The sequence below is a fragment of the Xyrauchen texanus genome, chromosome 25, assembly GCF_025860055.1.
Source record: "Xyrauchen texanus isolate HMW12.3.18 chromosome 25, RBS_HiC_50CHRs, whole genome shotgun sequence".
In the NCBI taxonomy this organism is placed as follows: domain Eukaryota; kingdom Metazoa; phylum Chordata; class Actinopteri; order Cypriniformes; family Catostomidae; genus Xyrauchen; species Xyrauchen texanus.
Window position 1 is genome coordinate 41,875,128 of NC_068300.1, and position 72,089 is coordinate 41,947,216.

A 72,089-nucleotide genomic window follows, 5' to 3' on the forward strand; every position below is an offset into this window, starting at 1 on the left:
AAACGAATGGTTTATAACCACCATACTTACATTTATGAATACTAAACTTTGCCAACAAAAGCAGAAAATTAATCAAATAATATTCCTTATGAAGAGACATATAAAAAAAAACGAATAAAACATTTTCAAAACAAAGTTGAAAACTGGGAATGATATGATCTCTAACAATCTTGCAGAAATCAGACCAAAAACAACTCCAAAAACAAAAAACATGTTTCCGCCTGCAGACCACAAAATGTACAGAAAATACCGACATCACAATTAAATCTCTCTACAAGAAAATAATTAGTGGGGTAGTACTTATAAATAAGTTTGAAGGAAATTTCTTTGATTTTATTTGTGATTAAATATTTATGGGGTAATTTCCAAATTTGCACCATCTCAATCCAGCCACACCCTGCGTCAGACATGCTTGTGTAGCGTCTCGGGTGTGTTGCATCATAAAAATTAAAATGTTTAAGTCACTGTGTCAAGTTAAATATAGTTTAATTCTCAATCTTTAAACACATCTTGAGATTCCTTAGATCGCATTTGTGCTCCTTCGAGTGTTTTGAACGCAAGAACGTAACGCATGTTTGTGTTGTTCTGCCTACTGGAGTGTTTTCTTCACTGTATAAACTGTGTGTTGCTCATACAGCTGAAGTTTCACTTACAGCCCTCTGGAGTAAACAGGTGGTACTACAAACTTGCATTTCTCAGGAATCTTCCTTATTATGGTCTGGGGGAAGTCCGATTAATTGCGTGAATTTTTTAAGGCGTTATTTTTTGTAAAATTAATTGCACGTAAAATCGGGACAAAGCTGTTCGCAAGCAGCCATTTAAGACCAGAGGCGGGGTTTTTGTTAACAAATTACGTAGGCTAGTACAGGAAGCAGGGACGTACTGGGACTGAAATTCAGCCCGGGATTTTAAGATGGAGAGGCCTTTTACGCGAGTGCCCTTGGTGCACGAGCAGAAGGATTTTTTGCAGTTATTTTAATTCTAATAGTGTTTTTATGGTATAAAGAGAATCAGATTACGCTGAAGACCTTCAAGAAATTTTAGGATGACACCTGCCTCTTCAGGTTGTATAAGCAAGTCACCACTGCACTGAACACAACCAGGTCAGCAAAACCTAATCTCAAACACATAAGTCACAGTATAGTTAGTATACTGCTAACTACCAGCATGTCATGTGTACAGTCAGTCTGAGTGATAAAATGGTTACAAATACTAACAAATACCCACTCAGAAACTCAAAAACCAGGGGGGCGCTAGAGAGCAGGCCATGGAGTAAGCCACGTTTTGGGAAGCTCTGCTGAATTTTATTTAAAAAACTTTATTTTTAGCGCATTACACTCTTCAAATAGGTCTAAAATAGATATCCAAAGTTAAACATTAGATAGTCTGCAACTCTGTTTCATTTTATTTTGAACAAACTCTGTCAATGGCGAACAATCTTCGACAATTTACCTATACGGGAAGAAACACGGCTAACAGAAAACAAGCTAGCATGACTGATGCTAAGGCTGAACTTCTTACCTCGATGAAGGAAGACATATCTGCATTACTCAGGACAGAACTGAAAGACGTCCTTGCAAGTGAATTTGAGGCCGTTAAAAGTGAAATACAGTCTGTCAAAACTGAAGTTGTCAATAGTATCTCCCTGCTTCGCTCTGACCTGGACTCGGTGAAAACTACAGTCGCTGACATGGAACACAGTCTGACCACATGTTCGGATGATGTAGCGTGTCTTCAGACTACAGTTAGCAAACTTCAAGTAGAAGTCTCAGATCTACAGAATAAGTGTCTAGATATGGAAGGGAGAATGAGGAGATCGAATATCCGAATATTGAATGTGCCGGAGGATGCTGGGTCAGGTTCGCCATCTTTTGTCACCAAGCTGCTTAAAGAAGTGTTTGCCATGGATAAAGATGTGATGGTAGACAGATCGCACCGAACTCCTCAACTGGAGAAAGCTAAGGGGAAGCCTCGAGCCATTATCGCGAAGCTACACTATCATCAGGACTGCGTGGAGGTGCTACGCCGTGCGAGGCAAGCGGGAGGCGCTTTGAAATACGGAGAACTGTCCATCTCAATATTTCCAGATTATCCCCCCGCCGTGGCACGCGCAAGATCTGCATTCAACAAAGTTAAACAACTACTGAAAGACCGGTCAGATGTTCGCTATGGAGTCATTCACCCGGCGAAGTTTCGTATCACTTACAACGGGATTAGGAAGGACTTTCTTGATCCGAAACAAGCACTGTTATACGTCCAGTCGAACATAGTCGATGGAAGGAGACCCACCTCTAATAATGACTGAGAATTTGCAGAATAAAGGCCTAGCGTGGTACACGTCATTGTATATCTGTATATTGATGTTCTGGTGAGTGAAAGTAGCCATTGAATAACGATCACATTAGCAGCTTTTAACTTTTTTTTTTTTTTTTTTTTTTCCAAGAATGCAGGCTATCAGCTTCTGAAGGGACAATACTGTGTTACCTATAATGTTATAAAGAAGCGCTATCTTAATTTTGTTTAAACTGTTAGCAGAGCAACCTGTTGGAACTGGAGTTCCCCAATACAAGCACTAATGTGCGGATACCACTGTAAGGGGTTTAGGGTTCACCTTGTTCTGATAATAGGTGATTTGGGGTGGGAGGTAATCGCACTAGGGTTCTCTTTAAGGGTGTTGTTTCGTTTTTGGAGGATATATTCTTGATATGTTTATTAAAGCTAGAGTCCATTAATAATTTTGAACAAAATAGAAAATGGTTAATGCAAAGATGTTGACAGGAGATATAGGATGCCCTGTAAATTTTGTGAGCTGGAATGTTAAATCTTTAAATCATCCTGTGAAACGTAAAAAGTATTATCACATCTTAACCAATTTAATGTGGGAATAGCATTTCTCCAGGAAACGCATTTGCGAACATCTGATCATTCTAGACTAAGGGGAGGGTGGATAGGCCAACTATATCACTCTGATTTTCATAGTAAATCTAGGGGTGCAGCCATCTTAATCCATAAGAACATTCCATTTACAATGTCGAAAGTAGAGGCAGATAGATCTGGCAGATATGTTATAGTCACAGGTAGATTATATGAAACTCCAGTCATTCTAGCTAATGTATATGCACCCACTTGGGATGACCATGCTTTTTTCTCCAATTTCTTTTCATGTCTACCAGATATGGACACACATTACCTTATTTTGGCAGGAGATATGAATTGTGCTCTTTCCAGTTTGGATCGTAGCTCTCTTAGAGTCATATCTCCAACCAAGTCTGCCCAGACTATTGAACTATTTCTCCGCTCGTACGGAGTTACAGATGTTTGGCGTTTCAACAATCCCACCTCCAGGTGCTATTCTTTCTTTTCACACGTTCATAAGACATATTCAAGAATAGACTATTTTTTCATCGACAATCGTTTCCTTCCTATTGTCAGTAAATGTGAATATAATGCTATAGTTATCTCGGACCACGCTCCAATGTTGATGACACTACAGATACCTGTCTCACAAGTCACATACCGCCCATGGCGCCTAAATAGTTTATGGCTTGCTGATGAATGTTTTGTTCAATTTATCTCATCTGAAATAGTCACATTTTTGGAACACAATCAAACACCAGGCATGTTGTTCTCAACAATATGGGAATCCATGAAAGCGTATTTAAGGGGACAAATGATCTCATATTGTGCCCAAAAGAAAAAGAGAGAAATGGCACGGCTCAAGACACTAACTGATGATATATTACATATAGACACAACACTTGCGCAAGCCCCATCATCAGATTTATATAAGCAAAGATTGATACTACAGACGGAATTCAATCTCCTTTCAACCAAACATATATCAAACCTCCTCAATAGGACACAGCACAGAACTTATGAACATGGAGAGAAGATAGGCAGAATCCTTGCACACCAACTGCGCCGGAAAGCTGCAGCTCAGTCTATATCTGAAATAACAGATGAGTTCGGCACCAAACATATAAATCACTCTAAAATTAACCGGATATTTCATCAGTTTTATTCAAAACTATACACTTCAGAGTCACATAAAGATGAATACCTGTTCAAGTCTTTTTTTGATCATTTAGAAATCCCCTTAGTAGGTGACCGAATGGCTTCTGAACTGGAAAAAGCATTCACAGAGGAAGAATTTCATTCTGCTGTTAAATCTATGCAAAATGGTAAATGCCCAGGACCAGATGGATTTCCTAGTGAATTCTTTAAAAAATTTGCTAGAGAATTAGCCCCTCTGTTGCTCTCTACATATAAAGAATCATTTACATCTAGCTCACTCCCTCCTACTATGCGTCAGGCTGTTATATCCCTTATTCTTAAAAAAGAGAAAAACCCAGTAGAATGCGGCTCATATCGTCCCATTTCTCTGTTAAATGTTGACAGTAAAATACTTGCTAAAATGCTAGCCCTACGACTGGAAAAAGTACTTCCTTCATTGATCTCAGATGATCAGACAGGATTTATTAAACATAGACAAATATCTTCTAATATACGTAGATTACTTAATGTTCTTTATGATCCCACTCCACCCAAGGGCAAAGAGGTATTAATATCCCTAGATGCAGAAAAAGCCTTTGATAGGGTGGAGTGGGATTACCTATTTTATACATTGAAATGCTTTGGTTTTGGACAAAAATTTATACATTGGATTGAGACACTTTATTCTCTACCTATGGCAGCTGTTCGGACTAATAACAACTTGTCGGTTTTTTTTTATCTACAGCGTGGAACTAGACAGGGCTGTCCCTTGTCACCCCTTCTATTCGCCCTAACAATAGAACCACTAGCTATAGCACTGCGTAACAGCGCTGATATTAAGGGCATAATGAGAGGAGGGGCTGAGCATAAAGTGTCGTTATATGCTGATGACATGTTGGTATATATGACTGACCCTGTGACCTGTTTGCCAAAGATGTTTGATTTGTTAAATTCCTTTGGCAAGATATTAGGATATAAAATCAATGTGCAGAAAAGCGAGCTTATGTGTATAGACCCCAATTATCAGCTCACAACAATTCAGTCCCTGCAAGTTAAATTATGCACTAACAAATTTAAATATTTAGGTATTTGGATAACCCGTAAGTTTAAAGATCTTTATGAAGCCAATTTCCCTCCACTTTTAAATTGTTTAAAAAAAGACTTAGATCACTGGAATCTCCTTCCCTTGTCGCTAGGGGGGAGAATAAATGTTATCAAAATGAATATTATGCCCCGATTTTTGTTTCTTTTCCAGTGTATCCCCACCTTCTTAACAAAATCTTTTTTCATAAATATAGATAAACTTTTGTCCGTTTTTATTTGGAATGGCAAAAACCCGCGTATACATAGGGAAATTCTACAACGTCACCGATTACATGGTGGGCTTTCCCTACCCAATTTTCAATACTACTATTGGTCTGCCAACATTAAAAACATAATGCACTGGATTCATTTTTCTAGAGTTGAAGACCCAGGTCCCAAGTGGCTAGAGCTTGAACGTGCATCCTGCACACAAACATCTTTACATGCACTAGCCTGCTCTAAAATACCCTTTCCAGTATCCATATCAACATACTGCATAAATCCAGTGGTGAGGCACTCCCTCAAGATATGGATGCAGTTCAGACGGGCTTTTTCTCTAACTGAGATGTCCATGGATGCCCCTTTGGTGGGAAACAACATGTTTGCTCCCTCCATAACTGATGATGCTTTTAAAACATGGACTGAAAGGGGATTGAAAACAGTCAAAGACGTATATATAGGGGGCACCTTTGCAAGTTTTGAACATTTGAGAACACATTTTGACATTCCTAATTCACATTTTTTTAGATATTTACAACTTCGCAGTTTTGTTTCCGCAAATGTTCCATCTTTTCCTTTGATATCACCAGATTCCCTTTTAGACAAAATACTTAAGATGCCCCTTTGGCCTGGGGAGATTGTTGGTAGGTTATACTCTATACTCAGCATGGACAATTTGAAACCATTAACAACATTAAAACATCAGTGGGAGGAAGAACTGGATACAGAGATATCAGATGAGCTATGGCAGGCCGTTCTCAATAACATACACTCATCTTCTATCTGCCTACGACACATCATTATCCAGTTTAAAGTTACTCATCGTTTACATTGGTCAAAAGCAAAGTTGGCTAGAATTGCACCAGATATTGACCCAGAGTGTGATCGGTGTAATATAGAGCCAGGCACTTTGTCACATATGTTCTGGAGCTGTCCCAAACTGTTTGAGTTTTGGGAGTTGATTTTTGCTTTTCTTTCTAGAGTATTGCATACTCATATTGACCCATCACCGATCATTGCCATCTTTGGAGTAGTACCACAAGAACTTGGTATAGGCAAATGGGATAAAACAGTGATAGCATTTGTAACTCTCTTGGCCAGACGCATTATTTTATTGAAATGGAAGGACAAGTCCCCACCTGTATTTAAACATTGGATTAACGATGTTATGCACTATTTAACACTTGAGCAAATTCGTTATAATTTGCAGGGTAATAACATTAAATTCAGTAATATCTGGCAACCTGTTCTTACATTAATTGAACAAATGGACTCTAATGACATTGTATGATGTTTTTTATTTTATTTATTTATTTATTTATTTTTTATTTATTTATTTTATTTTTTTTGTCTTTACACCAGTGGTGCGATGTGGGTGGGTGGGTTTTGGGTTGTTAAGTGTTTGTTGTTTGTTGTATGCTAAAATACAATAAAAAGACTTTGATCAAAAAAAAAAGAAACTCAAAAACCACAATGCAGTCCCATAAAATAGAGATTTGTGTGTGTGTGTGTGTGTGTGTGTCCTCACTTTCAACTCTCCCTGGCTCAGTTTCCCCTGTGCTGGACCCTGCCTCTGCTTACTGATTGTACAGCTGAGAAGAACATGAGAAGAACATCAGTAATAAATATGACTAAGAATAATACATTTTCTAATTCAATCTGTGCTTCAGTCAGGTTATTATCTAGTATGTGGAACTATTGGCATTTTATCCTATATGTAAATATGTAATATTGTGCTGTATTTTTCTATTGTGTGTGTGTGTCCTTAATAAAGCTTTGATTGATTGATATGCCTAATATGATTGCCTACCCAGCCTTGCACACTGCCCCTCTACCTGTCTGTTTGCTGGTTTCTGCTCCTCCTCCTCTTCTCTCTTCCTACATTGGAATTCTACCAAGCCATGTAATAAATGCCTATATTTAAATGCAAATATAAACAATTTCAGTGTATAATAAATCACTAATATATCCCTAATCGTGCACCTGTCCTGTCCATGCTGCTGAGTCCTTCCTTCCTCATCTGCACCTCCGGCTGCCACAGCACTCTTTCCACTACGGAAAAGGTCTGTTAATTTGGCGCATTTATCTGCCTTTTGTGCCAAAATTTTTTTCTTTTTAATTCTTATTTTTTCGGCACCACCCATTTCTTTCTCTTCTTTCCTTCTTTTTGCCATTTTTACCGTTCGTATCTGTTGCATTCACACAAACCCGCCAAACATGACCAAAAGTAAACTCCTTTGATCTGCGCCTAGTTTGAGCCAATCGGATGTCAGGAAAAACGAGGATCAGTCCAAGTTGGGAGGGGCCGCTCGTATCCCCCCTCAGATTGAAAGTATTGGTCTGGCCCGGTCTGAATCTCACACACACAGCGTTCCGCTGCAGTTTTTTTTTAAAAAAAAAAAAAACTCTTTGACCACCGGCCGGTCTTCGGCCTGAAATGGACCGGCCGTTCGGGATTGTTCCCGGTATTCCCGATGGCCAATCCGCCCCTGACAGGAAGTAAGTCTGTAATTACTAACAATTCGTTTCAGGTGTTCAGAATCGGTTCTTTCTTTTGGGAGTCAATAACTTTGATTTTTGAAACTTTGTAGACTTGTTACATTCACAAACAGCTATATAACACACTAAAAGAAAGGTCATATTTAAACAAAACATAATTTGTGCTCTTTAATGTTTTGGGGGAAAAGTTGTGATTTCATGTGGTTTGATTTTTCATTTTCATTTGATTTGCTGCATAGAATCAATAAATATTTACAAATAATTAAAAATTCATGGCTGACTGTGTACACTGAATTTCTACAATGGCATCTGTAACTGAAAAACTATTGGATTTGAATTATGCCGAATCCAATCCACTAGGTGTCAGTGTATGTCCAATATGACACAAACGCAAAAGTTACTGAGTGCACATAAACACTTTCAGACAAGGCTTTGTCAACCCAACATCAACAAACTTTACCTATCTAGTTTTATTTTATTGTAGTATTCTATTTGTATAATGTAGAGCTTCCCACCATGAGCTGGATCTTTATCTATGCATTTTCAATGTTGCAGTCCTTCAGTGTGCAGGCAGAAGACTCTTTGCCGCTTACACAATTTAGCCATTATGATTTTGACTTTGACTTCATACTGTCATAAATGTTCTAATACGTGACTAACAGGTGAATATTTCAGCACCTCGGACAGCAAACAAACGATTCACTGAAATATATAATAAAATTAAACCCTTTTAGCTCTCTGACGATTTGACATCTATTACAGTATTTTCTGCCTTGAAGAACTTGAAGAGGTATCTGGCTGTAAAAAGTGTCATGCAATTCTCACAAATGACCGTTAGTGGCCGCAATTGACAAAGCGTTAATGAGTTTCTGCTAGTTCAGTGAAGACTTGGTGAAAGTCCATTCGGGCAGATTTTCGGAGAAAAGAGCACACAGACCGCTCAGGAGCGTTCCTTCATTTTATAGATGTAGTATTGAGCACAAGAATGGATGCAAAAGAGTCCGAAAGAAGAATTTCTCCTCTGAAAAACTTTGTGGCTGGAGGGGTTGGTGGCGTCTGTCTCTTATTCGTTGGACACCCGCTCGACACTATCAAGGTAAAGCTTCACCTGAGAGGACAGAACGATGTGAGTCACATTCATTACAACAACATTGTCAAATGAGGAAGAATGGACATCACCTGACTGTTTTTTTTATTTTTTTTTTTTAAATCTGCTGTATAGAGAGGTGTATCTTCTTTAGGGCCCATGACTTTGTCTGGGTCTGAATCTTTGAAGTTGTTCTGTCATAATTTCTTCATAATTGAAAACAGAACAGAATTAATGTTTTTTAAATTATTGTAAACAATCCAGATCTTTTAAGTATGTGACAGTATTAAAACAGCAGTAGTTATACATATCTTCTACATAGAAGGATAAATGCTTGTCTAGATGTACATTTTCACTTCTGACAGAATTCACTCAGCTGTTAGATATCAAATTCAGCATTTGTAGACTTCAGAATAGTGTTTAAAAAACATTTTCCGTTTATTTCATTAGGTTTCAACGTGTATGCTTCCACAATTCTTTCAATAATTGACTGCTCAGCATTCTCATAGTAGTTAATATGTGGAAGACAGATGAAGTAATATGTTCACACACTAGAGCCGTGTGACTGTGTTTGCTCAAGGTTTTAGTTTCAGAGCTTTTGTGGCTACCATAATATCTTATCCACAGACACAGACTGACACATGCTTTATCAGTCTGTATAAGGGCATGCTTTATCTCACACTTTTGTTCAGGCATAGCAAAGATCAATGTGTGTCTTTCACTTGTGCCGTGAGTTACATCATGTTCGTGTCTCCACAGGTCCGTCTACAAACACAGTCATGTGTTCTCTACAGAGGAACCTTTGACTGCTTCCGAAAGACAGTGTCCAAAGAGGTTGATAGCTTGCACTCTTAACACAACACTAGACTCTATAAACAGCAAAAAGAGTTAAGGTAGCCCTTTTCTAGCCAATCAGAAAACTAGCCAATCAAAAATGCTATCTGCCTGTCATTCATACTGTTGGTGTTTGTTGACATTGAGTTGGCTCTGGTGGGTGAGGTTTTGTGACAAGTCCCCATGCCTTCAACCCCACACCCTCTCTCCAAAACCTTCCGCTTCAGTAAGACTACTGAAATTGCTTACAGCAATATTTTTCTTGACATGTCATACCAAGTGCATGTAGATTATGCTTTGCTTCAGGACCCAGAAATTACATTGGACATCAGGTGGCCATAAAATCAAACATTAAAATGTATTAATATTACGGTTTTGAAAATCTGAAATGAATTTGATCATTTTTGTGTGACAGAAAATTATCTGAGACAATTTTGACGATTGGCAAAAAAAAAAAAAAGCTTACAAAATATATAAAATGCCCCACACCATATGGCTGAGCCGAGAATATTGGGTAGTGTTCAACTTGGAATGGTTCAAGGAATCCAAAGCTACCAAGCTTCAAATTTAGGCCAAAGCTTTAAAAAAAGGTTTACATATTTTGCAACTACAATGTGCCGTACCAAAACTGCTCATGTACCCTCAGAACCTGGTGAAGATAGGTGCGTTTCAATCGACAGACACCCAGATAGCACACGTACATCTCTGAGATGTCTGTTTAAGAGCATTTCAACCTCTGCTAAACATCTTAAAAAGATCAGATTTTCAAACATTATAAATCATAAATGTCTCAAATACATCTGCTGAATGTCTTACTGACATCCGAGAGGAAACGTCTTATAGATGTATTGCAGATGATCAAACAAACTAAAAATAGACATTGGGGTGATGTATGTGTGGTATCAGGGCAGTGACCTGCGAAGTGGACTTCATACGAACTTCAGCCATCTTAATTGAGATTCCAATCCAAAGAGATTGTATGTGCTCAGTTCTAAGGGCACAGCAGATGGCATAGGTAATAAGTGTACATCGATACATCACAGGAAGTGGAGATGGAAATTGACCCATTCATTCATTGCGAACCACCACAGTACTTCCAAGAATTTGGCTAAAATAAACGGTAAAACATAATAAACAAAATGAACTTTTTGTTCATTTTGACAAAATGAACAAAATTTGAGACTCTGGCATTTTATTCACCTTAATTCACATCAGATGTGCTTTACGAGTGTAAAGGGCATGCAAAGCATGTAAAGAGTGTAAAACAAGATGTAACCGTTACATCTTGACATTTGGTCAACAGTGAAGAATACTAACATATTATAAAATAAACAAATAACATTTATTTTTACATTAAACAGCATTTATCATACTAGTTACAAGTCTGGAGAAATATTAATTTAAATAGCCAATATAAAAATAATATTTTATAAGAATTCATATTAATTATATAATGAATGAATTGTAAGAATGACATACATTTATATAAATGGAAGAAAGTTAATTTATATAAATGTATATGGATTTACTTGAATATATTATTTTATCGTACTTGAAATCTATAATCTGCATAACTCGACCATTTTTTGTATTACAGGGTATTTGCAAATGAATGCATTTCATCAAGTGAAGTAAACTCCAACAGATATCCTGTGTTCTTGAGTAGGGAGCCATAAATACTGCATTTCACTTTTGAATTTCAACCACAATTGGAACACAGCTGATGATAATGAATACCAATACAAACTTATACCAATTTTAATTCTATGGTGCATTCACTTCATGTCAGAATTACCGTAATTTCGAGATTCCGGGGAGCATGTTGTAAACTCAGAATTCTATGAAAGCTCAGACTTGACTTGACTTGACAGACATGACGTCATCTAAAAGAACCAAAATGGCAGCAGTGAAGTAATTAATTAATGTAGTGATAATGTCATTATCAACAACAAGCTGTTTTGGCTTTACAAGTGTTGCCGTAGAAACTAAACGACTTGTTATTACAGTAATTCCATCATAACGTGAATGCACCATTAATACTCCAAAGCATTGCAGATATATAACCTCACTTCCTGTTTAGTGCTTTTGTGGTCAGGCTGTTTCTCAGAAACAGTTTGAAATATCAAAAATCCATTCGATCTTAAGCAATTTTGGCTGAAAAAATTTGTTGGAGGAATATTGGAATTTATTTATTTAGTTGAAAACCAAAAAAATAACTTCTTGGCAATACATGATAGAAACAAATGGGTGTTTTAGCAGATTGGTTTCAGTAAATGCTTTTTTTCCCCTTTTCATTTGCATTGGGGAGGAAGTTTTGTATTCTGAAAGTCACTGGAGCAAAAAAAAACTGAATATACAGCTTGAATATAATGCCAATATTAGTTATCTATCTCATGTATTAATTGAGTAAACTGTGTTGATGTTGGTGGGCAATGTTTAAATCTAGAAAATATTGATTGAACTATAAGATTATGATTAAGTGTCTTTGAAGGCCATACCAAATTGCACATAGATGCAGTGTTCTTTTTTTTGTGCTGATGAAGTCTACATTTGGCATTAATTTATTGTCTGTGTATTCCATTTTAAAAGAGTTTAGTCCATCCTATGACCAAGATGATCCAAGCAGGGGTCAGTGAGGTGTGTCTCGCAGTCCAGCTGGAAGCTTGCAGCAGTTAATTTTTTGTGAAGTCCATCCTAAGTCAAAGGTGCATGCAGTGGCCAGTGAAGAATCCCTTGTTGTACGGTTGGAGTTGCCAGCAGTTCATCCTTTGTGGAGTCCATCGTAATAAATTGATGTGAAGCAGACAGTGATCATTGAAACGCCCCTCGCTGTCTGGCTGGCACAGGCTACAGTTAATAGTCATCTCTCAGCAACACATAGCCCTGGGAGTTGGACATCCGGCTAGACAGGAGCTGGATCTGGCAGGCTCTGATAACCTTGGTAGAATAATAGAATAAAAATAGAATAAAATGAGCATAAATGTTATTTACATTAAAGCAGAGATATAGAATATGAGAAGTGATTCCGGTTCTGGGCAGACCTGACTAATGCAGCATACTGCAGGGATAAATTTTACGCCTGGCTGAAGATATGAGTCTTAAGTAGAATGTGTCTGAGTTCCGAACAATGCTAGGAAGGCTACTCCATAGTTGAGGAGTTAAACAGGGAAAGGATCTACATCCTTTTGTGGATTTTGATATTCTTGGTACTATCAACAGGCCGGAACAAACCGGAAACTGAGTGTTTCAGTTAAAGGGCCAGAGACAGGGGGGAAAATGATCATATATCACTAAATAAAAAATATTTGTATCTCAGGGAAAATAATACAATTAAATAAACAACTGTGTGTCATGACCCCTTTAATGTGTGCAGGGAATATTTGGCCTGTATAAAGGGATGGGGGCTCCATTGGCTGGTGTGACCCCAATGATGGCGATGAATTTCTTTGGCTTTGGGCTGGGTAAAGACCTTCTGCAGCGTGACCCCTCTGTTCCACTCACGTAAGTGCAGGACAGGGGAATAGGGAGAGGGTCTAATTACTGGCATAGAAATATTACAGTGTTATGTTGCATGATGTTCCTCTCCTCTTCTACTCTTTTATATAATTGTATCTCTCTCTCTGTCAGGTACGCACAGATCTACCTAGCAGGGATGCTGGCAGGAGTCTTCACCACTGTGATCGTGGCTCCAGGAGAGCGAGTCAAGTGTTTACTGCAGGCAGGGCAAACACACTACTGTATTAAATACACTTGTGTCCATAGAGACATTACTGTGCCTGTGTTGACATTAAAAAGAAACAGACTAATGGGTTTCCATTTCCATTAGTAAAAAAACAGTCATATATATATCTTGTGTAATGAAATAATTATGACAATTCATGACAATTATGTAAACTCATTACTGTATTGTAAAAGAAAATGCAGTTAGAAAAGTTTCAAAAGTAAAACTAAAAGACATAATATACAATGGGTACGGAAAGTATTCAGACCCCCTTACATTTTTCACTCTTTGTTATATTGCAGCCATTTGCTAAAATCATTTAAGTTCATTTTTTTTCCTCATTATTGTACACACAGCACCCCATATTGACATAAAAACACAGAATTGTTGACATTTTTGCACATTTATTAAAAAAGAAAAACTGAAATATCACATGGTCCTTCAGACCCTTTGTTCAGTATTTAGTAGAAGCACCCTTTTGATCTAATACAGCCATGAGTCTTTTTGGGAAAGATGCAACAAGTTTTTCACATCTGGATTTGGGTATCCTCTGCCATTCCTCCTTGCAGATCCTCTCCAGTTCTGTCAGGTTGGATGGTAAACATTGGTGGACAGCCATTTTCAGGTCTCTCCAGAGATGCTCAATTGGGTTTAAGTCAGGGCTCTGGCTGGGCCATTCAAGAACAGTCACGGAGTTGTTGTGAAGCCACTCCTTCGTTATTTTAGCGGTGTGCTTAGGGTCATTGTCTTGTTGGAAGGTGAACCTTTGGCCCAGTCTGAGGTCCAGAGCACTCTGGAGAAGGTTTTCGTCCAGGATATCCCTGTACTTGGCCGCATTCATCTTTCCCTCGATTGCAACCAGTCGTCCTGTCCCTGCAGCTGAAAAACACCCCCACAGCATGATGCTGTCACCACCATGCTTCACTGTTGAGACTGTATTGGACAGGTGATGAGCAGTGCCTGGTTTTCTCCACACATACCGCTTAGAATTAAGGCCAAAAAGTTCTATCTTGGTGTCATCAGACCAGAGAATCTTATTTATCACCATCTTGAAGTCCTTCAGGTGTTTTTTTTAGCAAACTCCATGCGGGCTTTCATGTGTCTTGCACTGAGGAGAGGCTTCCGTCGGGCCACTCTGCCATAAAGCCCCGACTGGTGGATGGCTGCAGTGATGGTTGACTTACTACAACTTTCTCCCATCTCCCGACTGCATCTCTGGAGCTCAGCCACAGTGATCTTTGGGTTCTTCTTTACCTCTCTCACCAAGGCTCTTCTCCCCCGATAGCTCAGTTTGGCCGGACGGCCAGCTCTAGGAAGGGTTCTGGCCATCCCAAACGTCTTCCATTTAAGGATTATGGAGGCCACTGTGCTCTTATGAACTTTAAGTGCAGCAGAATTTTTTTTTTGTAACCTTGGCCAGATCTGTGCCTTGCCACAATTCTGTCTCTGAGCTCTTCAGGCAGTTCCTTTGACCTCATGATTCTCATTTGCTCTGACATGCTCTGCACACACCTGTATATAGACAGGTGTGTGGCTTTCGTAATCAAGTCCAATCAGTATAATCAAACACAGCTGGACTCAATTTAAGGTGTACAACCATCTCAAGGATGATCAGAAGAAATGGACAGCACCTGAGTTAAATATATGAGTGTCACAGTAAAGGGTCTGAATACTTAGGACCATGTGATATTTCAGTTTTTCTTTTTTAATAAATGTGCAAAAATGTCAACAACTCTGTGTTTTTCTGTCAATATGGGGTGCTGTGTGTACAATAATGAGGAAAAAAAATGAACTTAAATGATTTTAGCAAATGGCTGCAATATAACAAAGAGTGAAAAATGTAAGGGGGTCTGAATACTTTCCGTACCCACTGTTTGTGTTAACATGATGTTATTGTGACAAAATCGCTTACTAGCCTTACTTTGAGTAGAAATAATTTTGGGGTAAAATCAATATTATGGCACAAAACTGTTCATTGCAATTAATATTTATTAAAACTGAAAAATATATATATAAACAAACTATAGTTTTGGAAAGTCATTAAGGACATCTACTTTGTGCATGGCACAAGTAATTTTTCCAACAATTGTTTACAGACAGATTGTTTAACTTTTAATTGACTATGTCACAATTCCAGTTGGTCAGAAGTTTACATATACTAAGTTGTGTAAACTGTGTCTTGAAAAATTCCAGAAAATGATGTCAGGCCTTTAGGCAATTAGCCAGTTAGGCCAGTTGGCTAATTGGAGTCAATTTGAGGTGTGCCTGTGGATGTATTCTAAGGCATACATTCTAACCCAGTGCCTCTTTGCTTGACATCATGGGAAAATCAAAAGAAATCAGCCAAGACCTCAGAAAAATTATTGTGGACCTCTACAAGACTGGTTCATCATTGGAAGCAATTTCCAAATGCCTGAAATTACCAAGTTTATCTGTATAAACAATAGTACGCAAGTATAAACACCATGGGACCACACAGCGGCGCATTCTGTCTCCTTGAGATGAATGTAGTTTGGTGTTAAAAGTGCAACTCAATCCCAGAACAACAGCAAAGGACCTTGTGAAGATGCTAGAGGAAACAGGTTGACAAGTATCTATATCCACAGTAAAACGAGTCATATATAGACATAACCTGAAAGGCTGCTCAGCAAGGAAGAAACCAATGCTCCAAAACCACCATAAAATATCAAGACTACAGTTTGCAAGTTCCCCTTCGGACAAAGATCTTACTTTTCGGAGATTTTTCCTCTGATCTGATGAAAATGTTTTAACTTTTTGGCTATCATGACCAACATTATGTTTGGAGGAAAAAGCGTGAGGCTTGCAAACCAAAGAACATCATCCCAACTATGAAGCATGTGGGTGACTGCATCATATTGTGGGGGTGCTTTGCTGCAGGAGGGACTGGTGCACTTCTCAAGACATCAGACAGGAAGTTAAAGCTCGTCACAAATGAGTCTTCCAAATGGACAATGACCCCAAGGATACCTCCATAGTTATGGCAAAATGGCTTAAGTACAACAAAGTCAAGGCCCTGACCTCAATTGATAGAAAATGTATGGGCAGAACTGAAAAAGCGTGTGCGAGCAAAGAGGCCTACAAACCTGACTCAGTTACGCCAGTTCTGTGTGGAGGAATGGGCCAAAATTCCAGCAACTTATTGTGAGAAGCTTGTGGAAGGCTCCCCAAAATATTTTACCCAAGTTAAACAATTTAAAGGCAATGCTACCAAATACTAACAAAGTGTCTGTAAACTTCTGACCCACTGGAAATGTGATGAAAGAAATATAAAATCTTTCTCTCTACTATTATTCTGAAATTTCACATTCTTAAAATATTGATCCTACCTGACCTAGGACAAGGAATGTTTTCTGCAAATAATTGTCAGGAAATGGGAAACTGAGTTTAAATGTATTTGGCCAATGTGTATGTAAACTTCTGACTCCAAGTGTGTGTGTGTGTATATATATATATATATATATATATATATATATATATTTAAGGTAAAAATGTTTTAATGATAGTTAACAGCATATTTCACCTAAAAAAAATTATTCTCTAATCATTAGGGATGGGCAATACCACTTATTTTCTTTTCGATCTGATACCAATAATTTCAAGTCTGATATCGTCCATGCCAGTACCGATACTTCTGTTAAATTGTTTTTTGTTTTTGCAGTTACTTGGGATAAAATGGGTAATTCAAAATAATATCAGTCATTATTCAAGTCATTATTTATTTTTTGCCTTAACAGAAAATGACTGTTTTGTTTACCCTTACAAAAATGAACCATTTCACTACAGTAACTATAGTTTTATAACTGTCTCCTTAACCTCACAAAATAATTAGTTATAAATCTGTTTTTATAGGGTGGGTTTCACTAACTATATGTTGTTTAAGTACACAGGAAATGTTTATTACCAATCTTAAACCATCTGTGACATGCAGAAAATAATAAACGAATACTTCTCATTCATTATATTTTTCTTTTATCATTTGGAACCCTCTTATGGACACACAAAAGATCTTACAGGTTTTTTTTACTCAATAACCAGTTACATATAAATGAAAGTCTTATCTGTTTTTGACTGATGATAATGACGAAGGTGACGATGCCCAAGATAATCACGTTGAAAGTTCATTGACCAATGTCTCAAACTCAATGTCCAGGAAACCTCAGATCCAAGAATACAAATTCCACGTCTTCCCAGAGTCCACCTTATTGTTGATCCAAAATCACATAGGTGGTATATTCAGCTTCATGATCCACAGCTGTGCGGGTATAATCCAATTTCAGGATCAACAGAAGTAAGACATATGGCTTCTAAACTCACTTCATGTAGTTTCAAACAAACCCAATCAGGCATAAGCGACAGAAGTACAAACCCCACAGAATGTGAAGTCCTTCTACAAAACAAAATCATTACATTAGGAAAATAAATATTCATACATCCAACAGTCAACATAAGAAAATAAATACTGCTTACTTCCGATTGAGCATCAAACTCTTAGTTTCCCAATCAGGACTAAATTCCATCAGTATGTGGACTTTGCAACGAGAGGGGCGAACGCGCTTGATCTTGTTTACACAAACATCCCAGGCGCGTAGCGGGCGGAGCCCCGCCCCCACCTCGGCTACTCAGACCACATCTCTGTTATGTTAATTCCAGCATACAGACCGCTCGTCAGATGCACAAAACCGCTTCAGAAGCAGGTGAAAACCTGGCCAGCAGGAGCCATCTCTGCTCTTCAGGACTGTTTTGAGTGTACTGACTGGCACATGTTCAGGGAGGCTGCAACATATGGCGATTCTACCAACTTGGAGGAATACACAGCATCAGTGACCAGCTACATCAGCAAGTGCATTGATGATGTCACTTTCTCCAAGACCATCACCACACGCTCCAACCAGAAGCCGTGGATGACTGCGGAGGTGCGCACGCTGCTGAGGTCCCGAGACTCTGCCTTCAGAGCAGGCGATAAGGCAGCCCTAAGAACAGCTAGGGCCAAACTGTCACGGGCAATCAGAGAGGCAAAGCGCGCTACGCCCAGAGAATCCACAGTCACTTCCAGGACAGCGGTGACACGCGGCGGATGTGGCAGGGCATCCAGGCCATCACCAACTACAGGACAACATCAGTTGCCTGTGACAAAGATGCCTCCCTTCCAGATGCGCTGAACGACTTCTACGCTTGGTTTGAAGTGCAGAACGACGTGATGGCGAGGAAGTCCACCCCTCCTCCCAACGACCAGGTGCTCTGTCTTACCACGGCAGATGTGAGGAAAACTCTATGTAGAGTCAACCCACGGAAGGCTGCTGGACCAGACAACATTCCTGGCAGAGTGCTCAGAGGATGTGCAGACCAGCTAGCAGATGTTCTTACCGACATCTTCAACATCTCTCTGAGCAGCGCCGTTGTTCCAACGTGCTTCAAGGCCACCACCATCATCCCCATGCCAAAGAAGTCTTCAGTGTCCTGCCTCAACGACTACCGTCCCGTCGCGACTTACACCCATCATCATGAAGTGCTTGAGAGGCTCGTCATGAGGCAGATTAAGACCCAGCTGCCCCCTCACTAGACCCACTGCAGTTTGCGTATCGTTCAAACCGTTCAACAGACGATGCCATCACCACAACCCTCCATCTGGCCCTCACCCACCTAGACAATAAGGACTCATACGTTCGAATGCTGTTCATAGATTTCAGCTCAGCATTCAACACAATCATTCCCCAGCACCTGATTGGAAAGCTGAACCTGCTGGGCCTGGACACCTCCCTCTGCAACTGGATCCTGGACTTCCTGACTGGGAGACCTCAGTCAGTCCGGATCGGGAACAGCATCTCCACCACCACCACACTGAGCACTGGGGCCCCCAGGGCTGTGTGCTCAGTCCACTGCTGTTCACTCTGCTGACTCACGACTGTGCAGCAATGCACAGCTCGAATCACATCATCAAGTTCGCCGATGACACGACCGTGGTGGGTCTCATCAGCAAGAACAACGAGTCAGCATACAGAGAGGAGGTGCAGCGGCTGACGAAGTGGTGTAGAGCCAACAACCTGTCCCTGAATGTCGACAAAACAAAAGAGATGGTTGTTGACTTTAGGAGAGCACAAGGTGAACACACTCCGCTGAACATCGACGGCTCCTCTGTGGAGATCGTCAAGAGCACCAAATTCCTTGGTGTTCACCTGGCGGAGAACCTCACCTGGTCCCTCAACACCAGCTCTATCACCAAGAAAGCCCAGCAGTGTCTCTACTTTCTTCGAAGGCTGAGGAAAGCACATCTCCCAACCCCCATCCTCACTACATTCTATAGAGGGACTATTGAGAGCATCCTGAGCAGCTGCATCACTGCCTGGTTTGGGACTTGCACCGTTTCGGACCACAAAGCCCTGCAGAGGATAGTGAGGACAGCTGAGAAGATCATTGGGGTCTCTCTTCCCTCCATCAAAGACATTTACAAAAAACACTGTATCCGCAAAGCAACCAGCATTGTGGACGACCCCACACACCCCTCACACAAACTCTTGTCCCTCCTCCCGTCTGGCAAGAGGTACCGAAGCATTCGGGCCCTCACGGCCAGACTGTGTAACAGCTTCTTCCCCCAAGCCATCAGACTTCTCAATACTCAGAGACTGGTTTGACACACACGTGTCCTGAGTTGCACTTTAATTACTGTCACTTTATAACTGTCTGCTACCTCAATAACTGCTATGTGCATAGAACATTATCTCATAGTATGTTATGTTTACATTTTTAGAAACTGTCATCTTTTTGCACTACTGAGTACTGGTCGGCGCTGCACTGTCTATTGTCCTGTTCATTGTCAGTAATTTGTTGGACTGTCCTGTACTTTTTGCACATGTTTGCACGTGCACTTTATATAGGTATATATAGGTAGTTTATATAGGTATTTTATTTCGTTGTGTAGTCTCATGTGGTCCTATGTTGGTCCTTTGTTGTTTTTATGTAGCACCATGGTCCTGGAGGAACGTTGTCTCGTTTTGCTGTGTACTGTACTAACTGTATATGGTTGAAACGACAATAAAAACCACTTGACTTGACTTGAGGACTAGTGATCGTTTGTATTCATAAGGCATGCTTATTCCTCCATTACCAATCTGCTACTTTTACTCTCTACACCTGTTTTATGCCTGAAAGTATTACTCCTTGTTGCCCCCTCAAGGTGTGTAGTGCAATTACAACCCCAACTAACAAAAAAAAAAAAAAAAACATGTACACAGACTTGACTGTTACAGTTTAACCATGGTATTTAGTTAAACCATAGTTACTACACAATTAGCCATGGTTACTACTACAATATTACTGTAGTAAAACAATGGGATCAGCCCATAAGAAATGTCACCTTTAGATATGTTTACTCAAGAAGCAGTGGTGTAGTGTCTGAAGAGGTGGGCATACTGTGAATTTATGAAAAACGCATTCAACCGATCGCTACAATTATTTTACATTTATATACATAAAATGTATGTTTTTTTTTTTATTTGTGTACTATTATGTGCTTTTCTGTGTAGAGTGAAATTGTTTTCCTACTTAGAAATATAAATGTAACTTATTTGATATCACGAGAAAAAGGCACCACCGACAGCAGTACAAAAAAAGAAGAAAAAATAGCATCCAGTTCAGCATCAGGGGTGCAATAACATGCAGTATTTTCACACAGTTGAATTGCATAAGTTAAAGTTAAATGTATATACACATATTTACATTTAGCAGGGAAATAAATAGACTGTGCAAATGATAGTTTCTCCAGGGATGCTTGTATATCAGATGCTGGAAATGTCCCACCTCTTAATATGATTGGTTAGCAAATATCCAATCGCATCTGAAAAGAACATTCTGATTAGTGGATCAGCTCAGTCGGACTGTCTGTCTTGCCAGTGCCATCAGATTTGCTCCCACAGCTTGGTTTAGAGAGAATCTCTGCACATTTTTTTTAAATAATAATAAAACACAATTCACTCAACGGTGCTGTGGTATCGCGTTATTAGATTCGGGTCAAATCTAATTAGTTCCGGGTCAAAAGCTTGTTGTTCTGGCGGCCACAGGTATCGTCACTTATTTCAGGTGGGCATACGCAAAATCCTAAAACAGATAGGAGGGCATACGGTATATGTCTGCGTATGCCCTAGACTACACACCAGAAGCTGTTTCTCTGATTTTCTATCATTACCTCTACAAGGCTCTGATCCCTCTTGTTTGAACGAGCCTTGTGACGGCACAAGCGCTTGTCTGCTTGTGTTTTTCAGCATTTATGAATGTTAAGATGAGCGGAAGAAGAAACTGTTCCCATCCTGCACAAGTATTTGCTAATATAGCCTAATCCAATTTATTTCACTTTGAAGCTTATGATTATTGTTCATGGTAACCAAATAATAATATCTCTAGTTAATAAATATATCATTTAGAATCAGTATTTCTGTGTGAGGATTGATATTTTTGATACAACATCAGTATCGGAAGTATCGATACTTATAGGATCGATCTGCCCATCTGTCACGAACTCCAGTTCCCGAATCCACCCCGCCCCTTCCAGCTCTCACACTCGTTCCCAATCACCCGAGTATTAGTTTCACCTGTACTGTTTGTATTCTCTATTTATACCCTGCCCTTTCACTTTAGCTTTGTTGGTTATTGCTTTTTACTGTCTTTGCTTTGCTAACGCCAGTGTTTCGCTTAGTCTACCTGTTTGTTTGTTCTCGTGCTTTGTTTTTGTATACTGATCTCCTGGCTTTGACTTTGCTCTCGTCTCAAATACGCTCCTCTGGATTTGCCCTCTGTACTATTACCAGTCTGTGATTAAACCTGTTTTCTGCAACCAAATCCACCTCATCCAGTTTCATCACAGAATAACCAACCCCACATCATGGATTCAGCGGAAAACCTTCAAGGCTCTTTAGAACGGATTTGTGCGGTGATTTCATCTCAAGGATCTACTGTTGGGAGACATGAACAAGCGTTGACCACCCAGGGACAGCAGATCCAAGAAACACTACAAACAGTATGTGTTCTATCAGATCTATTAAATCCAGTTCCACCTGTACCTATCCCTGAACCCGCTGATACTCTCAACGCACTGCCGAGCGCAGCTATTTTTCAACCTCCCGAGAGATTTGATGGGTCTTCTGACAATTGCCAGGGCTTTCTGATGCAGTGCAGTTTTTACTTAAAATATCACCCCCATTTGCGCTCTGACAGTGAGAGGGTTCACTTCATGATTTCACTACTTACCGGCAGAGCAAGAGAATGGGCCACAGCGCTGTGGACGGCTAATAGCCCTATTCTTGCTTCCTATGATCAATTTTGTAACCAGATTGCCATTGTATTTGATCATCCTGCAGCCGGGAGAGATGTAGGCAGCCACCTCGTATTTATGAAACAGGGGTCGCGTACCGTAGCCGATTATGCCCTTGATTTCCGCACCCTTGCCACGGGTAGCGGGTGGAGCGACCCCGCTCTTTTGACTGTCTATCGCCTGGGTTTGAGACCTCAATTACAGATGGAGTTAGCCTGCCGGGGAGAATCATTGACATTGGAAAATTATATCCAACTCTCCATCACCTACTACGAGATCGCACGTTCAGAAATTCTTCCGGTGACCATGAATGAACTGTATTTCCGACTCGTCACATCCCCCACCTCTAGAAAGCCCTGCTGGGCCTGAACCCATGCAGCTTGGTTGCACTCCGTTAACCCCTGCTGAGCGAGTAAGACGTTTGACGCAGCGCCTCTGTTTGTACTTTGGGAAACCTGGACATCGCATCGCTTCATGCCCAGTCTGTCCTCAGCCTTCCTCCTCCAGAAGCCAGGTTAGAACATCTGTCATTTTTAGCATTACCCAGAAGCAAGTCTGCCTCCCTGTGGTGTTAACCCTTAACGACGTCTCCTTTTCTGCTCCAGCCCTTGTTGATTCCGGGGCGGCAGGGAATTTTATTGACGATGGCTTGGTCCAAAGACTTGGGATTCCTCTTAGTCCGGTTGAGCCGCCCCTCAAGGTTAATTCTTTGGATGGAGCACCACTCGGCTCAGGATTCATTACCCACAGAACTGTACCATTGTAACTTCAAGTAGGCTTGTTTCATAAGGAAGTAATTACATTTTTTGTTGTTCGTTCGCCCAGAGACCCAGTAGTTTTAGGCCATCCCTGGCTATCTCTTCATGACCCCCATATTTCCTGGCGCACGGGGGAGCTACTGACCTGGAATACACACTGTTTGTCTCGTTGCATTAACTGTTTTCTCGACCTCTGTAGAGAGCCCCGAAATGAAGTCTCCTGTTTCCATTCCCTCTGAGTATTTAGTTTATGCTGATGTGTTCGAAAAGACTCATACTAACCTTCCTCCACATCGTAGTGGGGATTGCGCCATCGATCTTCTTCCGGGGGCCTCACTCCCTAAGAGCAGAGTGTACCCCTTAACGCTGCCTGAAACTAAGGCTATGGAGGACTATATTGATGAGGCCCTTAAACTTGGCATAATTCGTCCGTCCACCTCCCCAGTTGTGTCAGGCTCCTTCTTCGTGGACAAGAAGGATGGAGAACTCCGTCCGTGTATCGATTACCGTGCCTTGAATAATGTCACTGTGAAATTCACCTATCCCTTGCCTCTTATCCAGCCGGCCCTTGAGCATGTCAGCAAAGCTCAGGTATTTACCAAACTTGACCTCAGGAGTGCATACAATCTTGTGCGCATTAGAAAAGGAGACAAATGGAAAACTGCCTTCATCACCACTAGGGGGCACTACAAATACTTGGTTATGCCTTACGGCCTCGCTAACTCTCCTTCGGTATTCCAGTCCTTCATGAATGAGATCTTTCTTCTAACCTATCTGAACACACAGACCACGTTTCCAGGGTGTTGCAAAGGCTCAGAAAACACAACTTGTTCATTAAAGCAGAGAAGTGTGCATTTCATCATTCTTATGTCTCCTTTTTGGGGTATGTCTTGTCCGCCGGAACAATGAAGATGGAGACCAATAAGGTTGCGGCAGTCCAGTCCTGGCCTGAGCCTAAGACGTTGAAGGAGCTTCAGCGTTTTCTAGGTATTGCTAACTATTACAGACGCTTCATTCGGAACTTCGGGAAGATTGCTACACCACTCACTGCTCTGACACGAGGTAAATCCAAGTCCTTAACATGGAACACCCCTGCTCAACAAGCTTTCCAGACTCTGAAAGACTCGTTTACCAGTTCCCCAGTTCTAAAACAACCAGACCCTACTCTCCCTTTCGTTGTGGAGGTTGACGCCTCTGAGATTTGTGTTGGAGCTGTACTCTCACAGCAGCACGGAACTCTAGCCAAACTGTACCCTTGTGCATTCTACTCCCATAAGTTGTCACCCCCAGAGCAAAACTATGATGTCGGAAACAGGGAGTTGCTGGCTATTAAATTAGCCCTAGAAGAATGGCGTCACTGGTTGGAGGGTTCGAGGTATCCTTTCGTTGTCTTAACCGACCATAAAAACCTGGAGTACATTCATTCAGCCAAATGGTTAAACCCCAGACAGGCCAGATGGGCTATGTTCTTCACTCGTTTTGACTTTTCGGTAACCTTCCTCCCAGGGTCAAAGAACACCAAGGCTGACGCTCTATCCAGACTTTTCAGCAATGGAACTAAACCAACAGAGCCTGATACTATTCTCCCAGCTTCGTGCCTGATGGCCCCAGTGAGGTGGGAATTGACGGAGGCGATACAACCAGTTCAAGGTAATGAACCCACACCTCCTCAAACTTCCCCCAACAAGATGTATGTACCTGCCGTGATTCGCCCTCAGTTGATGCAAAATGTACATACATCCCTTTGTTCCGGCCATCCTGGTATAACCCGTTCTACAGAGTTACTTACAAAGAAGTTTTGGTGGCCCTCTCTGAAGAACGATGTTCATGACTTTATCCTTTCCTGTCCTGTCTGTGCCCAGTCCAAGACTCCTCGCACCCTGCCCGCTGGACTCCTCCAACCGTTGCCCATATCCGATAGGCCGTGGTCACATATAGCCATGGAATTCATCACCGACTTACCACCATCTGACGAGTGCACGGAAATCCTGGTGGTCATAGACAGGTTCTCCAAGAAGTTACCCGGACTGCCCAATGCTATCCAGCTAGCTGACCTCATGATCAATCACGTGTTCCGGAATTTTGGCATCCCCAAGGAAATTACGTCAGACAGAGGAACCCAATTCACGTCTACTAGGCATTCAACTTAAGTTCTCCTCTGGATACCACCCGCAAACGAATGGTCAAACTGAATGCCTGAATCAAGAGATAGGAAGATATCTGAGAGCCTATTGTTCTCAGAACCAAGGGAACTGGTACACTTACCTCCCCTGGGCAGAGTATGCCCAAAACAGCCTAGTCAGTTCTTCGACCCGGCTCACCCCGTTTCAATGCATCCTGGGTTATCAGCCGCCCCTTTTCCTGTGGGAGGCTGCTTCGAGTGATGATCCTGCAGTAGATACCTGGCCCCAGAAGTGCACTCAAGTCTGGAGAGCTACCCATGACCGTCTACAGCACTCCACTTGAACCCAAAAGTCTAAGGCAGACCGCCGACACATACCAACACCTACTTTCCATCCAGGCCAGCGAGTGTGGTTAGCGACCCGGGACATCCGTCTTCATCTCCCTTCCCGAAAGCTGAGCCCCAGGTATATCGGTCCATTTAAGATTTTACAAATAATTAACCCTGTAACCTATAAATTGTTGCTGCCACCCCGCTACAAAATCTGTCTTGTTTTTCATGTCTCCTTGCTTAAGCCAGTCTTCTACAGTCCCATGTTTCCGCCTGCGGCCTCTCAGACACCCCTTCCACCACTCGATATTGGAGTTCAGCCCGCCTATGTTGTCCGGGCCTTGTTAGACTCCAGACGTCGTGGTGGCCGGTTGCAGTACCTGGTAGACTGGGAGGGCTACGGACCAGAGGAGCAGTCTTGGGTGCCTTCAAGGGATGTCTTGGACCAAACACTAAAGACTGATTTCCATCTCCAGCATCCCGATCATCCCGCACCGCTTCCCAGAGGGCGCGCTCCTCGTAACCGAGTGCGGTCGTACGGAGCCGTCCGCAGTAGAGGGGGGAATACAGTCACGAACTCCAGTTTCCAGCTCTCACACTCGTTCCCAATCACCTGAGTATTAGTTTCACCTGTACTGTTTGTATTCTCTATTTATACCCTGCCCTTTCACTTTAGCTTTGTTGGTTATTACTTTTTACTGTCTTTGCTTTGCTAATGCCAGTGTTTCGCTTAGTCTACCTGTTTGTTTGTTCTCGTGCTTTGTTTTTGTATACTGTTCTCCTGGCTTTGACTTTGCTCTCGTCTCAACTACGCTTCTCTGGATTTGCCCTCTGTACTATTACCAGTCTGTGATTAAACCTGTTTTCTGCAACCGAATCCACCTCGTCCAGTTTCGTCACACCATTCCTACTAATCATTTACTCATCTTCATGCCATCCCAGATTTGTATAACTTACTTTCTACAATATGTATTACTTACATTTACAAATTATGATTATTTAGAAAAAAAATCTCAGCTCTGTGGATGAGAAACAATATTTAATTGCTTGGATTATCTGATTTAGATCAGATCTGTTGTCCCTGTGATTGTCAAATAACAAATACCATGAGTGTTCAACATCACATACTGTACACCAAAGACGTGTTCAAAAACAAAAACAATATAAATCCAAAATTAGCACCAAAAGTCCTTCATTGACAAGTCATAAAGATTTCTTCACCCACCCTATTTTTTGGCAATTAAATGATAGTCTATGTATTCAATTTCAAGAGTGTAGTCCATCAATAAACAAAGTGATGCAGGCAGAGATCAATGAGGTGCATCACAGTTCAAATGGCAGGTTATTTCGGTGAGGTTCGGTGGGGTCAATCATTAGTCCAAGGTTTAGGCAGTGGCATGTGAAGTATGTAATGTCTTACAGATGGAGTTGGCATCAGTTCATCTTCTGTTGTCCATCATAAAAGACTGAAGTGATGTCTGGCTAGCACATTTAGTTGTCATCACTCAGAGACAAATAGCAGTGGAGTCTCACACCAAGCAGGAACAGAGCTGGATCTGGTAACTCTGTATAAAATTAAATGACATCTACGCTAACATTATTAGGGGCGAAGTCCCTAAGTGGCGAAAGACCACTATTGTTTTTGTTAGTTTTCTTCTAATTCTTCTTCTTCCGCTCTTGAGTCAACGGCAGCCCATAGAACCGCTTGCGGGAAAGTTAAGAAATTTGGCACACATATAGATGACAATCGGATCTGTTACCACAGCAAATTTGGCATCTCTACCTCAAACCCTCTTGCCCAACTGCCAAAATTTGCACTCCTGTTTATGTTAATAACTTTTGAACCTTGAGTCCTAGAAACGAAATTCCTTTCCCTATGATTCCTTGACTCAAGATGATTCGATTGCATTTTCCATCATGAAAATGTTTCCGCCATTGAGTTTTCTAAAAAAAACCTACTTTTTCGAACTCATCCTAGGCTGTTTGTCCAATTTGCATGAAAATTGGCCCGCATCATCTAGAGGCACTTACGACAAAAGTTATTCACATAATTTTGATAAACCATACCGTTTTCGATTGGCGCTTCAATAAATTTGACGAAGAACACGCAAAATTTAACTTGAGGCTGTATTTCTGCCTTTTCATAGAGTTATGAAAAAAGCATGTTTTTGCTTATAACTTCTTGACAGTTTGTCATAAAATCATTAAATCCATAAAATTCCTATGTTGGCCATTTTGGACATCTGCCATTCACTGAATTTTGAGAAACCATACCGTTTTCGAATGTCGCAGAAGGACGTGCAAAATTGAACTTTAGGCTGTATCTCCGCAATGCTTTGAGGGATTGGGACAAAACTTGGTACGAGCCATCACCATTAGGCCCTGAGGTTACCTGCAGCATTTTGGCAAACTGCCCCCTACTGGTCAGGAGATAGAAAAATGGCTATTTTGGCTTATAACTCTTGAATGCTTTCCTGTATGATAACCATCATGCCCAGATACTTCCTGAGCAGTTTCAGAACAGCACCACATACTGGACAAAAATTCTAAGAACTACATATTCTTTGTTATTTAAAAAAAAATAAAAATTTATGATTGAAAGGTGACTTTTTCTAACTCCTCATACACTGTTCATCGGACTCAAAACTTGTCACAAAGCTTCTTTTGCTGCTCATGGTGCCGATAATTGGCTTGACCCTGGTATTGCTGCTTGCAGCTATATTTATATTTGTTTCCATGTCTCAACCTTGGGAAATTCAGAAGTTAAGGTGTATGTTAAGATAAATTAGGTGTATGCCTGGCTAAAAAGATGAGTCTTTAGTCTGGACTTAAACTGAGTGAGTGTGTCTGCATCCGAACAGTGTTAGGGAGACTATTCCATAGTTTAGGAGCCAACTAGGAAAAGGATCTAACTCCTTTTGTTGATTTTGCGTCACCATTCTTTGCGTCTCCCTCTCTATGCGTCACCATTATTTGTGTCTCCCTCTTGATGCATCACAGTTAGTTGCACCTCCGTCTCGATGCTTCACAGTTAGTTGCATCTCCCTCTCTATGCGTCACAGTTAGTTGCGTCTCTCGATGCGTCACCTTTCTTAGCGTCTCCCTCTCTATGTGTCACCATTATTTGTGCCTCCCTCTCGATGCGTCACAGTTAGTTGCGTCTCTCGATGCGTCACCTTTCTTTGCATCTCTCTTTTGATGCATCACGGTAAGTTATATCTCCCTCTTGATGTGTCACCTTTCTTTACGTGTCCTTCACTATGCGTCACCGTTATTTGTCTTCCTCTTGATGTGTCACAGTAAGGTGCGTCTCCCTCTCGATGCGTCACCATTATTTGCATCTCCCTCTCTGCATTACAGTTCGTTGCGTCTCCATCTCACAGTTAGTTGTATCTCTCGATGAGTCACCATTCTTTGTGTCTCCCTCTCGATCCGTCACCATTCTTTGCGTCTCCCTCTCGATCAAGTAACACAGTGTTTTCGCTGGAATTGGTAGGGCTTAAGTGTAAAAAATGTGGCTTTACTCTCTGCCCTGTTAATATTTTACTCTTCATTAGTCTCAGTTTGAATCTTTAGGTTCAAGTGCAAGTCGTTTTATTGTTATTCAGTCCCATCAGGATTTTGCTGTGCTTTTTCCTGAATTATTTTGGGTTGTTTTGCAGTGAAAACTCACAAATCATCATTATATACCCCTGTATTTGCGTTAAGTACATTGTAAATTGAATGTTTTAGTGCTCAATAGCCGGATATGCAATTAGCAAGAAAAAAAGAAGATGAAAGAATTACACATAAAAATAGGCTACCATACATTTAGGTGAAAACTGTGGGTATTGGAAGACATTTAAATATATTTGTATTAAAATTTCTGCATCAGACAATGCAAGAAAACGTGTAACACTCCCCTAAATAAATAAGGGGTATAACACAAAAATGGAACGGTGCTGTTCTAAAGTGATAGTGTTGAGGAAGAAACTACACAAACACGGATATATGAACAATAAACCCAAGTGTATTTACATTAAAGGAAAAGTATATATACAAAACATATAATGGCATGACAATGACTGAGACAGTGATATATATATATATATATATATATATGTGAATGTAGGAATGTCCGGTATGGCGGTGACTACAGTCTGAAAATCCAGCGTGTACAAACAAACAGTGTAAGATCGGTCTCACCGGAGATATGTTCAGTCCGTGAGCAGGATCAAGGTTACAAACGTATCTATGTTTAAAATATAAGTGCAATAAATCTGTAAACTAAAAACCCAAATGAGGATACAAAAAACATATGACATATCTTGCAAGACCAACACTTGGCACAGGTCATCCCCATCTACCTGGACGAGGGAGGGGACAAGGGGAGGGAAACAGAAATAATTAAAATGGGGGGTACTTCCTGTAACAGTGTAGTACCCCCCAAAAGAGACTAAAATTTAAACGAGAGGGAAAAGGCCAACGCAGAGCGGCAGTGAGAGAGAGAGAGGAGAAAGAGATGAAAAAAATACAACCTACTCGCCGGTTCTCCGATACACCGTCGCATGGTCCTTTGTAGAGGCAAGAGAAGTGCATATATATGTATTAAGTAGTAGTGTATAGACAGTATACACGTGCGCATTTGGAAATATTATGCAACTGTCCCTATATATATGTATATCCAAATGTTGTATGTGTATATATACAGTATTCAAGTCAAGTCAAGTCAAGTGGTTTTTATTGTCGTTTCAACCATATACAGTTAGTACAGTACACAGCAAAACGAGACAGCGTTCCTCCAGGACCATGGTGCTACATAAAAACAACAAAGGACCAACATAGGACCACATGAGACTACACAACGAAATAAAATACCTATATAAACTACCTATATATACCTATATAAAGTGCACGTGCAAACGTGCAAGACAGTACAACAAATTACTGACAGTGAACAGGACAATAGACAGTGCAGCGCCGACCAGTACTCAGTAGTGCAAAAAGATGACAGTTTCTAAAAATGTAAATATAACATACTATGAGATAATGTTCTATGCACATAGCAGTTATTGAGGTAGCAGACAGTTATAAAGTGACAGTAATTAAAGTGCAACTCAGGACACGTGTGTGTCAAACCAGTCTCTGAGTATTGAGAAGTCTGATGGCTTGGGGGAAGAAGCTGTTACACAGTCTGGCTGTGAGGGCCCAAATGCTTCGGTACCTCTTGCCAGACGGGAGGAGGGTAAAGAGTTTGTGTGAGGGGTGTGTGGGGTCGTCCACAATGCTGGTTGCTTTGCGGATACAGTGTTTTTTTTGTAAATGTCTTTGATGGAGGGAAGAGAGACCCCAATGATCTTCTCAGCTGTCCTCACTATCCTCTGCAGGGCTTTGCGGTCCGAAACGGTGCAAGTCCCAAACCAGGCAGTGATGCAGCTGCTCAGGATGCTCTCAATAGTCCCTCTATAGAATGTAGTGAGGATGGGGGTTGGGAGATGTGCTTTCCTCAGCCTTCGAAGAAAGTAGAGACGCTGCTGGGCTTTCTTGGTGATAGAGCTGGTGTTGAGGGACCAGGTGAGGTTCTCCGCCAGGTGAACACCAAGGAATTTGGTGCTCTTGACGATCTCCACAGAGGAGCCGTCGATGTTCAGCGGAGTGTGTTCACCTTGTGCTCTCCTAAAGTCAACAACCATCTCTTTTGTTTTGTCGACATTCAGGGACAGGTTGTTGGCTCTACACCATTTCGTCAGCCGCTGCACCTCCTCTCTGTATGCTGACTCGTTGTTCTTGCTGATGAGACCCACCACGGTCGTGTCATCGGCGAACTTGATGATGTGATTCGAGCTGTGCATTGCTGCACAGTCGTGAGTCAGCAGAGTGAACAGCAGTGGACTGAGCACACAGCCCTGGGGGGCCCCAGTGCTCAGTGTGGTGGTGGTGGAGATGCTGTTCCCGATCCGGACTGAATATATATTAACAGTGACGGATTGCGAGAGGGACGCAAATAAAGGTGACTTATCATAAGGGAGACGCATGTGACTGTGACCGCGCCAATGAGAGCTGCCTGTGGTGGTGGAAGGTCTCTTGTGGCGGCTCTCCCTGCCACGGAAATATCATGTTGATGATATTGTCATTTTGATTTGTTTTGTTACGCTGTTCAGGCGAGTTAGTGAGATAATATACACACCCTTTGATGATTTGCCTATTTGTGGATTATTTTTACAGTCACTTGAGCTTCTTGATGTGGATGTGCACATCTTCATTGTGTTTTGTGCTGAAATTAAATAATTAGGGATGTTTGTGTGGCGTCATGTTCAGAGGTTTAGCTAGAAAAAAATCTTTATTTGTCACTCTCTGTAAAATTTCTGTCATGATCTTTTTTCATCAGTCATACTTGTTTTCATTTTATACATACTAGGGCATTGAGGGACATAGTTTCCATTATAACTGCACATATATGACAGTAGAATCCCCTTGTTTGAGTCTGGTGAAACCAATGAGTTCTAGTGTGAAACTTCTACCTGTCAATCAACCGCTGCACTAAAGCTAGGTTTTTAAACTTTGCCGGATAAAGAGCATACACACATGCACAAGTTCACAGAACTTCATAGTTTCTCATGTGAACATAAAGTGTAACATAAAAGCACATCTGTGGAGTTCAGCTAACACAGTTAAAATAACACCACTAAAATAACGGACAGTTGTGGTCTAAACCTTATGTTTGCACTCATATTAAATGCATGCATAATTAGCTGAAATTATGTGCTGCTTTTTAGTGCCCGTGCACTGAAAGTGTGGAGGCCCTATTGATCTTCTTAGGATTAATTTTATTATTAATATTAGGGCCCAAACACTGAAAGTGCAGAGGAGGCCCTATTGTTCTTATAAGGATTATTATTAATCGGGCCTAAGCACTGAAAGTGTGGATCCTTATTGATCTTCTAAGGATTATTATTATTATTAGGGCCCAAGCACTGAAAGTGTGGAGGCCCTATTGTTTTTCTAAGGATTATTATTATTAGAGCCCAAGCACTGACAGTGCTTCTCTAACAGTTATTGTAAACCAGTCCAAAATAAACAGCAAGATTTTATATACAAAAACACAACAATACAATCACATAATTTCAGATTTGTACATAACTAATCATTTGATTATTTAATAAATGTTGGCCTGTAGTCTATATTTCACCCAGAGGGGTACCTCAGCCCATGTGGGCAAAGGGGCAGTTGCTAGGGCCACTGTAGCTACCCCATATGTATGTGGTTTGAACCAAGTATAATACAGAGAAATGTAATGTCGGAGCGGGATTTGAGCGAATGCTTTTTTACCGGTGAGCGTGAGCGATACTTGAGCAGTGCGTCAGCTTGGGCTGTGAGCGGCTGAAAGGAGCGCACACGCGTTAAGCGGGATATTGAGCGTAGTGTCACACGCCATGGCAACACATTGTTATTCCTTTCTTCCTATGTTTGGGTGTTTTTGAGGCACTTGGCATGCTTAAAATTTCATGAAATTTTGCAAACACGTCAGAGTCGTTGGCCATTAGGCCTGGGAAAATTGTTATACATGGTTGTGTAAGGCGGGTTCTGTAACTCCGCCTTTTGATTAAATTGGTGAGATAATTTTCACCTACAGTCACCAAACTTGGTACACATATTGTTCTCATCAAGCCGGACAACTTTAAAATCGCCATAATTACCCATTTATTACATGTGCCAAACACATCATAATAAGTTGTTAAACATTGTGTCTGAGCAGAAGGTAAGACATGGTTTCATATTTGTTTACTCAACCAAATGCATGTCCATCGTGCATTGTTTTCCAAAAGCCACCAGGTGGAAATGGGCCCATGGTGTTTGAGCCCGTCATTGCTGCTTGCAGATATATGTTGAGTTTTCTAGTTTTTGTATTGTGCAGTTTGCGCTTTATTATCATACATTATCACACTGAAATAATGATAATGCTGTCATGAAATAAGATATCGTCTACTCAATTTCCAAACACAAAAGAGATGCACAATGCAGGTGTAAATTATGATGTGCCAGTTAATACTCATATTAATTCCAGGGAATAAACAGGGCACATGCACAGCGGGAATGGGAGGGACAAAGAGTGAGGTCAAAACTGATGCACTAGGTTAAAATGTTTTTCTTTTTTTTTTTTTTTATCTGTCAAAATGACAGACAGAATTTGGAATTATTTATCAATGTTTCAAAGATCAGTCAGATCATTTATTGTTTAGTGACGGTTTGTGGCCCACACTAAATAATGACCCTGACATGCCACTGCTCAATGCAGTCATTTTTTCCTGCAAATACTGTTGTCATGATGAGTACATATTTCTGATGAGCTATTCAAGAGATTGTACATATTCGCGCCATGTTGAGTAACTCTCAAGTGAGATTGTGAGCGTGCATGTTTGATTGACAGACCACGCTTGAGCACACATGTACTGTGTATGAATGCACATGCAGACCTACCGCAGCTCTCATAATATCAGCAATGCTTAGATATTATTTGTTTTTTTTATTTATTTATTTATTTATTGTAACATCCTCTTGCAGTTGAATTCCCTCTCTAATGTTATTCAGCAGCAATTTAGAGAACTAGCGTAAATCCTCATGAAAATGGACACCTCATTATTCATAGAGATTTGATAGGCTGCTGATGAATATATTTCTGATTATGAAATTATAGCTGAAGTACCATCTCATACTACAGGAAATATAGACGGACACCCTGGGCTCCAACATGCCTGCGTGAACCCTATTACAGAGTGCATATTCATAAAATCCATTAAAATGGCTTTTATTTTGAAAACTGAAATTACTTATATTTTGAATTTAGTTGCACATTTCCAGACAGCGTATTTCCGTATGAGTGTACTGACACTGTACCTGGCGTGGACCTCAGTATTTGATAATAAATGACAAATAACTGCAAGTTAATACAAATACAATAACAACAGCGTAAATAAAATCGGTAAGCAGTAAAGCTATGAGCACTGATAGTCCTTTGCATAATTTATTCATAACGCAAAGCATTAGTGGGAGCTGAAGGTGTGGCCTGCTGAATAATGCTCACACCTGATAAAAATGCATAAAATAAGTAATGAAAAATATTACTATGTGGCTATTGAGTCTTTGAGGCTTACTTTGTTTAAAGAATAGCAGGAACGGTGCTTGTCAAAGCATTGGGCTTTTCACTTTTTCTTATGAACAATCTGGGGAAGGAATTAAAACTGCAGATAAAAAGACGCAACAAACTCACATAGAGTGAAAATATGAGCAATTAATCTTCAAAATATCTTTAAAGTTCTAAATTTTAAGAGGTGTGTTTTTTTGTGTGCATATATTGTTTTTATTTATATATGTACATATTCTGGCCAACTTTGTTTTCATTGTTTTTTTGTTTTTTTTCGTTGTTGTTTTTTAATATAAAAATTGACAGTTGAAATTAAACGTTAAATCTTGTCTTCAGTGTCCTTCTGTTTGTCACTTTCTTCATCTAACTGCTGTCTAAGAACATTTGAAGATCTTTTACAGCTAGATATATACATATATAATATATTATTATTATAATAATTGTTGCCACAACCTCATATTAACTAAGATAATAGTTTATTTGAACTTATAGTAAAAAAGTTGAAGGTTAAGATTAAGATCTTTAAAAACTTTGAATAAATGTTGACGTGTCACAGCACCTAAAATACACACTTTCTCTTGTACTTTCATGTACATTTTAACCTTATTTGTCTGAGCTATAAAGTGATTATTTTAGTGATTTATATAAAACATCCACTCATCACATTTACAGTGGTTTTATATGTTTTAAAGTTCTGACAAATTTTAACTGTGGGGCCTGTTGTCATGACTTGTCAATAGAAATGTATTTATTTTTTCAATGCAAAAATTTGAAATTGAGCTGGAAAATGGAAAATGAGCCAGTGTGTTATGGTGTGGTGTGTTGCGGCCCGGGTTTGGTGGGCTGCTCTGGGCCAGAAAGTCCAGGGCCAATTTTTAGTCATAGTCCGCCCCTGCTGTCAGTCTCTAACATTCTGTCTTACATCTTTTGGGTCTCATAAAATACAGAATGTCACACGGGTTTTGGAACAACATGAAGCTGGGGAAATTTTTACAGTATATGAATTTTGGCTGAACAATCACTATAAAGACGCTTGTCAGATTTGGACAAATTTGTCAATCAGAAAAAGTTTGGAAAACTTTCTAGTAATTATTACGATGAAAAAACATGAACTATGTTCCACAGGCCCAATTATATATAATACTGATTAAAACGAAGCAAGATCATGCTTTATTAATGCCTACTGTATCTACTTCACAGCTTTTTAAAGTACTGCATTTTTACAGTATTTCAAGTGTCGAAAGAACTAAGATAATTACTAATGGGAAACTCCACGTTATCTCTTTGTTTGGAAGCATGTTAAGCTTATTTAAGATCAAAGCTTGTTCTCTGATGTCCAAAGGAAAAATGTTCCATGTCTGTCAAATATAGAAATGCTGTCTGCACTCGATGTTTACATGGATTTATACAGTAGACACCAATGTATTGCAACACTGATATAAAAATGTATACTTATAAACTAAGGTCATAAGAGCCAATAGTAACATAATCAACCTAAAAATGACCATCACCATGACACAGACAAGCTCAAGTTATCCCAACGTCAAAACTTACCGCAACAAGCTTTCTTAAGTTGGAGCTGCTATTTTAATCTTGAAATATCCGCTTGTCTCTGTGTAAAATGAAGGCATTGCATGACAAACGAAAGTGTTTGTTTGGAGCACTTGCTGTTGCAGGAGAGATGAGCTCGACTCGAGTGACAGAGCGTGGCTGTAAAGTTCCACTGTCGTAGAAAAAACGAATTTAAATAACTCTCAATAAATGACGCATTTAATAAAACTCGTTGAATTAAAACCAGTAATGTAACGTCTGGAACTTTGCCTATTTTAACAAAGTAAAAGTAATTTTTTTTCATTAGAAATTTGCTTGAGTAATAGTAAAAAGTACCCACAATTAAACATATTAATAAAAGTAAAATAATAAAATTGTAGCACGTTACTACCCTCCTTTGTGAGTAGCGCTGGTATAGAGAATAAACGAAAAAGGAAAACAGTCACAGATACTGTCAGTGAATTAATACAGTAAGTTAATTAGGCTCTCTAAGAAAATAGTTTTATCTTAAAACAACAATACAATCATATATAACCAGTAAAATCACATCATGTATTTGTAATGATGAGTTAGATTGGGCTTACTCATAAAACATTTAAAAAGAAAGCTGTCCATAAATCTTTGTCAATTAAACTAATATTATATTATTAGTTTAATGAGTCATTTTTATTTGATTTTATTGATTTTGTTTTGTCTACAAGTCTTAACCTTTACTTGTGTGTTTTAGATCCAGTCCTCAGCTGGTCAGCTGAAGTACACTGGACCTGTGAACTGTGCACTCACACTGTATAGGGAGCATGGAATCTGCAGTGTTTATAAGGGCACTGTGCTTACTCTTATTAGAGGTGTGTATGCTTTTTAATGACCTATGACTATGGCATAGGTCTGGGGTCTATAGCCACTTCATTTGGCCAAGATCCGCCCATTTAGACAAGAAAAGCCATCTAACTAGCATGTAAAGCGAACAATCACAGTCAGGTTTGTCAGTAAGGGATGTTTAGGGGCGGGGTTATCGGAGGTGTATCATATCATAATAAAGGGCCAACATGGTAAACATTTTTATATAAAAGAATATATGCGAGCAATTGCACAAAAACCACACAGGAGAATTGCAGAAAATGTGTAGAGCATAGAAAACCTCATTGTAAAGAATTTCACAGATACTGTATAACTAAACAAAGCAGAAAATGCAGCTCTGCTTATGGTTATCCATATTACTTTCTGCTACATACCTCAAACGAAACTCTGAATATCTTTTAAAGATTTTATGTCATTAGCCTGACAAACTTGTGATTATTTTGTCCTCAAAAGTGCTCTTAAATCGTCCTGTGTGTGTGTGTCTACTCGCATAAGTTCCATGGAACCAGCCAATCAGATTTTGAGTTGATCTAGAAAGCGTTTTCCAGTTTTGTGTGCTTTAACCCTCTGGGGTCGACGGATGTGCCGATGTGTCCTGCTGCATATTATTTTTATATCATACTACATATCATATTTTTATCATACAGCATACAATTTAAATACCTGCTTTAGCCAAAACAGCTTTTAAATGTAACTAAAACTTGCTTATTAGGACATATTTCAAATGTCAATACCCTGAATCCTGGCTGGCAAGTCTGGAAACAGTCCCACTAGTAAAATATTTACATGTTTATATAAAAAACTAAATTACTAACTTGTCCGGAATTGTATCCTCTGCTGGATCAAGTCTCTCTTCAAAATACAAATGTTCATCTGGGTCCCGCTCTTCTTCTGAGGAAAATGTTAACTCATCCTTACATCCAGGAGTTTACAAACACGCAGAAAAGTTGAGTTGTGTTGTGTTTACATCAAATCTCGCAGTCGGGGGCGTGTACCATTTGCCTTGATCGTCTCAGCACATTAGCGTATGAAGGGCGCGCTCTGCTGGTGGGTGGGATCACATTACAGATAATGAAGCTGAGCCAGGAAAATCGTACATTGCTTCTGTTTCATACAGATTACATTGCAGGAGAATATTTGTTTTAAATTTGAATTGTTTTATTTAAAAGTAGACATTTGAAGCTTTCTTTAGACATATGTTTCATGTTTGTGTGAAAAGTATTCGTGGAGTTTAAGTTCATTTAAGTGACGTGTTTCTGAAATATGCTCGTGAACACAGAGACTGCTGAAAGCTCACCCTTTTTATTTTCTTTATTTTACAAAAGCACAAGATTTTGTTGTTATTGTGAGTGTACACAAATAAAAGTAGACCCTTTATAGTCTCTAATGATGTTTTACACTTATCTGTATGCCCCAAAATGACAAAGTATTTTAAGTTGTTTCTGCTGTAATGACGAAAATATCCAGCAGGACGTGCCGGCGCGTCTGTCGACCCCAGAGGGTTAATATGTTTTTAAGCAACTGAAAAAAGCACAAATGTCAAGGCATGTCAAAACTTCTCCAGGGCCCAAAATACCCTCAGACCCCAGAGGGTTAAGCATCAGATGGTTAGAAAACAGACTGTGGGCTGTCCATGGGTGTCAATTCTGAGGCTGATGCTACTAATTGTGTTACATATTTCCGTTTTTTGGCCATAGTGTGTAAGTAGACGTGATAGTTTACACACCTTTTATCCATCATCACAGTACGAGTTGTAATTGTATTATTGTAGCATAAATATGCTACACTTATGTTATAATATCTGATTATAAGGAATAACTTACATTCTAACGCTTTCCTCAATGTCATCTTAGCGAAAATATGCTACTTTGCTCATGAACAGCTCGGGCTCCTGAACGCAATGAATTGTAGCATACATTCCGAAGCTGTATTCGGGCTAGTATTGCTTTAGTGTGGGCTAAGTCTAATAAGCAATGGCATGTTTTAGACATTAGACATGCTGCATGCATGTGCACTTAAGTAGGCAAGACCGTGTTTCCTTTATAGTTTTGTTTAAAAGTTGAACATTAGCCCAATATGTTCAATCAAAAACACCTAGAAATGTCAGTTCCCCATCTGTCGCTCACTTCAACGTTGTGTTGAAGAAGCGACACTAGGGGTCTCTCTTGAGTGCCGAATAGTGCGTGTCCCGCCCCTGACATACGGGTATAAAGGCGGGAAAATGCATCTGTTTCATTCAGAAATTTTCTTCGGAGCCAATGGTCGTGTATGCAGCGAGCTGCTAGTCACACACCTGTGCCTCTACCTCTGAGCGATACTGCTGTTGGATCTGTGGCGCACTTCAGCGGCTTTCTCCTTCTCTGCACGACAGTGTAGTTCGCCCCTGGGCGCTTCGACAGCGCAAAAATGAAAAGAGTTTATAAAAGAGTGATTTTCTCTAAAAGAGTAATTCCCTCTAAAAGAGCAATACACAGCGGCGTTGAACATCCTTCTCAGGACGCGTCTTTATAAAGATGCCTTTCCGCCCCTGTGTAGTACCTGGATGCGGTAGAGTGCTCTCTGCTTCAGACGGAGTCGCAGAGGCAGCCCTTGCCCCGCTCAGAGAAGCCGGCATCCGCATACTCAACTACCTCGACGACTGGCTCATCCTGGCCCACTCCCGAGAGTTACTATGCGCCCACAGGGACCAGGTGCTCAGGCACCTCAGCCGCTTAGGTCTTCGGGTCAACTGGGAAAAGAGCAAGTTCACCCTGGTTCAGAGCATCTCTTTTCTCGGCATGGAGTTAGACTCAGTCTCAATGTCAGCGTGCATCACCAACGAGCGTGCGCAGTCAGTGCTGGAATGCCTTGCCGCCTTCAGGCCAGGAACTGCGGTCCCTTTAAAACTTTTCCAGAGGCTCCTGGGGCATATGGCGTACTCCGTGGCGGTCGCGCTGCTGGGGTTGATGCATATGAGACCACTTCAGCACTGGCTCCAGACTCGAGTCCCGAGATGAGCATGGCCGTGAGATAGACCTCTGCTTTCTGCGGGCAGGAGTCCCCTTGCAGCAGGTGTACAACTAAAGTTGTTGACTGTATTCTTTGCCCTGCAGAGGTTTCTCCAGCTGGTTCAGGGCAAACACGAATTGATCAGATCAGACAGCACCACCGTGATAGCGTACATAAATCGCCAAGGCGCCGTACTCTTCCGCCACATGTCACAACTCGCCCGTCATCTCCTCCTTTTGAGTCAGCAGCGACTCAAGTCACTGCACACCACTCACATCGCTGGCTACCTCAATGTGGTGGCGGACATGCTATCACAACAACGCTTGCCCAGTGGAGAATGGAGGCTTCACCCCCAGTCGGTCCAGCTGATTTGGGAACGGTTCGGCAAGGCTCAGGTAGACCTGTTCGCCTCCCGAGAGACCTCCCACTGCCCGCTCTGGTATGCCCGAACAGAGACTCCCCTCGGGGCAGACGCACTGGCACACCGCTTGCCCACGGGGCTGCGCAAGTACGCATTTCCCCCAGTGAGCCTTCTTGCACAGGTGCCGTGCAAGGTCAGGGAGGACGAGGAACAAGTCACTCTAGTGGCTCCCTATTGGCCCACCCGGGCTTGGTTCTGCTATCGCAGCCCGCCACGACACAGTAGACGGCAATTCTTTGGGTAAGCACTTCTTGATTATCAGGTTCCTAAGAGGCACCCGGAGGTTAAATCCCTCCCGGCCAAGCCTGTTCCCCTCCTGGGATCTCTCAGTGGTCCTCTCGGGCCTTCAGAGACCCCCCTTCGAGCCGCAGGTTCCTATAGACGGACCTGCTGATTGCGCTCGCCTCCATCAAGAGGGTCGGGGACCTGCAAGCATTCTCTGTCAGTGACACTTACCTGGAGTTCGGTCCGGCAGACATGCATGTGATCCTAAGACCGCGGCCGGGCTACGTGCCCAAGGTTCCTACCTCGCCCTTCAGAGACCAGGTAGTGAACCTGCAAGCGCTGCTCCAGGAGGAGGCAGACCCAGACTCTTCGTTGCTGTGTCCGGTACATGCTTTGCATACCTACTTGGACCGCAATCAGAGCTTTAGACATTCTGAGCAGCACTTTGTCTGCTGTGGTGGACAGCGAAAAGGGAATGCTGTCTCCAAACAGAGGCTCTCCAACTGGGTGGTGGACGCCATTTCATTGGCCTATTGCACCCAGGCCGTGCCCCCCCTTGCGGGTCCGAGCACACTCAACAAGGAGTGTTGCGTTCTCATGGGCACTGGCCAGAGGCACCTCCCTGGCAGACATATGCAGAGCAGCGGGTTGGGCAACACCTAATACTTTTGAGAGATTTTAAATTCTCAGGGTAGGGTCAGTTTCGTCCTGTGTTTTCTCAGGTCCGAGCCGGTAGAACTCGGTAATACGCTGACAGACTGACCGGGTGGATCGTTTGCACCTAGCACCCTTTCCCTCGGTTGAGATAAAACTGTGCGCTTTTTCTCCCAGGAGATCCCACTCACTCCGGCTCCCTGGATGACTCCTCCCTAACCCTCGGGGTCCGCAATTCAGCGGAGGAATTCACCGACCCAATCCACTGCGGGTACACAATCCACCCTGTACTGGAATAGGTGCTCCACAGGACTTCCCCCATGTGTGTATTTTCCGCAGTACGGTCTCCCTTGGGCAGTTCCCACTGCCCCCCGGTCGCCGTATCTGTAGCAACTCCTCCTTCCAAAGAGTCGGGATCTACCACCGCGCCACTTCCCACTTGTGACTTAAAAGCCCATGTGGTGTATATCGGCACTTTTACCTTTCTTACTTTTTCCCCCTCTCTGGGCAGGTGTGGTCTCCGCAGGGTCTTTTCCCCCCGAAAAAATAGGAAACTGGGTAAGACCCCTTTCCCACGATGCGTGTAAGGGCCCCTGCTCTATGCGAGAAACATAGAGAGAAAAGAGGCCCGGCTAGGCTCGGCCCATTCCCAGGTTGGCAAGTATCACCATGTTCCTCTGCTTAGGGTAACTATAAGGATTCCGACGACTTTATGGGGCATTGGGGAAGATACAGCTGGTCGTTTTGGCATGTCAAGTACCTGCCCGCTCCTGTGTCAGCAGTACACGTACACGGCTCAGCGCATGGCGTGATATAAATTGGACCCCTAGTGTCGCTTCTTCGACACAACGTTGAAGTGAGCGACAGACGGAACGTCTAGGTTACGTATGTAACCTCCGTTCCCTGACGGAGGGAACGAGACGTTGTGTCCTCCCGGCCACGTCATTGTGTCCGTCCCGAGCCACCATTTCCGGCTCCTCAGAAAAATCCTGAATGAAACAGACGCATTTTACACGTATATACACGTATGTCTGTGGCCGTGACATGCAAATTCTGTCCGACAACTTCTCATTGGCCTTTTTTCATAGATCAGAGGTATATTCAGATATCCATATCGGATAGAGAGACCGATATGTTTTTTTTTCTTTCTCCAGCAGCAGCAAGTGGCATATTAAAAGATGTCCACTACATTACAAGCCAAATAAAATGATAAAGTTCACTTGCATTTCAGAATAAGTGCTAATAAAAAGTTAAGGCAAACACATCCCACATGTCCCTCATTTACCTTTAATAAAATATGTATGTGGGCCATTATGTTGGTTCTTTTAAATTTTTGATGTTAAATAAACATATGGCACATATTTGCTATGTATATCTGTGACATTAGGCTTTCAAAATGCAATTAATTAAAGTATTTTAGCTGCATAATAATAGTCAGCTGGAGCTGTGACAATTCTGTGCTGTCCACTTCAAACACATTCAGACATTGGACTCGTTGTGCCACAGCTGCGGAGTGCTGCATAATCAAACAAGAGTTTACAATTTGGCAGTTACATGAGGATTTAAAAGGGAAATAACAGCACAATCGGATAAGATGAAAAAGTGAATGCATGAACATGCACGAGAAATTCACAAAAATAAATCTGTGTGTCACATGAGGGACAGATATGAGAGTCATGCATGCACTAGAATCTCAGTTACAGGTACTGCACTAAAATAACTCCGAATTCTGCTCTGAACGTCATGTTTGCTTATTAATAGAAACTGTATGCTGTTGTTTTGCGCTTTTTCTTCATTTACTTTGAGCTGTATAATCATTCAGTAAAACACAGACGTAATGATTTATGTATGTCCTCATAAAAAACAGAAACTCCCCTTGAGTATGTTTAGCTTAAAGCGTCACACTTCTCAACGCAATACACCAATAAGCTCTGCGGTATAAACCAATCAAATCATATATGGGCAGAGCTAAATGCGTCATCCCGCACCAATGTTTCGCCACGCCCCATATTCCGGACTGTACAGAAGTTGACCACTGTGCTGTTCAGAACCAGGTTTTAAAATAAAAAATCAATAATAAAAAAATAAGAATAATAAAGTAAATAAGAAATGATAACATATTCAAATTATGATAAATGAAAAGCCAAAGTAAAAAGATAAGACTTTAACTTATTTTTAAAATCATGTAGAGAGGTGGCAGATCTGACAGACAGAAAAAGTCTGTTCCATAACTTAGGGCCACCAATCGCAAACACACGGTCACCTCTCAGCATTAATCTTGATATGAGAGTGGACAGAATGTTCTGATCAGTGGATCGTAGACATCTGCTTTATTTCGCTTATCAGGTCCAACAGATAGACAGGTGCCAGGCCTTTTAGTGACTTATAAAATACATTCTATAACACACTGGCAACCAATTTAAAAACCTTAAAATCGGAGTGATATGCTCATGCTTAGATAAATTAAAATACTGGCAGCAGCGTTTTGGACCATTTGAAGCCGTAAAATAGAGGACTTGGATAATCCGGTATATAAAGAATTACAATAATCCAAGCACAATAAAATGAAAACATGGATAACTCTTTCAAGGTCTCTAATATGTTGATCAAACTTGAGGGAAGAATCAAACATCCCTACCAAGTTTTTGACAGCTGGTTTGAAGTAAGATGTCAGATTGCCAAGATTAAGTTTTGTATTACCTTTAACCACAGTGGGCCAAAACACAATAACTTCCAAATGGAAGCCACTCTATGCTTCCTTATAATTGACCCTAGTGGGAGCATATAAAGGGAGAAAAGGGAGGGAGCAAGAATTGAAAAAAAAAAATAAAAATTATATCGTTAAGATAAGAATTGAACCAACAAAGGGCACTTCCTCGGATAGCCACACAGTGATCCAAGCGCGACATAAGAATGCCATGGTCAACAGTGTCAAACGCTGCACTCAAATCTAACATCAATAAAATTGCAGAATCCCCAGGATCAACAGATATCAAGATGTCATTTAAAACCCTTTGGAGAATTATGTTTTATTCCTCAAACCATGCTGAAATTTTTCAAAAATGCTATTTCTCTCCAAGACACTCTGTAATTGAGCTAACACAACTTTCTCCAAAAGTTTTATAGGTAAAGATAATTGATTGCACTCATTTAAATGTGTTAAAACAGTAATTTATGTTTTCTCTTTGTATTGTTCAGATGTGCCTTCAAATGGTTTATACTTTCTAACATACGAGTACTTAAAAAACGCTTTGACCCCTGAAGGAGAGAGGTATGAGTCACTCTTTTATTGTCCTAATGGTAAAATTATATCTGGATTTAAGATGCAACACTCTTCATCTCTCTTTCTCTCTGTAAGTGTTCATGATCTCAGCACATCCAGAGTTCTGCTGGCAGGAGGGATAGCTGGCATGTCCAACTGGCTGATAGCTCTGCCTGCAGATGTGCTTAAGTCCAACTACCAAACAGGTACCTCACAACCATTACCATCCTGATCTCATGATAATGATTTGGCTGTGGTGTCATTTTTGCATTATGTGGTTTATTACACATATTGCGATTGTTCCGAGGTGAAATGTCCACTGTGTTGTGCTAAAAGCAAGTAAATTTTTTTTGCCAAACAGATGAGGTTTCTTAAGGTTAATGCTCTATCATGTTTTAAATAAACAAAACCGACCTCCCTACCCTAAACCTAAAATGTAGTCAGTTATGTAGTGCTAGTGTGATAATGCCTTACAAGTCATACACTATAGTAAAAGCTTTTTGAGGTCATTAGATAGCACTGTGTGAGGACAATTGTGAAAAGTACGTTTATGACCTGAGAATCTGCTGTTTCACTCGTGATTTGTTTGAATAAAAGTCATTGTTGTTGTAGCTCCTCTAGTGTTCATTTCCCCATGAACCTGCTGCAATGTGCTCGAGCCAGATGTGATTCTATAAGACCAGGTTGATCATTTCATCTGAATGTGTGCCATTTTGTTGAATTTTATGACCTTGTATAACATAAAACTGTTCTTTCTTTTGTGCCACAGCCGCTGATGGCCGTTACAGAGGTTTAGGGGATGTGTTACCAACTCTGTTACGAGAGGAAGGGGCTCGTGGTCTGTATAAAGGCTTAAGCGCAGTCATGTTGCGAGCATTTCCAGCCAATGCGGTAAGAAAACACATACAGTACAGACACTGCAAATTCATTCACTGTATCAGCAGAAACATTTTGTTAGTTCTTTAACATGCTGTTGTTAGTGATATTCAGTGTTGACTAGATAATTGAAATGTTCTGCTCTTCATAGTTTATGCTCTGTGTTCTGTTTCTCCTGTCTGCAGGCTTGTTTTCTAGGCTTCGAGGTTGCGCTAAAGTGCTTGAACTACGCTGCTCCAAACTGGTGATTTCACTATAACAACTGACAAGGGCTTTTATTTTAAAGTATTTTCTAATTTTTGTATGTAGGCATTGTCCTCACTCCATCCTTTTTGGTATTGTTTAAAACAGTGTCATTATCTTTTTTGTTTCCTTCATCTCGAGCAAGTGTCAGACCAACAGAAATACTTAAGAAAATGATGACAGAATTATGTGCCTTGTCAAAAGATGACATGATGTCAAGAGTTGCAGTCAAGTCTGTTACTTTTGTATGAAATTCTCTTAACTAGTATTACAAGAATACTCATGTATTGTGTAGTATTATGTGAATTATTTGCACTTTAATAATAATATGTCAATTAAGCTAGACAACCAGCCTTATTTTGCAGCCTTCAAAATGTTTAAAGAGCTTTCTAGATGTATGTAAAATGATCTTTGCGCTAAAACAATGTCTCTCTAATGAGATTTTGAGTGCATAAACTGAGTTTTATTATGAATAGGTCCAAATTAGGGCTGCACAATATATCGAAAAATTATCGTTATCGCGATAATAGTATATGCGATATCCGTATCGCAGAGAGGTGCAATACATTTTTTTTTTTTTTATGTGCCAAGCATTTGTGCGTTGCATGCATAAGTTGTTTATCCGAATTTGACCAATCAGATGGGGTTAGGGCTGGGACAACGCGTCGACGTCATCGATGACATCGACGCAAAAAATACGTCGATGCAAAATTTGCGTGTCGATTCGTCGGATCCAAAACAAAGATGGCGGCGCCAGCGAGTAGTAGTAACACGAGTGGCTCCTCAGACTATCAGAAGTGCAAGGCGGCATGCACTCGTTCCTCTAAAGTATGGGAATTCTTTAATTTAAAAGGAAACAATTCCGTGATATGTCGTCTTTGCAAAATGGAGATGGCCTTCCATTTTAGCACCACGGCAATGCACGAGCACCTGAAGAGGCGCCACCCGGGAGCAGCTGCAGATGACAGAGCACCGTAAGTTTTTTTTCAACTCCCCACTTTGCACTCGATGTTCGAGTAGGCTATAATACGTTGTCGACACCTAAAGTTTTTGCTTATTGTTATATAATTTCTAGTTCTTTCGGATCGAACCACACAGACACCAGATTTAACTTCCATCCATCCTTTATCTCTCCTTTGTACGTGATGACGTTTATGACGTCACATCAATACACAACATCCCCCCTCTACTTGAATATGAACTTACCCAAATTAAACATTCACATTTTCTTACAGATTAAGACCGTTCAGAACATTCAAAGTACATGTAACACTGTGCATCTTGATAAAACATCAGCAATGCTTTCTGAACCGATGCATCGCACCACAACATAACTCTTAATCTGATTTTTACTTGTTTTCCTTCTTACATAGCCTAACCCTTATCAGTCACTCAACAACATAGTCTCTAAACCTTTCAGGCAATTTGATTTGTCTCTGGGGTCTGCAAGGTTTAGGAATCTGTTCCTCTCTCTGAAATGTTTCACAGTTCCCTTTGCATTCCTCTGCACTTCCCTTTTGCTCCTTATCATTACTTGGCTCCTGAGCACATATCATTTCGCCATCCAATGTTGGTGTTTCCGCAGACAGAAACTTCTTGACAAATGTTGTATTCCGTGCATACTTTGCTCCAGTGGGTGACTGAACAACAACGCTGTTACCTTCTCTGCGTACTACCTTGTGAGGAGTGCTGTGAAATGTTGTGAATTTGTCTGTTTTATCCTGTTTCACAAGCACTTGATCTCCAACAGCTATGCCTGATGTCTTAGCGCCTCGTCTGTGGTCTGTGTATATCTTGGCTTTTCCTTTCTGCTCCGCGTCTTTGTCTCGAGCTTCAAGGTCACTATGTGGAGTTGTGATGTCTGGTAACTTCCCTCTGATCTTCCTCTGAAAAAGAAGTTCCGCTGGGCTTTTGCCCATTGTGGCGTGTTGTATGGACCTGTAGACAGTCACATATTTGCGTAGCTCTCTTTTCCAATCCTGGCCCTCAGCGTGGGCAGTCCGTACTCGTTTCATCAGTGATGCGTTTTGTCTTTCCACTTCTCCATTTGCTTGTGCCCACTTTTGAGTTCTTCTGATATGGTGTATTCCGTTCTCCTGACAAAAAGCCTGAAACTGACAGGATTTGAATTGTGGGCCACAATCTGACCTGATTGTTAAGGGAAGTCCGTGCCGACTGAAAATGTCTTCCAAACGGTCAATCACTTTTTCTGCTGTTGACTTGAGGATTGCATATTCATAGTACCTGCTGTAATAGTTGACAACAACCAGAATCGAATGTCCATCCGGCAAAGGACCAAGTAAATCTGTGGCTAAGTTTTGCCATGGCCCTTCAGGCATCACTGTGGGCGACAGTGGTTCAGGAACATCTGGTTTCACTACCAACTGACAACCATGACATGTCCTCACAAGTCTTTCTGTGGCCCTGTCCATTCCGGGCCACCGAACCTTTGTTCTCAGGTGTTGTTTTGTTCCTACCACACCAAGATGACCCTCATGTGCCAACTGTAATGCTCTTCCTCGCAGCGACTGTGGCAAAACAATTCTTGTTCCTCTGAGTATTATTTGGCCAATGACACATAGCTCACCTGCAATATTTCTGTATGCAGGACAGTCATCAAAACAACCTGTTTGAATAGCAGTCCTCAGTCTCTGTAACTCCACATCATTTGCTGAGATCTGCTCGACTTCCTTGGTGGTCAGGGCGCTGGGTGTGGCACAAACTGCTATAAACCACACATATTCCTCGGCTTTATGTGTGTGCATCTCACCTTTGGCTGATGGCCCCAGCAGACATGACAGAGGATCTGCGATGTTGTGTGTTCCAGGTATGTGAATCACCCGGAAATCATAAGGCTGTAATCTCAAGACCCACCTTTCGATTCGTGCGCATGGTTTTGAGCGAGGGCTATAAATTGCTTCCAATGCTTTGTGGTCTGTGACGAGATCAAACTTCCGACCATAAACGTAAGGGTGCAATCACTTTAGTTGGTGCGTCCTTGTCAAAGTAAGCCAGTGTTGTGGCCTCGGCCAACTTATCTTTGAGAGTTTTGAAAGCTTATTTCTGAACAGTTCCAAAGTGAAATTTGGTGTCTTTTTTTGTTAGTCTGCGCAGAGGTTCTGAGATGCTCGCAAACTGGGGTATGAAGCGGCTACTATAGCCAGCTAAACCGAGAAAGCTTCTCACCTCTGAGACGTTTTCAGGCTCTCTTGCCTCCACAACTGCTCTCACCCTCTCTGCCGTCGGGCCTATGCCTTTCACTGACAACAGCATGCCCATAAACACCAATTTGTCCATGTTAAACTGGCACTTCTCTACATTCAGAGTCAAACCGCAGCTTTCCAGTCTCTTTAGCACTGCATGCATTCTTTTCTCATGAGCCTCTTTGTCAGATGCATGGATGATGATGTCGTCTGATATGTTCTCTACTCCTTCGATGCCAGCTAGAACAGTGGCTATTTTGTGCTGGTACTGCTCACTTGCTGATGACACTCCAAACACCAGTCTTTTGAACCTATATATGCCATTATGAACGGCGAACGTGGTGATGTCTCTTGATTCCGGGGTCAATTCCAGCTGATGGTACCCCCATTTCAGGTCTAGTTTGCTGAAAACGACTGACCCATTCATACCTTGCAACAGTTCATCCACTGTGGGGATCGGGAACCGCCCACGAATGATTGCAGTGTTTGCTTGTCTCATGTCCAAACACATCCTTATTTCCCCATTCGCTTTGGGTACAATGACAACTGGGTTTACCCAAGGGGTTGCTCCATTGACTTTTTCAATAATGTCCATGTGGAGCAGCTCATTTATTTTTTCCTCAACATCCTCTCTGAGGTGGAATGGGACACGCCTAAGGGGCTGTGCAACTGGTGTCACTGTGCTGTCTATGTGCAGACTAATTTGTTTTGTGTTTAGTTTGCCTACCCCACAGAACAATTTGGGGTACTTCTGTCGTATCATGGAGTTCACATCACTCACCACAGCAACATTAGCTCCAATCTTCAGCACTCCTAATTTAACTGCTGTGTCTTTTCCGAGCAGTGGCTCCCCTCTCCCGCAAATAACTGTAAACTCGGCTGTTGTGCCGCGTTTTCCGATTCCGACCTCACACCAGAAAATTCCTTTCACTGGTAAGGGTTCACTTGCTGAGTATGCATACAGTTTTTTTCTGATTTGGCAGAGCTGCACTTGATCTTTTTTTCCTTCAGCATTTCCCATGTTCCTTCATCCACTATGTTGCTTGTTGCTCCTGAGTCAACTAACATGGGTAGTCTGACACCTCCAACTGAAAATTTTATTCTGTCCATGTTGCTCTCTTCTCTTACAACAAATGCAAAGTCTTGATTTTTCACATCTGATTCAACTCTTTTCACTGTCTGTCTTACGCTTTCCTTTGTTTTACACATTTTTGCAAAATGATCTCTTCCATTGCACTTTCTGCATGATTTTCAACGTGCGGGACATTTATAATCTTTTGCAAAATGACCTGTCTGTCCGCATCTGTAGCAGCATTTGTTTGAATCAGCACTACTTTTACTATATTGCATTCGTTTTTTCTGATCTCTCCCTCCTTTTCTGGACACAAGACTCACCGTCTCTTTCTCTTCAGTGTCTGGAGAAATGTGCAGCTCCGCCATCTGCAGTTCAACACATTCGCACTGCGCTGCGATTTCTAGAGTGCGAGCAAGTGTCAAAGCCGTTCCTTCCTCCAGCATTTTCCTACGCACGTATTCAGAGCTGCACCGACTCAGAACAGCATCCCTAATTTGATTGTCTTTATCAGCTCCAAAATCACAATCTTTTGCCGCTTGCCTTAAACATGTGGTAAACTGTTGCACGGTCTTGTCCCGTTTTTCTGCTTTAGCTGATAAAACGACTGTCTTGCAAACGCCGTGTTTACCTGAGGCACAAAGTATGCGTTCAGTGCTGTTACTGCCTGCACGTAACCAGTTGGCCCCAGCGAGTGTGGAGAAAATATCCTGCACATCTGTCCCAGCGTGATGTAAGAGCAAGGCTCGCCTTCTTTGCTTTGTAGCGTCAGGTGCATCGTCAGTCAGGATCAAACCCTTTCCATCGGCAAAAAGTTCGAATGCATTTAACCATCTTGTCCATCGCGGACCCAACGTGGCTGGATCACTGTAGCAGTCGAACTTAGGAACAGTACCGTCCATCTTCAACGCGCGCTGTTTTCCACTAGACTTCAGTTAACTGAGATAAACTAGTCGGCGTGACGCACGTCTAACTCACTTTCAGATTTAACTAACGAGTGAGTCCTTGTTGTAGCATCCTCGTCGCCAATGTTATATACTTTCTAGTTCTTTCGGATCGAACCACACAGACACCAGATTTAACTTCCATCCATCCTTTATCTCTCCTTTGTACGTGATGACGTTTATGACGTCACATCAATACACAACACTTATAGCTATTAATAATGCGCTTATAGCTATGAATGAATGTCATGAACACTGACAACGCGCTGACAGACAGGTCCAAATTTGAAAGTTGAGACTTTATTAAATGTTACCTGCTAACATTTAATAAAGTCTCAACTTTCAAATTTGGTCATTCAAAGAAAATTAAACCATAAATAGGCCTACTATTTTGTGGCTCTTTAATGTGTCGTGACAGATTGCCTCAGTTAAAGCTGCTCGTGAACCGATCATCTTTTCCTTGGTTCATTTATAGCATCAAATAGGCTAAACATGAATGTAGCCTACATCAGAAGGACTGTTGTTTTAACCACGGAAAGATGTCAGTACGGTAGCCTACAATCCATTATTCAAATTCAAATCCACCGACGTTAATCTTCTCTCTCCTGACTACTTTGTCGGACAGAAATGGCGTATTATGATTGATTGATCAGATCGCCAGTCAATCAAACTCCCGGCAAATGTTTTTTTTTTTTACATTTTATACACCCCCACCCCCGATGAAATCGGTATTACCGGTGTTGTCACAAGTCGATTAATCGAATCGAAATCGAATCGGACTGAAAAAAATGAATCGTTAGATTAATCGATGCATCGAAAAAAAAATCGCTAGATTAATTGTTTAAAAAATAATCATTTATCCCAGCCCTAGATGGGGTCTTATACCCGCCTCACCAGTGGCTAGTGGCACAGAACCTAGTAGTGGCTCGGAGCAGAGAGGGTGGAAAATAAAAACTAATGGCAGGAGTTGAGACAAGCGAGCCGGAAAATGACAACAGCGACGAACTTGTGGCTAAAAAGAACAGTACGTCTGAAATATGGCAATATTTTGGCTTCAAGAGAGAAGACGTGTACCAAATGCAAGTACTGTGTAAGTCGTGCCGAAAAGTTGTGGCCACGTCGAGAGGAAATACAACAAATCTCCACAGTCATCTGGAACGCAACCACAGGGAGCAATATAACGACTTAAAAAGTAAGCTCAAAACTGCCAACGAAATGCCAAGTAAGGTTAACAATAGCAGAGTCTCACAGACAACCATAAATACAAGTTTTGAAAGTGTAACTCCTTATGAAAAAAACGTCGAAACGCCACAGGGAATTAACAGAATCTATCACGCTTTTTAGCTAAAGACATGATGCCTGTTAACACTGTGAGCAGAGAAGGCTTTGTGAGTCTAATTAACAAATTGGACCGGAGATATCAGCTTCCATCGAGAAATTATTTTTCTCAAGTCGCAATTCCACAGATGTACGACACATGCGTCAAGAAGTATCTCTGTATACCTGCAACTAGTTCACCTTCAGAGAGACTTTTTAGTACAGCAGGAAATGTTGTGACATGCCAACGCACGTTTAAAACCGAACAAGGTCAATATGCTAGTTTTCCTGGCAAAAAACCTGAAATAAAATTGCTTTCACTGTTAAGCACATATAGCATTGCATTGTGCTGAAATATAGGTTTAGGCCTACATGTTATTACTTATTTTATTCTTGTGGATGTTGACAAGATGTAAGTATTTCCACTAAATACAAATTTATTTAAGGCCTGTACACTTTGTTTAATAGTATATTTTTATTTAAAAAGAAATATATATATATATTTTTTTTTCATTAAAAAATCATTTTATTTTAAAAAACAGGCAAGAAAGGGAATATTTTGTTTAAAAAATGCTCTTGTTTCAAGATGCACTTGATGATTGCATGGTTACATGTGAATAAAGTAATGTTTGAGAGTAATGCATTTTATTGTGTTTTTCAGTCATTCATAGTTTTTTAAACTGAAGAATATCTATTACCTGTTTATTTTAGTATTATTTTTAAAATGACTAATAAAAATAGAATTTCTTTCGGGAAACATTATATCGCAAGAAATATCGTTATCGCAATATTCAACAACAATATCGCATATCGCATATTTTCCCAATATCGTGCAGCCCTAGTCCAAATCCATTTGACATTTTTTACTACTACAGAACACAAAAACAGATAATTTATTCATAATTAAACCCAGTCCTGTTGGCAGAATTCAGTACAATGACAATACATAGGAAGTACTAATATTAACTCTTAATAAAGCACCCAAAAGTGTCATAAAAGTAGTCCATGTGACTCATGCATAATATTTCAAGACTTCTAAAGGCATACAGTCTCTCAGTATGAAGAACAGACTGCCATTTTAATAGTTTTTCACTCTCAAATCAAACAAATAATTGATCAATTATTAACACAGCACTGAATCCAGTATGGCAGTGACATCAATAACATCAAACCTCACTGGTTCTCGCACATCTCATAGTCATAACCGATTGTCATGACCTCAGATCACATGTTAGAGATTCCTGGGGAGCTCCACTGTTCTTGCTCCACAGACGATCTTACCATTTAAAGGGATAGTTCACCCAAAAATGAAAATTCGCTCATCATTTATCCTCATGCCATTCCAGATGTGTATGACTGACTTTCTTCTTTTAGAAGAATATCTCAGCTCTGTATTTCCATACAATGCAAGTGAATGGTGACCAGAAATGTAAAGGTTGTGAGTCATTCAGTTTGGATGCTATACTTAAGTATGAACACAAACATACACTCACTGAGCACTTTATTAGGTACACCTGTACACCTACTTATTCATGTGATTATCTAATCAGCCAATCGTGTGGCTGCAGTGCATAAAATCAGTCAGATAGGAGCTTCAGTTAATGTTCAAATCAACCATCAGAATGGGGAATAAATGTGATCTCTTTGATTTAGACCGTGCCATAATTGTTATTTGTGTAAATGCTGATCTCCTGGGATTTTCACACACAACAGTCTCTAGAATTTACTTAGAATAGTGCCAAAAACAAAAAACATCCAGTGAGCATCAGTTCTGTGGACAGAAACGCCTTGTTGATGAGAGAGGTCAACATGTGCGCTCAACCTCAGTAGCAGCAAATGTGAACCTTGTGAGAATTGTAGTTACACAAGAAGTGCATTGTATTGTATGTATTGTAATGTTAGTTAAAGACTATATAAATATAAAGTGTGACCAATTATGTCTCAAATTAAACTGCTAGGACATTTTGGAGCTACACATGAATTTCACAAAACTCACCAGCTTGCTGACAGCTTAAAGCAAATTGATTTGGTCATTATTATCATATTATTTCTATCATTATGCCTATTTTTTTTATTTTCTAAATGCTCTTGCATGAAGACACTGGTGATGTTTATACAACTTTTAATGTTAATAAGTATCAATATCCTATGTGCATAAATTAACATTAACCAAGAAAAAAAATTATACTGTTCAATTTTATTGCATTGGTTGCATTAACTAATAATATCATACAACCTTAAAAGTGTTACAAAATAAATTGTGGTTTATCTGTAACAAAACATTTGTACAGAAAGTTGTTTAAACCAGAAGATTAAGAGCATAGAAAAACATTTTAATCAATATCAATCAAGTGTTAATTTTTTATTTATACAGTTCCCCTTCTGTCGCTCTCTCCACGTTGTGTAGGAGAAGCGACACAAGGGGTCTCTCTTGAGCACCAAATATACCTCTGATCTATGAAAAAAGGCCAATGAGAAGTTGGCAGCTAGTATTTGCATATCCCGCCCCCGGACATACGGGTACAAAGGCGAGGCAAATACTAGAGTTCATTCAGAAATTTTCTTCGGAGCCGATGGTTGTGCATGCTGTTCGCGTGAGATCACACCAGTTCCAGTATTCCTCTGACGCTCTGCATGCTGTTGGATTGATGGCGGAATACAGCGTCGATTTTTCCTTCTTGCACGGCAGTGCAATTGCCCCTGGGCACTTCGACAGTGCAAAAACCCAAACTCTAAGAGAGTTGTTTAAAAGAGTGATTTTCTCTAAAAGAGCAATACACAGCTGCGTTGAATGTCCTTTTCAGGACGCGTCTTTTTAAAGACGTGTTTCCGCCTCTGTGTATTTTCTGGATGCGGTTGATTTCTCCCAACCTCCGACGGTCATAAAAGCTGCCTGGCGTACCTGGGCTGCGATTACACGCAGGCAGCGTTTATATGAATGGTCTATGTTTTCAGGGCGAGAACATAGCCATAACAGCTTTGCGGTCGTAGTCTTTCTTTTGTCATGAGAGCAAGCCACTTCAGCCGCCACCCGCGCCTCGCCTCCTTCCCACGGGATTGAGGCAGGCGATGGAGGCGATTTGGGGACAATGACGGGCTGTGTTCGCCAGGTAAATCCCCGCAAACCACCCGCCTCCCCGGCACACTTGCTGGCTTCTGTCCGAGCTCGGGATGAGCGATTTCTCTCCAATGGGTTATGTTCTCAGTGCAAGAAAATAGCTGAGGCAGCATTGCGGTCACGGCTTCTTTTGTCATGAGAGAAAGCCACTTCAGCCTTCTTTCCCACGGGATTGAGGCAGGCGCTGCGGGCGATGGAGGCGATTTGGGGAAAATAATGGGCTGTGTTCGCCGGGTAAATCCCAGCGAACCACCCGCCTTCCCGGCACGCTTGCTTGCTCCCATCTGAGCTCGGGATGAGTGCGGCCTGCTTCGCGGCCGGCCTTCCGGTCCCTTGAGCTCTCAGAATTGGATGACGATAATCACCGCTGCATCGGAGAGCGTTACGGCGCCATCTGATGTTGATGGCTCGTCTGCGCCGCCACCTTCGGGTCTGCGCGCCCTGTCTGAGCCTGATGCACAGAGGTCCGAGATGCTTCCACGGGTACCGCGAGGTTGGACCTCCCCCTCACGGCTATATGATTGGTTCCACGGGCTTGTGCGCCACTCACAGCCACGCACCCCCTCCCGGTTCCTTTCTTCCTGGACGTGCATGACGAGCTGAGCAAGCCAAGCTTCCTCGCTCCTCCGCTCTCACTACCCTCGGCGGTAGAGCGGTCCCAGACCAGTCCCCCCCTGCACGCCATGGCCCCCTCCTGCAAGTCCACCAGGCCAAGGCACTCCAAAATTTGCACTTGGGTAGTCCTGTTCTTGACGTGCCGCATGAACTGCACTCGAACAGGCGATGGCCACCCTCGTGGTCCGGAAACGCAACACATGGACTGGACCTGGTTGCAGTAGAGGAGGTAGACAAAGCACGCTTTCTCAAACGTTCCCAGCTCCATCCATTTGGCGACACCACATGACGACTCCACCCAGCAGTCCTCAGTGGTGAAGAAACAGACGGAGGCTATTTCACACATCCTGCCCTGCCGCAAACCTGCCGCCAGGGGCCATGCCCTGTCTGCTTGCCGAGGGCGTCCTCCTGCGGCTTTCAAGAAAGAAAGAAAAGCGGTGCTCCTCCTCAACAAATATGGGCCCAGCTCTCAGCCCCGGCATCGAGCTTCCCGCAGAAGATGGACACCCACTCATCTCACAGACCTCCTCGAGGACCCGAAAGGCTCCCAGGAGCTCCTGAGATGACCGACCCAGAGTCCGAGACGTTAGCTACGGAGCTGGTAAGACCACTCCGTCCCCCGGTGGGGGGCCGGGAGGAGAATCTTTTGTTGAATTCATTTCACAAAATTCTCAATAATAGAGCTATTCCCTTTTTTGTCTCTGGGTCACCTGGCCCGCAAATGCCATTCTCACGGCACTCTGCCGCGACCCAGTAGACGGCAAGTCCCTTGGTACGCATGACTTAATCATCAGGTTCCTTAATCAAGAGGCGCCCGGAGGTTAAATCCCTCCGGCCAAGCCTGTTCCCCTCCTGGGACCTCTCGGTAGTCCTCATGGGCCTCCAGAGACCTCCCTTCGAGCCGCTAGAATCAGTTGGACTCAGGGCCCTCTCTCTTAAGACCGCCCTGCTGATCGCGCTCGCCCCCTCGAGGACCTGCAAGCGTTCTCTGTCAGCGACACTTGCCTGGAGTTCGGTCCGGCAGACACTCATGTGATCCTAAGACCATGACCGGGCTACATGCCCAAGGTTCCTACCACTCCCTTTAGAGACCAGGTAGTGAACCTGCAAGCCCTGCCCCGGGAGGAGGCAGACTCAGCTCCGTTGTTGCTGTGTCCGGTATGTGCTTTGTGTACCTATTTGGACTGCACGCAGAGCTTTAGACTTTCTGAGAAGCTCTTTGTATGCTTTGGGGGACAGCGGAAAGAAAACGCTGTCTCCAAACAGAGGCTTTCCCACTGGGTAGTAGATGCCATTTCATTGGCTTATCACACTCAGGCCGTGTCCCCCCCTTGCGGATCCGAGCTCAATCGACAAGGAGTGTAGCGTCCTCGTGGGCACTGGCCAGGGGTACCTCCCTGGCAGACATTTGTAGAGCAGCGGGTTGGGCGACACCCTACACCTTTACGAGATACTACAATCTCAGGGTTGAGTCAGTTTCATCCCGTGTTTTCTCAGGTCCGAGCCAGTAGAACTCGGTAACACGCTGATGGGCGGGCTGGGTGAATCGCTTGCATGTAGCGCCTTTTCCCTCGCTTGAGGTAAAACTGTGCGTCTTTTTTCCCAGGAGATTCCTTTCAACTCGAATCCCTGGTCGATTCCTCCTTAGCCCTCATAAGTCCGCAGTTCGGGGGAGGAACTTGCCGACCCAATCCACTGCGGGTACTCAAATCTACCCTGTACTGGAATAGGTGCTCCACAGGGTGAGGACTCCTACGCGGACTCCCCTGTGTGTATATTCCGCGATACTGTCCCCTTACGAGCGGACCCGCATTTTCCTTGGGTAAGTTTCGGCTGCCCACTGGTCGCCGTGTGTAGCAACTCCCCCCTCGCTGAGGCTGGATCTACCACCGTGCCACTTCCACGTGTTGCCTAAAAACACATGTGATGTATTCACCACCTTACCTCCCCAGCTAGGTTGGGGTGGTCTCCGCAGGGTCTTTTCCCCCTGAAAGAATAGGAAATTGGGTAAGACCCCCTTCCCTCAGTGCGTGTAAGGGTCCCGGCTGTCTATTGCTCTATGCGAGAAATATAGAGAGAAAAGAGGCCCAGCCAGGCTTGGCCCGTTCCCAGGTTGGCAAGCGTCGCCTTGTTGCCCTCTCAGGGTAACCAAAAGGATTCTGACGACTTTTGAGGGGCATTGGGGAAGGGTACGTGTAGTCTGATACTTCTGGTCATCTGGCATGTAAAAAACACCTGCCCGCTGCTGTGTCAGACCACGTACACGGCTCAGCACATGGCGTGATTTAAATTGGACCCCTAGTGTCGCTTCTCCGACACAACGTGGAGAGCCGAGCCGCTGTAGTGGCCAGACCATTTCCGGCTCCTCGGAAAAATCCTTAATGAACTCTAGTATTTGCCTCGCCTTTGTACCCGTATGTCCGGGGGCGGGGTATGCAAATACTAGCTGCCAACTTCTCATTGGCCTTTTTTCATAGATCAGAGGTATATTCGGTGCTCAAGAGAGACCCCTAGTGTCGCTTCTCCGACACAACGTCTCGTTCCCTCCATCGGGGAACGGAGGTTACATTCGTAACCTAGACGATTTTCATATGGATTGTGTAATATTGTTTTGTAGTGATTAAAGAAGAGCTCGTAAAATCTGATAAAGAGGGGCAGATGCTGCAGGAAATGATGCTGCAGGAAATGAACAAACACTTGCAACTGAAAGTGAATTATCTTGAGAAGTTCAGAGAGCTACAGGGAGAAAGAGAGCAACAAAGCATCATACTGCAATAAATCAAGAAAGAAAAAAAAGAGTTCTACAGTGAGCGAGATGCTGAGAGAGAAACAAGAGCAAATAAGTGCAAGAGAGAGGAATATAATGGAGGAAGCTGTAGAGCAGAGACAGGATGTGACTGAGCAATGGAAAAACTTGCCTTGGACAAAAAGTCCTTTGAGGAGATACATAATACAGAAAGATATTTGGAGAGATGGATGGAGATTAATGAAAATACATTGGAGATTGAGGCCAAAGACAGAGCCGTCTGGGCAAAAGAGCGAGAGAAGATGGAGGAACAGAAGAGACAAGTAGAGGAAATGAAAGCCTTCAGAGAGATACAGGTTCTGAGAGAGCAACAGGAGCGGAGACTGGCCAAAGAGAACAGAAATCTGGATAGAAAGTACAGATGGATGGAAGAAGAGATGCAGAGAGAAAGAAAGACAATTGAGAATGGGAAAATGATGGTTGAGTAGGAAAGAGAAGCTCTGAAGAAAGATGATGGAGAGCTACAGAGATGAGAGAGAAGAGATGAGAAAGGTTAAGGAGAAAAAGACAGAGGTGGAGGAGGAATGGAGGAGTGGAAGGCTGTTGAGAGGGAGTGAATGATCACTGAGATAGAAATGAAAAGGGAAAAAAAACAAGCTGGAGAGAGAGGAAAACTTGATGAGAAGGGAAGCTGGTGGATCAATGAAAGAGGAATCACTGCTCATCGTGAGGGGAGAGATTCTGTATCAGGGTGAGAAACCTGAAAATCCAATCAACATGATAGAAGAGGGCACAAGCATTACCTAGCTGCTAGGAGAAACAGAAACCAACCAGAGAGAAAGACCAAAAATTAGGAAAGAGAAACAGAAAAAGAGGCAGTAAATGAGAGAGGAGATGGAGAATCAAATAGAGATTGTTCCTCCCGAAGGATTTTTCACATAAGGTGTAATGATGACTCAAGATTGCTGACTGAAAAGATATTTATTATAAAAACAGCCAGGATTGGGTCAAGATCGAGGAGGGCAGCAAACAGACAAACAGACTAGCGGCCGGCTGGAGGCATTTGTCAAAACAAAAACTAAAGAGCACTGATCCTGAGCCTCACCGCCACCAGAATGATGATCTTGATATAAGCTCAGAACAGGTAGGCAGCGTCAAACTGGTGGATATCCTCCGCCAGAACTACAGGACGGTTGGCCAGTCCCACAGAGGAACAAACAGTTGACCTCCCGTGCACCCATCGAGCCTCCCTCATCTGCACCTCAATCTCCCAGATGGTAGCTGCCACTAGCAGCTCATCCGGCAGCATACTATCAGGGAAAGGGACTGCCGTCCGGGTCATCAAGCTGGAAGGAAAGAAAGTCTGGTTTCAGGTTTTTAGAACCAAGCCTGCCAGGAGTTCAGCCTCTTGGCTGAGAGAATATACAGTAAATCAAATTCTTGTGGTCAGTCCAAACCAGAAAAAGAAATTTGAGCCCTTCAACCAGTGGTACCACTCCTCCACACACCATTCATCATAAGCATGATACATTTTGCAGCACAATAGCAAGAACTGGTAACAAAGTTTGTTTAAAATTTATCAAGCTTGCAGTTTATGCCATTAAATCTTTGAAAGAAATTTGGAGTGTATAAGTGATTATTTGAATTGGTTGCCACTTTGTTGCATGCCATCCCACAGTAAATTACAAAGTTATAATTAAAAATAATATAATTATATTTAACACTTACTTTAAAAATTACTTTTAATCCATTTCAGAGCAAATACATAATTATCGATATATATATATATATATATATATATATATATATATATATATATATATATATATATATATATATATATATATATATAGATTATCGTCTATTTGCTAAAAATCTCGAGATATAATTTTGTTGCCATATCGTCCAGCCCTAGCTGCTATGGATCAGTTTATCAGGACAGTGACTATTGTTCCTCTTAGCAGCATGAAAAATAACAGTTATTTTAATAGCGATTAAATTATATACAGAAAGCAAGCAAAGAACACCCCCTTTATAATCACTGCAGATCAGCGTGGACCATTCAACAGACGACGCCATCGCCACCACCCTCCATCTGGCTCTCACCCGCCTAGATAAAAAGGACTTATACGTTCGAATGCTGTTCATAGACTTCAGCTCAGCATTCAACACAATCATTCCCCAGCACCTGATTGGAAAGCTGAACCTACTGGGCCTGGACACCTTCCTCTGCAACTGGATCCTGGACTTCCTGACTGGGAGTCCTCAGTCAGTCCGGATCGGGAACAGCATCTCCACCACCACACAAACACTGGGGCCCCCCAGGGCTTTGTGCTCAGTCCACTGCTGTTCACTCTGCTCACTCACGACTGTGCAGCAATGCACAGCTCCAACCACATCGTCAAGTTCGCCGATGACACGAATGTGGTGAGTCTCATCAGCAAGAATGAGAAGTCAGCATACAGAGAGGAGGTGCAGCGGCTAACGGACTGGTGTAGAGCCAACAACCTGTCCCTGAATGTGGAGAAAACAAAATAAATATTTGTTGACTTTAGGAGAGCACAGAGTGACCACTCTCCGCTGAACATTGATGGCTCCTCTGTGGAGATCGTCAAGAGCACCAAATTCCTTGTTCACCTGGCGGAGAACCTCACCTGGTCCCTCAACACCAGCTCTATTACCAAGAAAGCCCAGCAGCATCTCTACTTTCTTCGAAGGCTGAGAAAAGCACATCTCCCACCCCCCCATCCTCACCACATTCTATAGAGGGACTATTGAGAGCATCCTGAGCAGCTGCATCACTGCCTGGTTTGGGACTTGCACCGTTTCGGACCGCAAAGCCCTGCAGAGGATAGTGAGGACAGCTGAGAAGATAATTGGGGTCTCTCTTCCCTCCATCAAAGACATTTACACAAATCGCTGCATCCGCAAAGCAACCAGTATTGTGGATGATCCCACACACCCCTCACACAAACTCTTGTCCCTCCTGCCATCTGGCAAGAGGTACCAAAGCATTCAGGCCCTCACAGCCAGACTGTGTAACAGCTTCTTCCCCCAAGCCATCAGACTCCTCAATACTCAGAGACTGGACTGACACACACACACACAACTGTACACCATCCAACTTTTGCACGTCCAGAGTTGCACTTTAAATCATTGTCACTTTATACCTGGCTGCTACCTCAATAACTGCTATGTCCATAGAACAGTATTTCATAGTATGTAATAGTGTCATCTTTTTGCACTACTCAGATTAGAAATGTGTACTGGTCGGCGCTGCACTGTCTCTTACTGTGTCTATTGTCCTGTTTCTTTTAGTAAATTATTGTACTGTCCCGTACTTTTTTGCACATGTTTGCACGTGCACTTTATGTAGAAATATTATGTAGAAATATGATTTAGTCTGTGTAGTCTCATGTGGTTCTGTGTTTGTCCCATGTTGTTTTATGTAGCACCATGGTCCTGGAGGAACGTTGTCTCGTTTCGCTGTGTACTACTAACTGTATATGGTTGAACGACAATAAAAACCACTTGACTTGAACTCATTGACGAGTTCTGCCTTCTGGGCTTTAAGGTTTGGTGATCCCCTGCTCAAAACCCCTTTTTGTCATGAACAACGAATACACTACACCTGCACCACTCTCAACAAGTTTTGGGCATGAAAAATGCCCAAAACTCCTTTTGAACCCTCCCCCAAACTCCTTTTGGACAGGAAAAATGAAACCCCAATAACAACAATTGGAGGGGGGCCTTGAAGATAATTGGCCCCAGGGCCTTTGCAAGTCATAATTCATCCCTGAGGAGGAGGCAGGAAGCACGTCATTGAAGAGAAGGAGCGCTGTACAACATTTTATTGTCTTTGCTGTAGGTTTGTATTTGTATGTGTATTGTTCAAAATGGTCGTTTGGTGTGTGTATCCTGGATGCTTCATCCTTTAGAAACCCCAAAGAAAATACACAGCAGGAAAAATATGACATTTTCATCGATTGCCTTTACATGATCATGAGCGATTGAAGCTCTGGCTTATCACGCTGATCCTGGATATTTGTACACCTCTACATTCTCTCAAATATTGGACATTTCATTCCCTGAGGATTTCAGACCATCGAAAGAAACAAAGGGTCGATATCTGAATGAATCGGCTGTGCCCGTGCTGTTTTTCAGGCGAACACAGGTATGTGTGAAAACTTTGACAGCCATATAGCCAATATACTTCTGCTAAAGAAAAAGCACAAGTAGATAACGCAATGGCATTGCTCTGAAATAAAGGATGGTTATTTACTGCAGTCATTTTTTTTATTATTATTTGGAAATTCTTTGTATTTTATATTGTTTTGAAATTGTTTTGGTTTGTGAATGGCACTTGGTCTGTGGTCTGTGCAAGTTTCTCTTGTAAACAATGACAGGCTTCCTCAACGCGTGACATTACCAATGAGTTTACGTCATCCCACTCATGAGTGTGCGTCACAGAGATGTACGGAAGTGAGCATTTGTAGTTACAAATTATATAAGTATTATTTTGTTTCTAAACATGATTAGGTTCAGAAGAACTTCATTTGTCGACTGGTTTATTTTGATGCACCCTAAATATGCATTTTGGACCATCAAAAAATGGAGTACATTCACTTGCATTGTTTAAACGAGGAGGCCTGAAATGAAATCTTAAATTCTGTTTTGATGATGAAAGAAACTCAGATACATCTTGGATGGCCTGAGAGTAAATTATCAGCAAATTTTAATTTTTGGGTGAACTATTCCTTTAAACTTAAACGATTGGCCTTTGCATTCATGCACTCAACAGACATGTCTGTGATTATGAAATATAAACATTGTTATTTTAGTCATGCATATGAAACACAGTTACCCATAGCTTTGGCAAGTTCAACTAATTTCCATGAAACTAATTCTTTCAAACAGTTCTTTTCAATTATTGCGATTGTTTTACATCAACGTTTGTCAGTATTTAATTCGATCAGAGAGTGAAGAACATTCTGTTTTTGCATAGTTGTTTTAATAGTTAAATTTTCCAACAATAGTTTTCAGCTTAGTTTCCTTCTCTCGGTTTAACTTTGATTAGCGAAGTTGAATTTAACATTTAATGTTAACATGTGAAACAGCCATCTGTGTTTTGAGAGTTCATTTATTATGCAAATAATCTTGAAGGAATTTTCAATAATTTTGAATTAATCCTAAAGCAATCAGATAAGTTTCCACTAATACATTAAGATCCTATTGAAAAAAATGAAATATTATTTCATTAACAATCTATTAGCATTCCTTTTGGATTTTTTCTTTTCTTTTAAAAACTGATGCCTGCAATATACATTGATACACTGACTGTGATTTGACTATTTAGATTGGTCTCTTTCATGTAATACTTACTCAGTGGTTGAGGCTCAGGGTTACTAACCAGAAGGTTGGGGGTTCAAGCCCCAGCACCACCAAGATGCCGCTGTTGGGCCCTTGAGCAAGGCACTTAACTCCAGGTTGCTCCGGGGGGATTGTCCCTGTAATAAGTGCACTGTAAGTCGCTTTGGATAAAAGCATCTGCCAAATGCATAAATGTAAATGTAGATATGGTGATACTGTCGAATTTGTAATGCTGGGTCTCTTAATAAATCATGATGAAAGATCACAGCATTTTAACTATTAAAATAGTATCAGTAAACATTACTTAATAAATACGTGACAAAGCGATGGATCTGAATTTGTTTTACTTTTACTAGTTTAACGAGATACGTATTAAATAAGGACATAATCAATTAACCTGGGTTTTGGGGCTTCCGTAGTACAGCGACACTCTGTCACTCTGATAATGTAATGTTACATTATCACTATTGTTCAGATTTATTTTACGTTAACATAAAGACGTAAACGTAAAGGTAACTGATGATTAAACTGATGCTGAATGGAACTGGTCATAAAAACTACACCTCCCATGATGCACCTTTCACAATTGTAGTACTTCCGGAGGTGCTGTACGTGTATTTCTTCGCCCAGCAGCTGACGGGACGGAAGGTGGTACGATTATAATTCACACAACATTACCTTCACCGCACACCAAACTTATGTTTTAAACAATGCTGTTAACTTAAGAACAGCTCTTAATAATTAACTATTCACACAAATGCAGTCAGTTGTAATGTGTGTACATTATTACACGTGTGTATACAACGAGGAAGTTTAACATGGTTTGATTGGACTTCAACATTCATAAATTTAAGTACATGTCATCATTGTGTTATGTGATGTTTACTAACTGCAGACAGTCTGCTCATGTTTAGTTTTGATTTGATATAAATCGCTTCCTAATGCTTGAACAGGTCGAACATAAAGCATTGCATCTTATTCAGAAAAAGCAAATACGATCAACTGCATCAGTGCCTGTGATTTTGTACATACCTTGTAAAGTTTGTTGTCAGTGTGAATAAAAAGTGAGGTGATGCCCTTGGAGGTGACATGGCCTTTCTCACAATGCCCTCGCCTGGGCTGGAGGGTATCCAGTCGGCTGATCATGGGCATGGTGGGCTCGTACAGTTACCTGTGGTCCAGTGAGTCGAGTCTCTTTATCCATAATGTGTTTTGAATACTGTCTGCTATGAACATAATGTGTATGTAATCAAGTGTCCTTAATCCCCTTTCTCTTCTCTGTAGAGTATTTTAATTCATTGATGGTGCACAACCACAATGTTTTGTTGGACCTTGTTGATGAGCGTCCTCAGGACACACCCCTTATTACACTGTCCAATCACATGTCCTGCATGGATGATCCACACATCTGGGGTAGGTGAAGCCTCAGAGACACATGGGTTTAAGTATCGAAAGCGGTTCAACAATAAAGTCTTCTGTTTGCCAAATGAGTCAAAAATGGTCCTAGCTTGGGCTGCACGATGACAGAAATCATAATAGAGCGCAACATTCTGGTTCGGGATATAAAAATTCCATTCATTTGTCCCTAGGGGGATTGATAAATATTGATAACTAATTAACCTTTAAAGACAGACCTACTGTGAGTTCTGAGGTTGTTAATCGATGGTGTATGGTTTTGTTGAAGCCAACATAACAGTCAATGCAAGTTTTAATTACAGAAATGAACTTGAAGAAACAATGTGTCTCTCTCCCTTTATCTCTTTTTTTTCTGCTGATTACAAGACTCTGTGCGGGCCATGCACCCTCACGGACCGGCCACGCCCTCCTCCTCATCACATCCACATTATTTTATCATCATAAAAAAAAAAAAAAAAGATTTAATAGCTGTTTCTCTATCTATCCATGATCCTGAAGAGAATGATCCACCATTCAGAGTCAGACACAATCAAGTCGCTCTCCCTACGCTCTCAAACTACTGCTAGATTTTGTTTTTTTATTCGATTATGCCACTCACAATACTTTATGGGGATTTAGTTCATTCCCTCATTAAAGACATTAAATACACAGCATGAATTGAATTTAAAATATTTTATGCTTCAAATCAAAGTTTGTAATGGTGCGATTCACCTCAGAGCTGGTTGGTTTGGTTCATCGCTTAAAACTCTATTATGAAGGAATTTATGAAATCCCTATGGAAGAAATGAGTTTCTACATGACTGTTTGAGGCCTGCAGTTCACTCACTCACTGTCAGCACACAAAGTTCTGCTCTCTTGTGAATTCTCCCTTTATAATAAATGTAAGTTATTTACACTGCACAATAAATCTCTTTATTTAAACCATGTTTGCCCAACTGCTGGAAAACAACACAAAGTAAACAGAAAATCTTGATCGATTGGGAGTAGACTTAAATGGAATTCACTTTTCATGATTAGTTCAGATTAGTTAGTTGCCACAAGGCAGTGGCAATTAATATCTTGATTGTTTATCCGATGAATTGTACAGCTAGATAATATGCATACAGTGATCATGTTTTTGCACTGTGTTTTTAGGAGTCCTGAAGCTCCGGCAACTGTGGAACTTTAACAGGATGAGATGGTGAGTGAGTGCATGCTCATGTTGACACTCCTGTCAATTGAGCCTCAGTTCATTTATCGTGTGTGTGTTTTCAGGACTCCTACTGCCTCTGATATCTGTTTTACAAGAGAATTCCACTCCAACTTTTTCAGCAGAGGGAAATGTGTGCCTGTAGTTAGAGGTGAGATCATCTAATGTCTCTCTCTCTCTCTCTCTCTCTCCTTAACATATATTTCTCTTTTTGTTCTACTTTCTCTACTTAAGTCCTTTTTAATACATCTTTTATACAAGGCCAGAATGGACTGCATCTAATGCATCTTGTGTAAAGAAACACAAAAATATTTTTTTAGCTAATGATTCTCCAAAAGACAATTCCTTGTTACAAACCTTGACTGAATCTTTATCCATAGTATAGTTGTAGTGTGTCAGGTTAAGATTAGTCTGTACCAAGTTATAGTATGTAAAATCTGCTTGGTTAAAGGGACAGTTCACCCAAAAATGAAAACGTTCTCATCATTTAATAACCCTTATGCTAACACAAGCAAAGATTCTTAGAAGAATATTTCAGCTCTGTAGGTCCATACAATGCAAGTGAATGGTAATCATTCCTTTTGTAGCCTACAGAAACCACAAAGGCAGCACAAAAGTAATCCATAAGACTCTATATCTTCAAAAGTGATATGATAAGTGTGGGTGAGAAACTTATTTAAAGCTACACTATGTAACTTTTGTCCCTCTAGCGGTTGAAGCATAAACAGCTTTTAAAAATATTTTGAAAAGGTGCATTTTTTGGAGCTATAATTGCTCACAAACCCTTGAACTAAGCACAAGCCATTAACACGATGCCTTACTGACGTAATGATGTGATAGAATAGCACCTCATTACGTTGATATGAGTAGAATTCATATGAGATCAGTAAAAGAAGATGTTTTAACCACTTGATGATCATTTAAAGTAATATATGTTGAAGAAAACTGGTAATTTGTCTTGTTTACATTTTGAATTCATGGTGCTAATGTGCTAACATGCTATAATATGAGGCGATTACACACTGTTATTGTCATTTATGATGATGCTTATACTACTGCAAAGATGGGTGTATAAAGGAGTGTTAATGTTCAGAATACAGACAAAAGAATGATGAAAAGAATTGCTTCAGATGGCACTTGAGAGTATTTGAGTAGATTTGATTCCTTTTGTAGATTTTGTATCTACAAACCCCCAAATTTGCTTATTTGATTACTGATCACGAAATTGTGTGGAATCTTAAATATTTCTTACATTATTCACTGTAATCATGTAATCCCTAGCATGTAAGCAACAGTGAGAGAGGAGCAGGCTATTTTATTTATATGAAGTTTTCCACACCTGCATTGTAATCTTGATGTAATCCATCCTCATGCTCACGCAGCGTGTTTTCATCAGATGAAAGAGAAACTAAACACTATTAAAGTGTGACGAGACTTTTGCATCACAAGCCGATCAACTATTTAGCCCTTTTTCTGTGAATCGCATTTGCAAAATCCTAAAACTTTATTTCCAGGTTTCATTTATATTTGGAAGAGACTCACAATATGGTTTTATGTTTTCTCATTTAATTGTTTAATGTAATTTTGAGTGTGACCATGGTTTAAGGAGGGTGTACCTGTATGTGAAATCTCAAGCATTAATAGTGCTGTTTTCCTTGTTACACCACGTGTTGTTCTGAAAGCAAAAAGTAACAAATGAATCACGAAATGTAAGCTGTCGTCCACGCAGACTGACCGAATTAAAGCGGGCATGTTTACTTGTGCAATTACCCGAAAGTGAAGCGCAACCGTCTCCCATTCAGCTCATGAAAACATGCTGTGTGATCATGAGGAAGGATTACATCAAGATGTACATTGGAATGCAGGTGCAGAATTTCATATGAAATAGTCTTCTACACTCTCTCCGTTGCTGGTGTACCCCTCTGCATGCCAATGCTGCCTATGTACCTTTTGGCCAGATTTTGTTCTAAATGACGTCATACCCGCTCTCTCTTTGATTTCGTATGAGGAATGTCTGGGCCTTTATGGTCTTGGAGAAGACACTGGTTTTGAAAATGTTTTTAGTCCTGGTTAATTTCTTATATTTTCTGAAAATATAAAGGTCAATGTACTAAATACAATAAACATTTCAACTACCCTCTGATTTTTAGGAGATGGAGTATATCAGAAAGGAATGGACTTCCTCCTGGAAAGGCTAAATCATGGGGAATGGGTACACATATTTCCAGAGGGTACAGACATAAAAAACACATTTGTAACAATAAAGGACTATTCCGGGTTCAATACATCTATGGCATGAAAAACTATATATTTTGACTCTTCTGTCCTTTTAAAAAAAATTATAATAATAATTCAGGTTACACTGAGGCACTTACAATGAAAGTGAATGGAGCCAATTTTTGGAGGGTTTAAACAGAAATATTAAGCTTATGATTTTATAAAAGCACTTACATTAATTCTTCTGATAAAACGCATATATTATATGAGCTGTAAAGTTGTTTAAATCATCATTTTTACAGTCATTTTAGAGTTTTGTATTTTTTATGGACTGGCCTCATTCACTTCCATTGTAAGTACCTCACTGGAACACAGATTTGTTTGTTTTTTTTAAAGAAAAGGAGGGGCGAGTTGGAATAATTTTGTGGTAATCAATATTATGCCACAAATGCTGTTGATTGAGTTAATTATATTGAATCCAGAATATGCATTTCATGTTTTTAGATTGTATAACTTGAAATAAATGTTGTATATTTTGTCTTCAGGTAAAGTCAACATGACTGGAGAGTTCATACGGTTTAAATGGGGTAAGATATATGCTTGATTATTATGACACCACTTGTTTTGCCCTGGTTTTGGGAACTGATAGTTGTCAGTAAATGTTGTTCTTTGACAGGAATTGGTCGTTTGATTGCGGAGTGCTCTCTTCATCCGATCATTTTACCTTTGTGGCATATAGGTAAGTTATGCAAGTACATACCAGAAATCTTGCAACCTGCTCCGAGTAAAATAAAAACAGTTTTTCATTAGACTACTGATAATTCATATCACGTGATGGAATGATTTTAAACATATTTTTCAGACAAGCTATTTATTAAACTTTTTGAAGTCAGCATTAGATCAAAATTGACCATATTTTCTTTGTGCGTGTTACTGGTCTTATTGTGAACGATTCAGCAATGAATATATATTTTTTTAACCTTGTAATCTTTAATCAAAATATCATAACTTGCCCTTCACTGATATGACTGAATCTTCTCAGCTGACGTATGTGAGACAGCAGCAAATAGTCAAAAGTTTTTAGTCAGTTTTAACTCTTCAAGAGCCTGTCATGTACACAAACCTGGCACAGAGATATGAACAGGTGTATTTTCTAAGGATGGGTGATACCACTTATTTTCTTTTTTATATGATACCAAGAACTATTAATGACAATATTGCCAATACCGATATTTCTATTAAATTAATTATTAATTTATTTAGCAAATTCTTGGGATAAAAATTTAAATCTTTTCTTTTTTACATTTATAGGCCTAAAACAGAAAATTTTATGAATTGTATTTAGTTTAAGCTTACAAAAATTAACTATGGTTTTAACCACAGATTTGTATTATGTATCAATATTATAGACAGTGACCGTAACCATAGTTTAACCATGGTATTTGTTGTAATGTTTTAACTTTTAATTTAAACAAACCCATCATAAAAATGTCACATTTAGATTTGATGTTATTTGGTGTGATTTAACTCCAGATACTGTATGTTTTTCTGTCATTATCTCAGCCAAGCACTGCTCCCTCTGTCTGAACGAGTGCTCTCTGTGAATGCTTGTGTCTTTCAGCAGTTCTAACCTTAAGATGAGAAAGAGCAAATAGATCTTATCCTACTCAACCATTTGCTACACTTCTTTTTTCACTTTCAAGTATATAAAGCATTCATTTTCATGGTAACATAATAATTATTTCAATAGTAAAAAAAAAGTCCAACAAACTTTAGAATCGATATTTTTATGTGAGGTTTGATCAGAGGCGAGGCCAAATAAAGGTTAGAGGGGCACTGGTCCACCCAATCAAAACAGCTGGAATATGATAATAATTTTATTCCTGTTATAAATAAAGTTAGAACATTTTGGTTTTATTTTTAATAAGAAAACTTTATATGATTATGGTGAATTGAAATGGGTGATGGTTTCATGCCTGTGAACAAATCCACGTTGCTTTTGTCTCATTTAATTTTACATTAACTTGGGGGTAGATGTTTCTGAAGATGGTATTTACATTTAGTCATTTAGCAGATGCTTTTATCTAAAGCGACTTACAAATGAGACTGTAAAGGATTTAATGGAAAGGAGGAGGTAAGAACCGGCTTAACAATATGAATAATATTTAATTAAATAAAAAGACACACAAACACATACAGGTGTCGGGCAGCTGCCCGTAAATCTCTCTCTCTGTTGCACTGCCATCTCCTGTCGGCCTTTATCCGTCTCGGAGGCTTATTTAGCCTGTGTGGCTTTCCTTCCGCCCTGTCTGCTGGCAGGTCATCCCCATCTACCTGGATGAGGGAGGGGACAACAGGGACGGAAACAAAACAAAAAAATGCGGTACTTGCATGCCGTAACAGTGATTTAACAAATGAAAACACTAATATTTAAAAAGAGAGGAGAGAGAGAGAGAGAGAGAGAGAAAGAGAAAGAGAAAAAGAATACTTAATTGCCAGTTCTCTGATATGCCGTAGCTTGGTCCTTCTGATGGACGATAGCCGCACCTGCCTGGGCGAATCAGAGGCAGTCCTCCGGCCTCTGATGGACGGAACGCCCCACCGCGTTCTTGGGGTACAGAAGGGGTCTCCCCCACCCCTGGCAGCGGTTCTCCTGCTCCAGGCGATTGGCCGGGAGCCCCTCCCCTCTCGCAGATGGCCGCAGCTGCTCCATTG

General features: G+C 41.1%; 2 protein-coding genes across 8 annotated transcripts in view; both read left to right on the forward strand.

The window, feature by feature from the left end:
• Positions 1-8,682: 8,682 nt before the first annotated feature.
• si:dkey-150i13.2 (mitochondrial carnitine/acylcarnitine carrier protein) lies at positions 8,683-46,355 on the forward strand. The gene is made up of 9 exons (XM_052091742.1): positions 8,683-8,890; positions 9,641-9,715; positions 13,089-13,216; positions 13,343-13,433; positions 37,368-37,485; positions 44,985-45,057; positions 45,145-45,254; positions 45,818-45,939; positions 46,110-46,355. The coding sequence occupies exons 1-9, from the start codon at positions 8,780-8,782 to the stop codon at positions 46,170-46,172; spliced, it is 891 nt and encodes a 296-aa protein (XP_051947702.1). The 5' UTR covers positions 8,683-8,779; the 3' UTR covers positions 46,173-46,355.
• An 18,798-nt stretch (positions 46,356-65,153) lies between these two features.
• Positions 65,154-72,089, forward strand: part of tafazzin (tafazzin, phospholipid-lysophospholipid transacylase) — a 14,011-nt gene continuing 7,075 nt past the window's right edge. For 4 of the 7 annotated variants that reach the window (XR_007967516.1, XM_052091724.1, XM_052091729.1 and 1 more), the window contains exons 1-7: positions 65,172-65,733; positions 65,837-65,965; positions 67,103-67,148; positions 67,223-67,308; positions 69,308-69,388; positions 69,920-69,961; positions 70,051-70,113. Coding sequence is in view for 6 of the 7 variants with exons in the window: in XM_052091724.1 (XP_051947684.1) it covers positions 65,625-65,733; positions 65,837-65,965; positions 67,103-67,148; positions 67,223-67,308; positions 69,308-69,388; positions 69,920-69,961; positions 70,051-70,113 (556 nt within the window). In the remaining variant the exon portion in view is untranslated. Of the gene's footprint in view, positions 65,734-65,836; positions 65,966-67,102; positions 67,149-67,222; positions 67,309-69,307; positions 69,389-69,919; positions 69,962-70,050; positions 70,114-72,089 lie in introns of all 7 variants that reach the window. The other 3 variants (XM_052091725.1, XM_052091727.1, XM_052091726.1) reach the window with 3 other exon arrangements.

Bases quoted from the DNA above. Each gene is read 5' to 3' on its own strand.
- si:dkey-150i13.2 (XM_052091742.1), top strand. From the start codon at position 8,780: ATGGATGCAAAAGAGTCCGAAAGAAGAATTTCTCCTCTGAAAAACTTT. The intron at 9,716-13,088 runs GTTGATAGCTTG...TAATGTGTGCAG, and splicing joins GAAAGACAGTGTCCAAAGAG to GGAATATTTGGCCTGTATAA. The intron at 45,255-45,817 runs GTACCTCACAAC...TTTGTGCCACAG, and splicing joins TAAGTCCAACTACCAAACAG to CCGCTGATGGCCGTTACAGA.